We start from the raw sequence: 71,210 nt of genomic DNA on the forward strand, positions 1-71,210 counted from the left end.
TATAGTTTACACTGTTATCACATATGAACAGCGTTAGGCCTACTAACTGGATTGGTAGTCTAATATTCTTCCCATTATATGGGCTTCCTCAGTGGGGCGACGAACCAGGCATGTCTCTTAAAACCTGTTTTGGCAGTTGCTTTTCCGTCACTGAGCTCTAACGCATGGGATATCAATGCGCCACCGGACAGTGTCCATCTCCATTTATTATCATGATTATTCTTGGAGCAGAGAAGGGAGCGCATCACCTCTCACTCCCACGATGCTGCTGCCCACTCCCCACCCCCGCCAAGACGCCCGTCTCCTAAACTCGTAGTCGCGATAGACTTGGGGGGAGGGGATTCAAGATTATTAGAGCAGTTCCAGCTAGGAATACCTGCGTGGTATTTAAACGAAATAAATCTGTACAGACATAGATTAAAAACTGTTGGCCAATGGAATATAGAAAAGCGCACAACAGGCACGGTAAGGACATTTTAATCGCTTGCAACTGGAACACTGCACAGAGAAGCCTACATTGCTTCAACTGAATTGCACCAGTTGTGTATTTTTTGGACTATCCTTCTTACATAGCTTAATGTAATATTGACCATGTCGGACGAAAGCCTGCTGTAACAATGGGAATTGGCTCTTAGTGAAGCAAATTGTAGCCTATCTCTGTTTATTCGGTTTACGAATTGGCTACAAGTAGGCTATTTATTGTAGGTGAACTTTGCTTTCGCTCTGCTATTTATGGTCACAACTAATATGTTTTAGCATATCCATTCACTTTGCCTTTCTGCCTCGATCAACATGTAAGTCAGTGCAAAATAATCGTGAAATATGTGTACTTTGAAATGGATGTTTATACAGTCTTGCGAAGGCAGATTCTGAATGCGACTCGTTTCTGCTGTTAATTCAGAGTAGCACTGTTATGGTATGCCGACATTCTTTAGAGTTTTTTTTTTTTTAAATACTGCAGTGTATTCCCCTCTTTTTCAGAGACTATATTTAGACACCCCTCAAAATGTTTAATTCTGTGATCAAATCCGTCACAGGAGCTGAGAAAGTGACAGGGGCACAAAAAAAACCCTCGCTCGTTCATTGCGGTATTGAGGTCTAGGGAATCATTGCAGTCTCGAGAATGCGTGGATAGCAAAGGAATGTTTCGTGGACGTGGATTGTTTTCTTAAAAAGAGAATGAAATAGCTGAGATGTTGTTAACCACACAGGAAAAGTAACCGTGTATAACCTAATATAACAACGGATGCGGCACATTTTACATCATGAATAAACTAATGTGAAAAAATAAGCAGTAGGCTTATGGTCATATTGATACATCTGCCCATAAAAAAAGAGCGATGTTATTGACTTATGGTTTATTGTTAGAAAAAAACTAGAAAATCTCACGTCAGGGATTTACTGACACATTTTAGTCACTTCTGCTATGGCATGCAACCTTTCAGTTGTATCTTTCAGCCAAACACTCTAGGTGCATAGAAACAATATCAGCACCACGGACAGCAACCGGCGAAACTACACTCGGCACTAACCGTGGACATCACAGCACCCAATTCTGTGTATGATTCCTCTGCGGTCATTCAGCACATCTGTAGCCTTGTATAAAAGGATGATTTACGTCTTACACAAACATTCTACTAAATATCTACAGGTCCATGGCAATGCCAGTGTCCTACCGTCCATAATGTTCTTTGGCAATATCAGTCAGGATTTATACAACCATGTTGTGACTTGGTTGTAAGTGGAAGATATATAGTAACTGTTATATGTCAATAATAAAACGTCACATAAGAGAAATAAACACACAGAGAGGTAAATAAGTAAACACACTTTAATACCAGTAGACCATATAATGCCATTCTTTTATATTATTGCATTGAGGGAGACAGGGAAACATTTAGTATTTTGATAGCAGCAGATCATGATATTTTTGCGACAAGCTTAATGATGTGTGAGAGTGCATGGGTACCTCCAAAATAGAATTGTATGACACATCCACATGACAATAGATTGCTTTGAACAGTGACAAGTGTTTGACAGAGACAAGAAAGCAAATACTTATCAAGTCTCAGCCCTCTCTGCAGGCCAACCGCTGAAAAGGCTAATGTAATTATGGAAACAGCCACCATGCCCCCCCCCCCCTCTCTCTGCGACAAGGGGAGCCAAAACCCCAGTTGGTATAATATAATGTGTCACCATCCATTCAACCACAGCCGTAAGAAGGGATTGCAAGTCAGTGATAAAATGGTGGTTGTTATAAGACTTTGAAGTGGGTCACTTTTGTCCAGAGTGAAGCAACACATGCAGCTCACCACTGACACTTCCAGCACCCCATCAAGGCTCCATCCACGAATGTCACAATTGGTGGACTCCGGAGTGGCAGCTAGCCTGGAGGCCGCAGCTCCAGCAGCTCCTCCAGCCTCTCCAGGGCAACTGCTAATTTGTAACGTGTGCGTCTGTCCGCTCACCTTAACCCCCCACCCCCTCCGGCAGCATTGACAAATTACATTGGTTTCGGGAGTCACACGTGTCCCCTGTTGCGTAACAGCTGAAAGCACTGGAGATAGACAAGCAAAGCAGGCAAGGCAGAGATGGCAGAGGCTGAGATATTTACAGGTGATGGTGATGATGATGTGGCTGGGGCTGTGTGCAAATGCCAAATCATTGGCTTCAGGGTTCGCAGTAATGACCGGGATTGAGGCCCATTGATTTGACTTCTTCAGCCTGATGGAGTATTGGATGAAAGGGATTGCGGGAGGAGAAATGAGACTATGAGATCTATAGTTGCCATAAAATCAACCACATTCTTGAGCAAAACACCCTCTTCAGAAGCTGCATGCTTACAATGCTACTGTATTAGAGACAATGTGAAATTGTAAACATAGTGGAGGGTTTTCCTCATTTCCTACCATATAGGCTACACAAATCCCTCAGTAAAGATCTGACCACTATGGCTATACTCCCCTGATTGCTGTCAAATGGCCTGCTGTCCTCGCCTGATGTTCCGAGCAGGAAAGGTCAAGCAGGGTGAACAGACACCACACCACAGAAGACTGCCATCATCAGAGAAATCCTCAGTGAAATCCACAGACACAGCCATTAGTTCAGCATCACAGAGCCACTGAGGTTAAACAGGACTGTGTCACTAGACATTACACATTATATATATATATAGTATAATAGTAGAATATTGTTTATGCATCATTTCTCTGCATGCATTTTACTGTAATTGACAAAAATGCAACCATACATTGTAATGGAATTGACAAAAATGCAACCCTGTGGATCATGCCATGTTCTCATATAAGCGCTTTGCTTTCACAGTTATCTTCTGCTTTTTCCGGTGATGACTCATGCTCTTGAGCAGATGTCTCCATTCACAGACTTAGAGGAAGTTATGGTGCAGAGCGAGCGAGAGGAGGGGGGGGGTGATGCATACTGACTGCCACCTTCTGATGGGGTGTGCAGTCAACCACCCACCGCCATACTAAACTTCCATCAAGCTTTATTTCTTTAGCATTTGCAGACATCAGTATGCACAAAATGTGAAGAGCTCTATTCCAAAACGCTGTATCCTCCATTTTAATGCATTTTCATACAGTAAATATTTTTTTAAATGTTGTTTTCCAAGTAATTGTGGAGCTGTAATTGGTTTACTGTTATTTTATGTATCTCTTTACTCAATCAAAACAACACAACTGCACTTTTATTGATATTACCTGAAATACACAATTAAATAACATGACTTATTAATATTTTCACAAATAGATTTACAGCATTTTGGAAAAGAGCTCTTCATGTGTACGCAGCACACACTGGGGTTGGGATTGAGCATGCCAAAAAGCAGAATCACAGTGATTTGATAATGAGGCAGCCCTGTGAAGAGACAGTGGGTGGAAAGTGTCAGGCATACAATCTATTGTGCAGGGGGATAGATCATACAAAAGCCACATGGCTAACAAAAATACTACTACTATCTATGACACCTCTCAGCAGAATATGCTAAATTTAGAATTAAAGTATTAGCAATCTGTTATGTATGCCTTATCCCCATGAACATTTGTGGGAAAGACATTTTTTCAAGAGATGTAGATAGATCATGGCAACATTTTGAAAAGCCTAACATGGACATCATGGCATATTACAGTACACACCATCAGCCTTGTTTGGGTTTGGGAACAAACAAACCTTCCACACACTGACTCATGCTTTGCTTCATTGCGAGGTCGTGTTTGTGTGGGGAAAGCTGCAGATGTCTTGTCACTGATGGACAGGTTTCAAACCACAGGGCTCTGTGTGATAGGATTTTGGAGACGAGAGAGCGTCAGCATGTGGGTGATTGGCGGATGCCTTCAGTGGACGTGCGCCAGTCTACATTTGCCCTGTTGAGAACTTAGATAAATAATACATGTCATGTATAAATGATATCACAGAGTTCTTGGCAGTCTGAGTCAGTCGACATGCAAAAGAAGCATTAAATATTAAAACTCAGCTACCTGGTATAAACACCATGTTCATTCTCCTTTTATATGCTTAAGGAGGCTGTGACTGACTGCTCCTTTTATGTGTGGCTATCAGTGTTTATTCCAGCAGACTCCATGCCAAAATATTAACATCTCAGCAGGGATTTCTTGTTAAATATGATTGTTCTTCACATTGCAATTAATAGCATGAGTACAAAAACAAGCTATGTCTGAAATTAATGTTGTTGAATACTAAAATATCCTCTGGGACTTTAATAATATGCATTACATAATGTTGCTTTGTTCTCATTCGTACTGCGGTCCCATTGCCACGAGGTCAAATATATTGCACATAATATTACAATGGTGAGCATCACATAAACTTTCTGTGTGGAAGTGCATGATTTTGCTAGAAGCTTTAATGGCCTCCCATCAGTCTTAGTTTACTGAAGAGGAAGCAATAACAAGAGGGTCATCCTGACAGGTCTGAAAGCATAATTAGAGAAGAATTATCACAGCTGTCCTGTTGATCCCACACACAGTAGCTAACAAGTGAGGTTGCCCTGCCTTAGCAGACTGCAAAGCCCTTCACACTGACGAACAACATAATCAGCATTCTGCTGAGGACATTGCCAGACTGTTTGGCGGTCAGAGCAGATTCGAGACGCCCAAAGTCAACAGCATACTTATGCAGGTCAAACAAGTCCACTGTGTGAAGTATTGCCATGTATGCCTATTAGACAAGAGGCAAGGACTTCTGGACAGGTCTATTCCAAAACGCGGGTGAGGGAGGTGCTGCCTGTGTTCTTGGAGTGCACATACAGTATGTCATGATTTCACAATTTAAATTGATGAGCCCTTTTGATCTGACTCATTATATACAGTATTTGAGGCCATTTGGAAAATGTTATGTAACCATCACTGCTCTATCCCTCCATCCATCCATTATTCACACTGATATATTGGAGACAAGAGTCCTTTGTTGGACTCCAAAGCCAACCGAAACAACCCAGAAGTTTTGCTAGACACAATAGTGATGCCTGCCAAGTACATAAATGTTCATTGAATAGCTTAAAGGCTATTTCATGTGCACTGTTAGAATAAGAGACGGCAGGAATAGCCATTTGCAGCTGTTAGAGTGGTGCATGCATCAATATTTGCAAAGAAGGTTTATTATGACATTGGTCTTCTCTACACTTTCTGCATTGGACTGCAAATCGTATGCCCCATTTCACAGGTCACCATAAGCCAGTCTCACCATGTATAAACAGTCTTCTGTTATAGATCAGCGGTAGATATATGCAGTACATCACAACACATCTGATATGATACATTATGCACAACAGTATGCTTTATTATTTATTTTGTTGTGATCATTGTTTTTATCTGTGCCATTGTTATTAAATAAGCCCCTACTGCGTGTTACCTTCCTGTCCTTCCATGCAATGGTGTCAACATATCACTATCACTATATGCGCGGGTCTCCCCCACCCAAACCCTGTCAACTCCCACCCTGTTCTTTACGACACAAGAGTCTTATTGTTATTCAGGAAGGCGTCTCATGGACTTCTGATCCTCTCCTCGGTTCGGCAAAGGCAACACATAACAAGACCGATAGTGTACTGTTAAGGAGGCGCAAAGTGGATTGATAACATAAACTTCCTTTATGATTATTCCTTGCAGCACACAAAACAATGTCCATATAAACATGAGGTTGTATGGCTGTATTGTCAGCAGTGTCATTTTATCTTCCCTGTTCAGGTCATCTGGTATCTCGCTCAGAATGCCAAATGAGTGTTGAAGACCCTTCCAGGTTATAAGGAGTCGCAAAGGACAACGAGAGAGACAGAAGAGGCATCATGGGGGACGGAGGACCTCTGCATATAGAGGGTAATGCCTTGCTCAAGGCTGTGTTCCAAGGCAAGATGCGACTGACTCGTTTATTGCTGGAGGGCGGAGCCTATATCAACGAGGGTAATGAGCGAGGAGAGACGCCGATCGCCGCCGCCTGCTTGGCCAGCTACGAAGATGATCAGACTCGGCAAAAGATGATCCGCTACCTCCTGGAAAAGGGGGCTGACCCGAACATCCCCGACAAATCGGGTCGAACTGCTCTTATGCACGCGTGCGCAGGACAGGCGGGGAAGGAGGTGGTTGCCTTGCTCTTGGAAAACGGGGCTGATCCGAGCCTGAAGGACTACTCGGGTTCGTCTGCTTTGGTGCACGCCATCAACAAGGGTGACCGGGACACCCTGCAGATCCTGCTGGACGTCTGCAAGGCCAAGGGCAAAGAGGTCATTATCATCACCACTGATACGTCCCCCTCAGGCACCAAGAAAACGAAACAGTACCTCAACTCGCCGCCCTCGCCGGGGGTCGTGGACAAGCTCTCGCCCGTCTCATGCATGTCCCCGTCAGAGGTGGAGATCCGCACGGTGAACTCGCCCTCAGCGGCAGAGGAGGAGGACGGCATCTTCAGCTTTGCACTGACTGCCGCTCTACCGCTACCTTCCCACCGACTGCCGGGTGAGAAGAGACCCCCTCCGCGCAAACTCCTGAAGAGGCTCAACTCAGAGCCCTGGGGGCTAGTGGCGCCCTCGGTGCTCAGCGGCGCCACGCAGGAGAAAGTCGAGGGTGAAGAAGAGAAGGTGATCGCAGCGATGAACGGCATGTCCATCTCGGGTCCAGGACGACCCCTGCTGTCTCGAAGACACAGCATTGAGACGCACGATCCGTGCTTGACGAAGCTCATCGATCGCTCATGCTCGGAGGACTGCGCCAGCCTCTGCGGCTCGTCCTGGGCGGATAAGGTCCAGCAGCACCAGATACTGTACCGGAGGAACACTGCCCCTGAGTCGCAGGAGGCCGCGCCTCCGCTCCCAGTAGCCCTCCGTGGGCTGGCCCATCCCAAACTCATGCGCATGGAACACTACGAATCGGACACACATTTGTGTCCGGAGTCCATCCCGGGTTCGCCAGACTCCGGGCGGATGTCCGTGGAACGGCGCAAGTATAACGCCTCGCCGCTCTCCCTGTTGGTCAGCTCGTCCAGGGAGTCTCTGGAAAGCATTCCCAACTCCGTGTCCCCGATCACCATGAGGCGTCGGCAGCCAGGGCTCCTGGAGCGCAGAGGGTCCGGCACGCTCCTCTTGGACCACATCTCCCAGACCCGGCCTGGCTTCCTGCCCCCTCTCAACGTGAACCCCCAGCGCCCCATTCCCGACATCCGCACAAATGGCAAAGCCACTTCCCCCGTCCACTCAGGGAGCAAGATCCTGCTGCCCGTGGCGCCGGCCTCGCCCAAACGAGGCCATGAATTTAAGGTGAAGAAAAAGCTGATGAGAAGGCACTCCATGCAGACTGAGCAAATGAAACAGCTCTCAACTTTCCAAGAAATTCTGGCAGAGAAGGTGATTGAGTTTAGTGGGGACTAACACATGTACCATGGGCACTTTGTTCGGGAAGTACAGTGAAGATAAGATCCTGTTGCCTATTATTTAGTACTTTAAAACAAACGCGCTGTGTAAGCATTTTAAAGAGTTGAATGTTTACAAAAGATGTTTTGTGCAATCCAAAGTAGAAACTGTCTTTGAAGCTTAGTCAAGGAAAAGCATGTTTACTGAGAGTCTCCAGCTCTCTTCAACCCCAGATTTCCTCTCCCCTCACTGGTACCAGAGAGGGAGACTAGGGATGCGTTTATTCTGTTAACTTGATGTTACAATATTAATAACTAAATGTGGTCAATATGAGCAAATCAATCTTAAAAAATACCTGTCAGTTGTAGTACTAGTCAGTATAATCTGCTAACCATACAAACCAGAGCAGTTAGATCCATAAATTGAATCTATGGAAAATGGTTTGCGTGGATTTATAGTGTCAAATAGAAAATTGAAGTGCAACTTTAAAAGTAAAGTATGAAAAATAAAATTCCAAAGAAAGCCTGTCATCTCTGTTTACAAGAAAGGACAAAATCTCGGAGAGTACATCTGCCCAATAAATGTACAATGATGCAGTACCTTTCAACAAAAGAGCATAGCACAGAAATACTGTAAATATTGTACAGAATAACACATTGTTTTGTGTTTTAAAAATTAACATGTTTGTGCAATATGCTGTACTGCGGAGTCAATGATTTCTTAACTAGTTGATGTGCAGTGGTCATTTCAAACTTGCAGTGAAAAATGCAATCTGAGGTTTTGAGATAGCCAAACAAATTTCCTATTTGTAATCGTAGGCAAGAAATAGAAATGATAGAAGTCTCAAAACCCCAGGTTTTATTAACACTGAATGTGAACTATTCAGTAATAATCAAGAGAGTGACTGATAATAAATTGTACACTGTGTGTATGTCTGCACAGATGGGTGGATGGATGACTGTATTTATGTATGAATGTCTGTCTGTGCATGCATGTATGTGTGTGCATATGTGCACAGTATGTGTGGATTACGTGAGCTAAGAAATCTGCCTTAGTGTCCTCATCAAAGAAAAGCTACTGTATTATACCTGAGCTATACTTTCATTTAAGTCAGTCAGTTCATGATAAGTCAAAAGAAATCTTAAGCAATGGGGTTACCTTTATTTGGATCGTCATTTTAGAGAATTTACAAATCATCTGAATATTGTTTATCAAATTACATTTTGGGCCATAATTCATTTCAGTTATACAAAGTGCAACGTCTTAAAGCTAATCTACTAACTAAGCAAAATCAGTTTGATAATTTAACATGATGGACTTTAAATGCAAACATTGATGAGTTAGCTCAATACTCCCACATGCCACACGATAGCCATAATTCATAAACAAGAATGTTGCTTTTTGTGGGAAATGAAGTGGAACCAAGTTTGATTGAAGACCATCTTTCACTTAGTATTCATTTGATGACTTTTTTTGAATCTTGGAACAATCATGATGAAATGTGACCAGAAGGCTTTAAATATTTTTCCTACACAGAAACATTTGAAGCCAATTTACAACAAAATGTCTTTCTGAGCTTACAGTGTGGTTGATCATATTGCTGTTGTTAAAACATGTCTACCTATGAGTAATTAAAGAATATTAATATTTTCAACATAATCTCTGTCTGCTGTATTTAGTGAGCTATTAATTACTCAATGCCCTAAAATGGTTGTGTTTTTCTGTACTTAGAACTAGAAAACAGAAAACCGACTGACTCTAAAGTAAACAATCATGTGCAACTTAACTGTCATTTGTAAGTATAAACATTGAAGAATGAAATTAAAATATCTTTACACATACTTTTTTTCTCATAAACTATTGAAGTTCACAGAGACCTGTAGTTCCTGTAGTCCATTCTTTATTCTAATACAAACTTTAGTTTGTACTACTAGGCTTGACATTCATACAGAATTTAATAAATAAAACTCTTCTGTCTTAAGATGACCTTGTAGCCAGCAAAAGCTAGACAGGGGTTCATGATTAGTGAAGATTTTATGTATTTGTATTTATCCTTATTTTAACCAGGATAGTCACATTGAGACAGAAGTCTTTTTTCCAAGTGAGCCATGAAAAGATCTTGCATTATTCAATGAGCACCCGTGCAGGTAAACAAGAATGTAGAAAAGGATGACTATGATGTGGCAGTATTCCTTTTAAGTTGTCAGTATGTCATGTGTCAGTAAAAGGGTGATTTATGAGGGATTTGACCAAACACAATCTACTCCTGCACATGACACTGATAGGAGACTGCCCCCTGGTGGATTGCAAAGAAAAGATGTAGGGAAAAAAAGTGTCTTCAAAAAACTTTTCTTCTAAATTAATCATAAACCATAGCTTTAAATCACAAACTTTTTAGAACAGAGTGAATGTGTCATATAAAAATGTATAAAAATATATAAAAAATATTACCCTTCAGAATTTAACATTTGCTGGTATGCTATGTGCATGTGCGTATTGCTGATATGATTTTCTTGTAAGTCTGTGGAGATAACAGACAACAGATTTTCTGTTATGTTGCTGATGTAAGGAGACACACAGAAGTGATAGTAATGCATGGACGATAGAGAGGTAAGGTTGAAAACATACCTACAGTGTCCAATTGAGTATCAACGGTAATCATCAACAGTAAAGAATCTAATTGTGCTTGTACACAATGGAATAATATTTTTGTACATCTGTATTAATAACAACTCTCATTTGCATACATCAGCTATTTTTGTAATCTTAAATATTTCCCTCTTATGAGAAGAAGGCCTAACTGCTGGTTCATTTTGTATGTCCTATATGTGTCCTAGGCTAATAGAAAATATGTAAGGTGAACTTTTCAGTATCGACTCTAATCTAATGATTATAAAATCACCTAGTTCATCCTGCTTGAAAGACGGTAAAGGTTGTAATCTCTGTTGGTACAAAATACCTGTCTAGAAACATACTGTAAACAGAGTCAACTGTTCAGCTCCACTGCAATAGAGCAGCATGGTGACCAGATTTTAATAGGCCCACTTCAGGCAAGTGTCCATGGTAGTGATTACTTCTAACTACAGCTGATAAACTCAAGCTCCCATTCACCTTACCCTGTAACAATTAAACAGATTATGTACACAATTATGCAATAATAGATTTAGCACTGTAGTTTGGAAAACACTGTGCAATTATAAGTCGTTATTATTATTTTTTTATTATTAAAAACGTAACACATTTCAGTTCTGATTAGGACTTGTGTGTTCATGATGACTTTCCCATTTCTAGTTAAGGGCAACTTTGGCTCTGAATTATAAAGATAATCTTCAGATCTCCAATTCAAAATGCAGTTAGGTTATTGAACATAGTGAAAAAAAACACCTTTACTGAGTGCTGGATATTTGTTTGATTTAGTTTTAATAGACTTGTTACTTGGCTATTTATTGTGATTTGTATTTTTGATGTACTGACATAGATCATAAGAAAGTCTAACCCATTTGTTTTCAGAGTTACGCTATGTAAATATTGGACCAGTTTAACCACGCCATAAAAAAACCTAATAAAGACCTGGTCTATTAAAATGTGGTGCAAAGGTTTGCTTTATTTAGATCTATGCTTTTGAGCCTATTAGGTTATATCCTATTATCTCTCCCACTCATCTGAAATTAACTCTGGTTCAGGCATCTTTCATATCTAATGACACAATGACTACCATTTTTCTTAAGACCACTAGAAATTTTCTGGGGAAACAGCCACCGGTAATCAAGGCAAAATTTTGCAGGGTTCATGTCAAAAGGCATGACTGTCCTCAATGCTGAAACATCAGTTGCTCAATTCCACCTATCTCCAAACTTCTTTGAGATAGGTGTATCTGTGTATAATGAAAGAAAACACTTCTACCTCCACCTAGAGCCTGTTATTTGTTTTGCAAAAATATACAGCTCCCAGTTCTTCTGGTCCAATCAGTGCAGGGATGTGTGAGATCTGACTGTCAATCACAGTTCGTGCACACACCACAGATCCCCCCATCCCCCCTCGCGCATGTTATAATATCGCACAAACTCGATGGGAGGGTGCTTGGTGGTAGTGGGGGAGGGGCGTGAGAGTTGAAAACATTCATTTTGGCCCCTCAATCTGCCAGACTTGCCGACATCAGCTTTAATTACTTTCACTATTGACTGACAAGGGGTTATCATCGAAAACATGAAAAAAGCAACACTTACCCCAATAATGTTGGAATAAACTGAATAAAAATCTTAAGGCTATTTATCCTGCAGTTAAGTTATTTGGGACTGCTTGCTAAGAGCTGCTTACATCTTGTGACAGTGTGTCTTCAGCTGTGCTTTACATGTGCCTTTCTCTATAGACCAGGTTTTTCTTGGTCAGTGGCATAATGATTTTTAGAGGGTGTAAGATAGTGATTCTTGGATCATGCGCCAGACCACACCTTCTGCCACACCCCTGGGCACAAGGCTTAATAAAAGTGAGGTGCATGGCGCAAAATTCATCACTGACTAAGTGTAAGATACGAATAAGGTTTGCGCCTCGTTTCTAATCGTCAAAATAGAGCCCAAAGCCTTCATGAATGGCATTTGAAGTCAATAAAAGCTGCTTTGAGACCTATTCTCAGTTGCTGTTATTTCCTGTCCAGTTTCCCCAGTGCCTAAAAGACAGAAATTGTCCTTGTGCCTGTTTGGGGCTTTCATGTTTTGGTTCAAACCTTATCCTTCAACCTAATGGATGGAGTGGATTTGTGCTGTCCACAACTTTTATAAGCAACCACACTTTGAATCGGAAATGTCCTTATCAAAAAAGCCATGGTTTAGGCCTCACTCCCCCAGCAGCTGCAGTCCATTGATAACAGGGAGCCAGATAGTAAGGCCTGACTGGGTCAATTTGTGTTCCTAACCGTCTTTGCACATTAGATAACAGCCTATTTCTCTCAAAGTCTCTCAACTTTAATGAAAAAAGCAAAATGCAAAGGAAAGAAACGTCTCAGAAAGACCACATTTAAAATTTCTGTATTAGATTTTGAGGAAGATGGAATTTCATCAGAATTATGAGATTCCATTGCAAATTACTGTTTATTGTCGTATTTCCTAATGCTGACATTTTCAAGTCATGTACCTCAGATGTTTTCAGGTAAAACTACACTATTGAAACATACACAGGTAGTCTGTGTCATCAGTCTTATAAATAGAAATTATATTATCCATAATATTATCCTGAGAAGAGACATGGAAATTACTATTTGTATGACATGTAATGATCATGCAACAGGTGTTATACTGCAGTATTTGTACCAAAATATTTCAGCGATATAAAGTTTTGCAAAAATATATACTAATTTTACATACATCCACTCGTCTGGTAGAGCAACTGGTGAAGGTGAGGGTGCTAACAACAGCAGCAAGATAATTGAATAGAAGGGCAAACAGGCTACAGATGAAAATGCATGCCTATATGTTCTGTAGATTGCTTTGAATAAAAGAGTCTGGTATATCAATAAATGTAAATAGAATTGAATTTGAAGCTCAAAACAAGAATTAGCAACTCCAAGAGGAGGTGGTAGTGATTCATGAGCTTTTCATGCTTTAAAAAGGAGAAAAATACATCTTGGGATTTACCAGTGCTGTGTTGCCTTATGTATATTGATGTCAATTGCTAATACATTTCTGATATAATAATACATCTTGTATTGTCATGCTTTCTTCAATGCCATCTACTTGCATTAATTTCAGGGAGCACGCTAGTTGGGCTTGAAATCTCGTACGATCGACGACTGCGCCTTTAAGGGTAGACTATCAGTATGAAAACTCACATTCATGCACAGCATACATACATGCATACTAATTCATTGATAGATTTAGTTGAAAGGTTAATATTTGCATGATAAACACATTCTTTCCTGTTACATGTTGTCTGACTCAGTCTTGAGTAGCTGTGTATTCTGGGGGAGGATCTTCAGGTTTGCCAATCCCCCAGTCGTCAGCTCTGCTGAGGTGAGCAGGAAGCCCCACACTGGCTGGACAGATAGGTGTCTAGAAAAGCAACACACGACACAGGTAGCTGAGGGATCCACAACCAATTTTGTCAGTTAAAACATTTTTTCTTTCTCTTTTTTTTCATTTAACTTAATATTTAACAGGATTCTGTACCTCAGAGGTGTTTACTGGAGGTGTTGGCAGGTGGGAAGTGGGAATAGAGGGTGGCACTTGGCTTGAAATATATATCACCTGCTACAGAATCAAACACACACAAAAATAGCCATGTGTAATGTGTAGGCTCGGTTTACATCTGACTGAGCAGGGCAATTAAATGTCTGCAGTTATACTCACTCCAATGTTAGAAGAACAGGTAGCTTCGCAAGCAAATGCTGATACAGATAAGGAGACTATAAACTCCAGAACAGACAACACTAGCAACACACCAGTCATCCCCCATACCCTGCTCTGATGTGGGGAGAACAATACAGTCAGAACTGAAACAACACATAATGATCCTTAAACTGTTCAGTGTTATCATCATAATGTATAAACAGTCAAGTTTCAAGTAAACAGTATAGTGTACATAATATGCATTGTATAATATATTGTATACTGACCAAGAACATTTTTTTGTTCCTCAGACAACTATAATCATCATAATGATTACTGCAGCTGTAATTCGGGTACATTGGGACAATGAAATCAAAGCTGTGTAGAATTATGGCCAGTCCTGCAGTTATTGTGCTGGCAATATTCATCCCCAGTGATGCGTTGACCTGCACAAAACAACAAAACTGGATCAGGCCACTCTAAACCATCATAGGCTTTGCATTTCAGATTTGAGCCATAGATAGAAACCTAGATACCGCATTGAGCTCCCGCCTTTTTGGTGGGGGCAACAATCGGGCAGTAATGGAGGCCAATGGACAAACTGGTGCCTCTGATTGGAAATCAAACAGGTGATTGCCGGCAAGTGTTGCCCATAGACAGTAAGGTGTTGCCCCCATCAATATGGCGGCCGCGTTGACGTATGCCACCCAATAGAACTGAACAGACAATACGGTATCTATAATATCTATGATTTCAGCCACCAAATTTGTAACCTTCTTTGTGATTTATTTGCATTAAATTAGCCTATATTAAATTACTCAAGTCACAAATCTACACCTAATAGCTTGTGGCAGATTCGAATGTCTCATAAGTCAAATATTTAAACATACACTATGCAAGTTTAGGTATTTTTGGCGACTGTAGAGCACCTTCTAGAGTTGCGATATATTTATATTTTACGGTAATGTTTCCGATTCTCGCAATATTTGTCGGCTGCCGTTCTTGAAGTTGCATGGCTGGTTTTCTCGGTAGCAACTCGTTACGTTTATGCTGTATATCTATGCTAGGTGAACAATTTGCCTATTACAAGTTTGTTTACCATCAAAGTCAAATTAAAACAAATGTTCTTGCACAACACATTAATTTAAGTTTTACAAAACATTTAACATGTATTGACAAGTTATCGGGGGCTTCTCATGATAACATACATACAATTACAGCACTTTAGAATGTGTCATAATATTACCATAGCTGAATGCAGTCAGTGCAGAGGGATTCATAATTCAATACTTACCAAACACTGATTAAGCTCTTTAGAAGCTCTCACAGTGAGTGAACCAGCTGTGATGTACTGAAAGAAAGGATGTTCTGTTTACTGCAGTGCATATCCTTTTAGAGGCGGCTATGACAAAATGCTAAAAAAAAAGTGTTTTACATCAGAGGTTTCAGAGTCTATTAAGAAATAGCATAATAAGTAGAAATATTACAGATGTCAATCACTAAAACAAGTTAAATTGCATTAAAGAACACACTTTTAAATTAAGAAAATAACACAATGACTGAATCTCACAATAATGGCTCCCCAGAACATGATACCAAAGTAAGTGGATAATGTCCCAACAAATGCAGATACAATGCCGAGCAAGAATATGACCATGCCTGTCATTATTTGAACTGTCTGTGTGGGAGAAAAAAAAACATTACATTACATTTTGCTGAGGCTTTTTAACCAAAGTGACTTACAAAAAGGGAAACAATCAAGTTACAGTATGACAAGGACAAGTTAATGCAGGAATAAGTACTACACTCAGAGTTCCCACTCTAAAACAAATGTAAAATTCCATGACTTTTCCCTGACAAAAACAATCTGAATTTCCATGACCTTCTATATAATAAATTGTACAATATACAGACCAAAGATTTTAGAACAGTCGCATAGCGTTCAAGAATCTTTTACTTTTTTAGAGTGGGAGATGAATAAATGGGCATTGAATAAACAAAGTTGGACTAACCACAACTACTCAAGCAAGCTTTAAGCTAATAATCAGATATACACCAATTCTGAGTTGAAATGTATTTGTATTAATGTATTTTGGCAAGTGAGTTTTGAACTGCTACAAAATTCCATGATATTCCATGACTTTGTCCCCGAAATGATAAAATTCTCTCACTTTCCATGTCTGGAATAGACTTTCAGAAATTCCATGACCCATGGGAACCCTGTTCTAAAGAGTCAAGTGTCAGGCCCTGTTTAGACGACAACGAAAACGATGCAACCGGTGATGTTTTTCTGCGTTTGACCCTGTCATTTAGTAACCTGACTCTCGCCAGATAAATTTCGTTCCGCCTAGCTCCACTAATCCATCGATCCATTGGAGTGGTGCTTCAGAAGGCTGGGCCTTATCAAAAAATCCTTGCATATGATTGGATAAGCCACTTGTCCGTCATCTATTGACGTGCTACTTCAACCACTCACATCGAAGCCAACCTGTGACGCTGAGAACAGTCTCACAGTCGCTTCTACGCTACGTCACATCTATGAAATTCCCGCCATGCATCCTGATTGGCTCTACCATACAATCTGGTGCCGAAATCACTCTCAACGGAACCGATCCCAGAGTGGAGCTAGGCGGAATGAAATTCATCTGGCGAGAATCAGGTTAGTCATTTAGACGCAAACGGAGGTTTTATCAACCCGCAAATGGAGTTTTATGTGACGAGGCGGAGATCTTTAGTCAGTTCAAAAGAGAAAGAGGAAGTGATTCGTTGCTGTTGATATTTTCGGGATTCTGATTGGCTAACATGGGCTTTAGCTTCTCGTTACACTGCCACATACAGGTTTGGCATGCTCTTAAAGGCATATAGGCCTACCCGGGTTAGTGTAAAGGAAAACTTTTCTGAAAACTGACAGGTGTGCATGATGTTATTTTTGAAAACGGAGAGGGTGAAATGTCCGTTTATGAAAATAGCCGGCCACGTGTAAACGTAGCCTAAGCCACGTCTACATGAAACCAACGGGTGTCTTTTTTCTTACCGCTTTCACACCTTTAACTATACCGGTAAAAAAAAGTCGTGTCCACACACAGAGGTGAAATAAAGTTCATTATTAAGGTATGTGACTGCTATGTAGAATTTGAAATGCTTTTACATTTTGCATTAGGTCTGGTATGGAGGACGTTACACTGGAGAGAACATTAACATGCGTTAGTCATAGGTTGCAGTAAGCTAATGTTTAACTAAGTTAAACTAACGGTGTGCTTCTAACTTAGCCACAAAAGGCTGATACCGTGTGCACATAAATCATGACAGGGAAAAACATTTTAATATGACAAACAAATGGTTTGGTTTGTTCTGACAAGCAGAGTGTCAGGTCGATTGCGGTGGCTGAGTTGAGGGGTGGGGCTATGTCGTCATTAAAATTGCCGGCTTTGCAGTCGGTTTCAAAAAATCCCACTTCGGAACCCGGTTTCAAAAAAATATCGGTTACAGCCTCCTAAAACGCCAGGGTTGAGTAGCCTATGTATTCAGGAGTTTTTTGAAGGTAGGAACTGGTAGCGCGTTCCACGGGAACGACAGATGAGAAAAGTTTGGATTACCCTGAGTGTAAGGGTGCATGGCAGAGCCAGATATCATTCATCAGAGAAGCGCAACGGTCGGGAGGAGATAACATATGCCTGTATAAGGGCATTCAAGTATGTGGGTGCAGAACCGAAGACTACTGTATGCAAGCATTAGCATTAGCATTAGTGATATGAATTTGATACAGGTGGCTAGCCAGTGTAGCTCGGTGAGCAGCACAGTAACGTGTATGGCAAGCCCTTTTAACATTTAAATGTTAGGCAAAACTGAATTACAGATATCTGCAATCACATAATTGAAAACGACATTCAACTCATCACACATCTTAAAAGACAATTGTAGATATCTGTAATTCAGTTTAGGCAGAATAAAAGTTAAATAAGCCTAGTCAAACTTAATTTAAGATATCTGAAAAGGAACATGTAGATATCTTGAATTGAGGTGAATTAAAGATATCTTCAACTGGAGTTATGACTATCAACTGGAGTTATGACTATAGTCAGAATCAAATAGAAGATATCTCTAACTGGAATTACAGATATCTACAATTCAGTTGCAGATATCCGCAATTCACATAGTGTAATGATAAACACCATACAAATGAATGGCAAAAGTGTCGTCATTTGTCCTATAGGAAGAATGTCTTTTTGGATATCTGAAATGTTCGTTTTTGACTAGGAATAACTGAAGTACAGATATCTGTAACACATATCCAGTCTAGCTGTTAAATGTTAAAATTACTTGCCATACAGGCACGCCATCACGTTCTGGATCATCTGAAGGGGTTTCACTGTGCAGGTTGGGAGACCTGTCAGGAGGGCATTACAGTAGTCAAGTCGCTAGATGACTATTGCCTGTACTAGGAGTTGGGTAGCATGTCATGTCAGGTAAGGCCTGAAAGTGCAAAACAGCAAAACATGTTAAGGTCTTGTTACTTCTTGAACACTGAGATCACAGACTTACTCCTAGGACAGCTGGCTCTCTCTTTAGGAACCCTCTGAGCTGAGAGGAAGCTGGTTGAATAACTCCAGTGTGGTGTGAAAGGTCATTTTCAATACCTTGTTGTGGGTACAGATGGGTGAGCACTACCATCCCATTGGTAGGAGAGTTGGCCATTGTTGATGATGGATGCTGCATGAGCCTAAATCAACCAACTGTGAGCACATTTCTTTTAATTTTGTATGTTTTATGAAGCTTTTTTTGAAGCTTAACCATATGCCACACTATGCATTGCACAGCTGTACAGTATTTCTGGGTTTTTCTTCAGAAAGAAAAAAAAAACATACTGTGGATATTTAAATAGAGCTTTCTCCTAAATGCTGAAAGAACTTACAATTTAAACCCTTTCCTATTTACCTATCAACCACAACCAGAGACTGTTCACCCCACTCCCCTCCTGGAGGCGTTACAGGTCTCTCTGCACCTGAACCAGCAGTTTCAGAGGAAACTTCTTTCCTACGGCTGTCACTCTACTCTGTATCCCGGTGACAACCAACCAACTAAGCCCCCTGCCCAATGCCTCCTTGCCTGTGCCTGTTGAGGTGTCCATGACCATGGCAACCTTGACAGGGACAACAAGGAGGCGGACATCCCCATCCCCATCTACTGCTCTTCATACTATTCATTATGCATATACACTTACTACTCTTATAATGTTATTGTTTCTGCACTACAATGGTACTGTTACCACACTGCACATAGCTTTACATGCTGTACATATCTGTCTATATGGTTCATACTGAATGTCCATATTTATTCTGTTTTTCTTATAATATATTCTTTTAATACATTACATATACCTATATTATTCTTACTACTATTATGCTGCTACTACATTGCACATATCTGTACATGTTGTTCATACATTGTTCATATTACATAGACATATTTATTCTGCTCTTATAAGGTAACTGCTAATACACTGCACATATTTATATTTAATTCATATTAGGCCTACTCTAAACCAACTTCTGTAAACCAACTGTATACTACTGTCTACACTGCACTATATTTCTTGTTCTGTCTGTGCATCACCTGTCTAAACTTTGTATATTACATTTGCACTTTTCTGCTTTTTTGCACTTCTGGTTAGACGCAAACTGCATTTCGTTGTCTTTGTACAGTACTTGTACTCTGCACAATGACAATAAAGTTGAATCTAATCTATATCTATCCTATTCTTCTGCCTTCCTAGAAGTAATCTTATAGACCCTTTCAAGAGAGTTCCATTATCAGCATCATAGTTGGCCCCACAAGACTTCCGTTTTAACATTCCATATGTTATCTTAATGCAGAGGAAGTAGATTGGGGCCCAAATAGAACGTTCAAGCATTGTTTTTGTTTTTATTGTTGAAAGGGTCTATAAACACCACCAACTAAAGGTTTTTGTAGCAATGTGTAGCAAACACAAATCTGCTCTGATAATACCAGTGACACAGCCTGATAAATGATCATCACTGACACAGAGAGAGAGAACAGGCAAGTTTTCTATGCTCAACCAGTCTAAATACCCCTCCTCCCACACTATGCCAGTTTCATTCTTACAACTATGTTGTAACATACAGTATAATGCACACTCATTGCTTTAATGACCCTATTAAGTGGTTATTAATTATTGAGTTCTAAATCATTAATGTTATCCAGCTACTGTACTGTAATTATTGAGTCCTAAATCATTAATGTTATCTATTAATGTCATCCAGCATTTATAGTCCTAACCCTTTCAAGTTAAGACAACAAATCCTCACAAACTTACATTTGAGGATCTCACGTTGAATGGACATAGAATGGATAGCTTTCAGAACAACAGTGTTAGGCCTGCTTTCTTCAGTGGTATGCTCCTCACAAGTTCACTCAACCGAATAATCTTCTTGCACCACTGTTGGTTGTTGTGGGGCTTATCAGGTTCCCCTGCTGACTGGTTGTGTGATGTTGCAAAATATTGATTAAACATTGCCCTCTACTGGGGAAGAGATATACTTTGCACCTTGCATGTTTCTCGGGTGCAGATCATGGGGTGTATTTTGCACACTGGCGCATGGCGTAAAACTCGTTTTCCACCCCTGCAAAGTTTTGGTATTTTGCACGTTCATTTTTTAAACAATGCGCCCAGGGGTGTGGCAATTAACAACCTTGGGAGGGTTCCTGGCCAGAAACAGTATACCAAATTCATGAGACTACAAACCTATATTAGAGGATAGAAAGATAAAGGGAAAGACAAGAGGGACCAAAAGCCAGGTCGAAAACCACAGAGCCAATGGACCCAACGTTGCAGAAGGCATAGATGTCAGTGGAAGAAGGCCCACTGGTGGAGGCAGAGCCCCCACGTGAGTACCAAGACCCAGTCACCACCAACTCACACAGGACAGAGCAAAAAGCAGAGACCAAGAAACCAACTAGACGAGGCAAGCTCAAATGGCCAAAGGCAAACGAGAGGCATGGCATACACTGGATACCGACCTGGTCAAGACACTGGAGGGATCTTTGCGAGGAGGGGCAGAATCCAAGCTCAACCAGATTGGGGACATCCTATACCAGGCCTGCAAGAACAGGTTTGGCGAAGTGACCTCCAACCAGGCCCCAATGGAATCCCATACAAGCTCTATAAGAACTGTCCCAAGGTACTAGAGCTACTATGGTACCTCATGAGAACTGGCTGGAAAAAGCAACTCATCCCATCCGAGTGGCAAAGAGCTGTAGCGGTATTCCTCCCCAAGGAAGCGAACTCCGGAAGCGAAAGACATCGGCCAGTTCAGAAGCATTGCCCTGCTGAACGTAGAAGAAAAAATCTTCTTCTCAGTGCTGGCCAAAATGAAGACCACTTACCTGCTTGAAAATGGCTACATCGACACCAACTGCCAGAAGGCGGGAGTCCCGGGCTTTCCAGGGTGCGTAGAGCACTCTTCAATGATCTGGGACCAGATCCAGAAGGCCAAGTGGGAGAAGACAGACCTGCACATCGTCTGGCTTGATCTTGCTAATGCGTACGGATCAGTTCCACACCAGCTGATAAACTACGCCATGGAGTTCTTCCATATGCCCTCCTGTGTAAAGAACATGGTGGCATCCTACTTCAATGACCTGCAGATGTGCTTCGCCCTCCAAGATTTTACCACCGGGTGGCAACAGTTAGTAGTAGTAGTTAGTAGAAGTAGGAAGCGTCATGGGGTGTGCCATCTCTCCCATCCTGTTCTTGTCAGCCTTTGAGGTGATTCTCGGTGGAGCAAGACAGATGGTTGGAGGGATCAAGCTACCATCTGGGCAGAGGCTACCCCCACTGAGGATGTACATGGATGACATCACCAGCCTCCTTCAGACAGCAGCATGCACATCAAGACTCCTGAAAAGGATGGACGAGTTGATGTCGTGGGCACGAATGAAGATCAAGCCATCAAAATCACGGAGCCTGTCTCTCAGAAGGAGTCAGAAACAGCAGCACCATTTTCGTCGTAGGTGGAGAGAAAATCCCACTCCTTGCAAAGAGCAACCCATTAAAAGCCTGGGGAGGCAGTACACAGCAGAGCTCACGGACAAACAGATGGGGAGAACTGTGCTGAAACAACTCTCAGAAAGCCTGGCAAAGATCGACCAAAGCCAACTCCCAGGGAAGTACAAGGTCAGGTGCTATCAGTTACTCTCTACAGGAGGGTGATGTGGCCACTGAAAATGAGTAAGATCCCCTCATCCACCGCAAGTAAGATGGATGGAAAAGCCTAAACATTCATCAGAAAGTGGTTGGAGCTGCCATGGTGCTTCTCTGAAACGGGCCTCTTTGGAAGGAACATCCTCCAGCTGCCCCTTCAATCCATCAGTCTGGGCTAAAAGCAGGAAAAGACCAGGCTTGTTCTCGAGTTGAGAGAGTCCGATGACCAGGCTGTAAGGAACGCGAACCCCAAGGTTCTGACAGGCTGGAAGTGCAACGTATGCACCCCGATGCACCCACGTGTGAGTGCTTCCTTGTCTCGGCACACAATGTCATTAAGAAAGCGCTTACCACTGCAAAGATGCACAGATATACTGTACCTTTATATTATAGTTGAAAACACCTTCAAAAACTTGCCCCTCCACTAAAGTAGGCTATTCATCAAACGTTTATCAACAAAAGAAGTAAACAACGAGTACCTAGGCCTATGTTAATAATTATTAGGCTATCACAATTAAAATAATAAGTTCTGGGAGTAGAAGAAGGCATGTAGCCGAAACGTGTTGGAGTTTTTTAGAAGGTTAACTTGACCAAGCCATGATAATAAAGGCTTTTTAACTTTTTCAATAGAGAGTGCCTTGGAGTTTCCTGATTCTTGGCATTTATTTTCCCATCCAAAGAGCACCTCTGACTTAACCAAACTTTAGAGTCCAAGAAGCGCTCCTCTACCCCCATTCTTAGACAATCTTTTTTGTTTTGCGAGCATATACATTTAGCAAATAGTATATAAATGGAATAAAGCTCCTTAAAAATTAGCATGGAGGTCTGATTTGAATGACGGCTAGCTGAACCAATAAGACAACATAATTACCATTAAAATTAGCTTAGCTTGGCTGTTAGCCTGGTCGGGACCAGGCTAGGTGCAGAGAATAAATCCCCATGGTAACTTATGTGCCATCTCTTTTGTGAAACCAAGTCAAGGCTAAATTCATCCAGGATAACCGAAAAATCCCAGCTTAATCCCTTATCTAGGTTTTGTGAAATACCCCTCTGCATCTTTCTGAATCTCAGGGCAACCACATAATTGGTTCCCTGTGTTCCGATTGATGATTAAAGTTCTCAAGAAACTTATCATTAAAGTTCGAGAAACTTGGTTGGTATAGAGGCAGTGCACTATATGTGTGAGCAACGTACAAGTTACTCATATTGCACTGAATCACCTTCCTGAATCTCAATAATATGATCACAACAAGTCATAATATGATCACAACAAATTATTAAGTCAGCACCAGAGGCTATTCATTGTTTTGCACTTTTATGATGTCATCACATCACAAAAAGTAGGCTATTGGTTTCACAAAAATATTTGGCAATATTTTTACAAAAATACATTTTCTTCAACAAAATAAAATACAGATGACAAATTACTATTTAGTATTTAAAATACTTATTTTAAATACATGTATCAGAAATACTGCACATCCCTGGCTGTTGGCTGCAGCAATTCAAGCTAGGTAATATTGATTTTTTTGTGTTTGTGTTTTGTCGTCCTAAGCCCACCCCTTCCCACAATTTTGGCTCCATCATCCAATCTCACTAGCTACTAATTTCATTTCTTATTTTTTAATTTTCTCTCTTTTTTATTACATGTTTTATTGTCTGACCTCACTTTACTGCTATGTGTTTTACCCCTTTAGCCTTACTGTTTTTATTTTATTTTGTTTTGTGTTTTTACCCCTTAGCCTAACTATGTATTATTTGTTTGCATTGCTAGTCCCTTTATTTATTTATTGACTTATTTTAACTGTGAGGCACTGAGTCTCTTGGGCACAAAGAATTTGTGTATTTGCTGGGAAAATAATAGAGCATACCTGAAGTCTACTATGTTATCGGTGCACAAATGTGTGGGTTACGCGTGAGATAAAAGCAGAATATGTTTGAGATTTTATGTGTATGTGCAGAGTAAAACTAGTTTGGCCTGTGTGCAAGGTGAAATTGGTGTGTGTGTGTATGTGGATAAATTAAACAGAATATGCACAGTTGCTGCGTGTTGGTCGATATGCACTTAAGACAACACATCACGTTACAGTGATCATTGCTAGTTGCAGAACAGAGAACAGTTTTACACGTTACATTACAGTACATTCTGGGGCCCTTTTGTTTTTGGATTATGAATCGTTATGATGACCCCAACAACATTTTTATGGCCAATGTTTTCAGTCAGTAGCTGTGTAGCTGGGTTTCCAACCAATGTGAGTTTTTACCAGGAAATCCTGACATGATGCTTTAAAATCACATATACAGCCTTTAGTTATAGAGATAAAAGATTCTTCTCTAAAAGGTTGGTTCTCACAATTTCTCAGAGAGGACAGTGGTGAATCAACAGTACACACTGATACCACAATTCCAAACTGAGTCAGGTCAGTCTTAAAAAAACAAAAAGTTTCAGTTTCCCATCACCTACAGTATCACACAGTAAATACAGGCTCTGTTGTAATACCACGTTGTACCATGTGTGGCGCTGGCACTGTATGAAATGAAATACAAGTCAACGTAAGAGCGCGCATGTCTGGATTAGAACAGAATTTACAATGGCTCCTATGTAGAACATTGGATAACTTTGTACACTAAATGATCACACATTGAGCTATTCCCACACAGATTTTCAAGTTCCTACCAGCTACCCCATATACCATTTCAGTCCCATGAAAATGACAAAAAACACAACCACACCTTGTTTGATCCTTAATACCTTCATGTTCATATGTTTCAACATATTTTCAAAATACTGAATGAAACCATGTGGGTGCAAAAGACAACTTTATAACACAATCAATATCACTCCTCTTGCACTTTTTTTTCCTGAATCTAGGACCTTATATCAAAGCTATAGGCATACAAAACAAGTCATACTGAGATCTTTGTTTGTTCATACTGAGAACTGACAAGTATTTTTTAAGGAATGCAGCCACTTGGAGTATATGCTAGTTAGCTACTGTTTAAATTAGATAGATACATTTGATAGTGAATATCCAGAAATGGCTGTATGCACACTTCACGAATATGATGAAAGCATAAAAACAATCTGCAAGGTTACAATTAGTTTTAAACATAAAGCTCCCCCTGTATCTGTTTGTGTCATCATAGGTCTTATTCTTGGGTAGGGGTGTATTCGGGGGGCAGATCTTCAGATCTACCAACCTTCAGGCCATCAACACTGCTATGATGAGCAGGAGGCACCACACTGCTTTGGAAGGGAGGCATCTGGAAAAACAACACATGAGAAGTTAGCTGAGGGATCTATATGCATCTGTATATTATATGGGTCAGTCATAATGATCTTTCCATTTAAATGTTCAGGACTCCTCAGTACCTCTGAAGTATTCAGGGGAGGTGCAGAGAAGTGGGAGGTGGAGACAAAGGGTGGCACCTGGTTTGAAATGTACATCACCTGCTGCAAAATTACATACAAAACATGCAGAGGTACTCAATATGCAGTTTACTAACTTGACAGCATGAGTGCTATTGGACCATGAACACTTCTCACCCCAGTAGTAGTACAGGTGGCTTTGCAGGCAAATGCAGATACACAAATGGAAACAATGAACTCCAGCACTGACAACACCAGCATCACTCCAGCAATCCCTAATGTGCTGGTCTATTGTAGGGAAACCAATATCATACAACGATCGTAAGACAGATCAAGGTTATTGTATATTAATATAAATATAATATACAACTTATAATGCTACATACCTTGTATGCATTCTTCGTATAGCATTTGTAATAATCATCATCTCCATAACAATTGTGTGAATAAGGGTACATTGGGACAAGAAAATCAAAGCTATGCAGAATTATAGCAAGTCCTGCAGTTATTGTGCTGAAGATGTTCATCCCAAGTGATGCTTTCACCTAAAATATAAAAAATAAAAATCACATCACAATAACCATTGTCTACTGTATTTCAGTCCAATATATTGGATTGTGTTCTGTCGAACTGGGGTGCGTTTCCCAAAAGCATAGTTAGCAATTATGTTAGCAACTTACAAGTACAACACAGCTGTTTCCAAAAATGATAGTTTGAACTATGGTGGTGCAACTTACATACAGGTGGGTCTCAAAAAATTTGAATATCATGAAAAAGTTCATTTTTACCCCTTAATTTAGTTCAAAAAGTAGATCTTTCATATATTCTATAGTTCATTCATACACTCAATACTTGTTCTGGCTGCTTTTGCAGAAATTACTGCATCAATGTGGCGTGGTACGGAGGCAATCAGCATGTGGCACTGCTGAAGTGTTAGTGAAGCCGAGGTTGTTTTGATAGCAACCTTAAGGTCATCTGTATTGTTGGGTCTGGTGTCCCTCATTTTTCTCTTGACAATCAACCATATATTCTCTATAGGGTTCAGGTCAGACGAGTTGTCTGGCCAATTAAGCAGTTATATTATATCTTAAGTTATAGCAGTTTTGGCACTGTGGGCAGGTGTCGAGTCCTGCTGGAAAAGGAAATCAGGATCTTCATAAAGCTTGTCAACAGATGGAAGCATGGAGTGTACTAAAATCTCCTGGTAGAAAGCTGCATTAACTCTGGACTTGATAAAACACAGTGGACTAACACCAGCAAATGACATGGCACCCCACATCGTCACTGACTGTGGAAACATCAAACTGGATTTCAAGCAACTTGGATTTTTTGCCTCTCCACTCTTCGTCCAGACTCTTGGGACATTGATTGGGCCCTGATATCCAAATTAAATGCAAATTCGGTTTTTATGTGAAAAGAGGAGTTTGGACCAGTCTTAGCCCTCAGACGCGCTAACCTGGTCTCTGATTCAGTGGCTTGACACTAGGAATATGCCACTTATAGCCCATTTCCTGGACACGTCTGTGCATGGTGGCTCTTGATGGAGACTCCAGCCTCAGTCCACTTCTTGTGAAGTTCTCCCAAATCGACAGAACACCGGCAATTTTTCACATACATGTAGATCTCTGTTTCTCAAAGTCACCACCCAGCAAACAATTTTCGGTTAAGGGAACGTTCCCCAGACATTCCCTCACTGTCATTCAGGAATATTTTCTTGACCGGAACGTTGCTTCATGGTCAAATCTTTGGTTCCGGGAATGTCCTTGGAACGTTCTTTGAACTATGTTAAAAACTCGAGCAGAGAAACAGTATTTACAGTCTTTGATAGATCCTTTCAGTCAACGTCTTATGTCCTCTGCCAACAATATGGAAAAGGTTTCATATAATAAAAGCTCTGCTAGGCTAGGTGGGCACGGAGCATGCATTGATTTGAGAGATAATTCCATTTCCATTTTTATACTGGGTTAGACCTCGTATTTTCACGTTTACGGTGCCTTTTGTCACTAATTGAACCATTTTAATGGGTATATCCTTTCATTTTTAGGGCTGTAACGATACACCAAACTCATGATTCGGTTTGTATCATGATTTTTGACCTACATTTTTTTTTGGGGGGGGGGGGGGGGGGTAGATATTTTATGAAATAACATTTCAATAGCTATCTCGGAACTCCAGAGGATTCAAGAATACAGAGTTTCTGAAATTCATGACAGCACACTTTACACCTGCACCGTACGCCGTCGACTCCGGGTTCGATTACCACCCTGTGGTCCTTTCCGGATCCCACCCCAACTCTCTCTCACTTGCTTCCTATCATTGTCCCTCCACTGTCCTATCATTAAAGGCATAAAAGCCCCCAAAAATGTACTTAACAAATACTCATATATTGTTACTTTCATTAATACTCAGTGTTAAGCCAGGCTTGTTTACTTAGTTCAGTGAAAATAACTGAAAGTTCTCTCTGCAAACTCCTGTCTGAAATATCTGAAAGCTTTGAGAGTAGTGGTGAAATAATGTAGTTTAAATGTTGCATTAAGTTTTGATTGCAGTCAGTGTTGAATGGTCATTGTGTACTCACCAAACAAGGATTGAGCTTCTTTACAGCTCTAACAGTGAGAGAACCAGCAATGATATACTGAAAGACAGAATGTTTTTACACATAAAAAAAACATAAAAATACATCTGGTATTAGGAAAGCAAATGCAAAATGTACTTGCTCAAAAATAGACTGGAAGATTTACAATATTTTTTAGAAGTTTTTACAAAAGGTTACTTAAGGATTTAACTCAAACAGAAATAATTACTTAACTACAAGAAAATAATTATATGAAAAAATCTCACAATGATGGCTCCCCAGAACATGATACCAGTGTGACTGGATACTGTTGTTGCATAAAATGCCGTCACGATACCAAACAAAAATACAACCACACCAATCATTATTTGAACCGTCTGTGAAAAATAAAATCAAAGAACAGATGTTAACTTCTCATTGTTGACGTTAATTGCAAAAGTACAAGTTTCAAAATTCATTGTTGGTTATTAGCAGGGGTTACATTTGGATCTGCGAGGACTGCGGACAGTTCTGTGTACAGTTCAGTATTCGCCCCTTTACTCCCCATTTAGTCTACTTGCCAGGCCATAGAGCCCCATTGTGGACCTAGAAATTTTGAATACACCATAGTGTTATGTTAGAAATGTATAATATGGGTCTTCACCATATACTGCCAGATGCTAACTTGCATATGTCGGGCAATTTGCATAATTTACATAATTAGTATACATTAGCATTAACTGTTTGGCAAATTTGTACAATATTGGAGTGGTTTTAGAGGTTAATGAGGATGCTGAATCCATTTCTGACATTTTCTAAGGAATGTTAAAATGGATATTTTGATTTTGATTAATCTGGGCAGATTGTGATGAAGTCAGTTCTAAGAGTATGTAAATGCTTAATATAGTATACCAACATTTAACAATCAAGAGAGCTCAAACGTCAATTGTGTGATAATGACACACAACATTTGATCAAATTTCTTGAGGTCTGCTTGTGCTTTTTGCTGCAAATTACTATCATGCAGCTGTGCCATTGCTGTTGGTTATCACTGCAGGTGGAATAACTGCTGGATGTAAATGCAACCTCCATAAAACCGCGAGGCTCAGCTGTCCATTCACCTGGACTCAAACCAGCAACTCACAACAACACAGAATGGGAGGGCAAGTGAGATAAAACCCCACGGTGCTAATTTCACTAGCATGTGTCTTTGGACATCGGGAAGGGGGTTTACCAAACGTACCATTATATAAAGGATAGGATATGATAATGGTGTGCATATTTCACTCACATCTCTCGAGGTGGTCGGCATTGATAGAATATCTGTATCTATCTATCTATCTATCTGTACCGTTGTGAACCTCTGGGCATCTTTAAGGAACTGGACAATCAGGGAGCAGCCCTCTTTGCTAAACACATATTCTGTGATATGAACTGCCTTGATTGCTGCAACTACCAAGCCTCCCTGAGTAACAGCAAATTTCTGTTCAGAAGACTTTCAGCAAAAGTCATAAACACCCACCATAGGTAAGAGTAAACTGCCTTTGTTCGCACAGGAGTACTGCATTGTCTGCACCAAAGGCTCTGGCAAAACTAAGGCCAAGAACCTGTCTCTTACAGGGGCCAGGTCACCAACCTGAGCCCTACCGACCGGTAAGGGGTGGAACAGGGTCCTGCTCGCCAACAGACAACAGGTCTCTCGGAAGAGGGAGCTCTCATAGCCTGCACCCTTCATAAGGAGAGGCTGGAGCAGAGTGAATGGCTGAAAGGCATACAGTTAAACCTGGGGCCATGACTGCACCATGGCTTCCGAACCCAGAGAAGGGCCGTCATTCCTCGGGGAGAAGGAGAAAAGAAAGGCTGACAATGTGTCAACTCCCTGGTCACGAACAGGTCAACCTCTGCCCTGCCTATGCGAGACCAGATCTCCTTGTCCACCTGAGGGTGAAGTCTCCACTCTCCTGGGCTTGGACTCCGTCTTGACATGATGTCTGCTGCAGAATTCAGTGGCCCCGGCACATGTACAGTTTTGAGGGACCAGATTGAGCCCATTGCCACAGAACGGTCACCAGCTTGCAGAGGGCTGGAGAACGCCAGTTGATATAAGAGGCATCAACTGTGCTATTGGTCCTGAGGATGACATGCTGACCACTCTGCCTTGGCAAGAAGTGATGAAGGCTGAGCAGAGCAAGAAGTGACAGGATGTTGATGTGCTAGGACACCCGGACACCAGACCAGACGCCTTAATTTTGCATCTTGCAGACCAACCTAGGAAGCCCTTCAGCCTCTCGGGCTTGGGGGGCCTTAATCTGATTACTGTGTACAGAGTGTACATTTTTAAATAGTTTGTTTGGGGCACTATGGTGTTTGGGATTATGGGCTGTGTGAGAAACTGAACTTTACCGTTTTTACCGTCTCATTCGCGCTGCACCCAAGTGCAGACAGTAGACTGTTTATTCATTTGCACACACGCACACATTTCGCCACTGTGTCTCTTTAATGGTAAAATGTTTTGTGTGTTGTGTAAAGTGTTGTTGCATGTTCTATGGGCTATGTGTTATTCAGGGGTTATACAGCGGGTTTCAGTGTTGGTGTTAGGTGTTGCAGCAAACCAATTGTTTGGTTTGCCGCAATTTCACACATTCATTCACTTATTACAATGTCATTACCCACTTCAATCTTATCATTAACAATAACATAGTGTGGTACCCACTAGTTCATCTTCCAGTTGTATTGTCTGTATATTGCCTATAATCTGGTTAACACATACATTTACTCACAACACTTCCTGGTCCATTGTGTGCTACAGGGGTGTTTGTGGTATTCTTAAGTATTGTTTCTTAATGTATTTTGGTTATATCTGCATTTATAACAAACATATGTTTTGTGCATGATTTGTTCTCCTGGTGTTTTATATTTAATTGTTAATTTGTTAATTTATGTTGTAAAAATATTTAAAGTGCTAACCGGTCTGTGTTAACCTGACTGAATTGTGTGACCCAATCATCCTAAGATGGACAAATTTGTTATAAAAGATGGGGGCTATTTAATGGGGTAGCTCAGTTCCCACTTGTAGAGTTGTGGGTGCACGACTGACTCTCCTGGTGTGTACTTGGGCATTGATTGTGCTACTTCTGTGCTATTATTGGAATCACACATCCCAACACGTGGGTTGACCGCCTCACCGGCTGCCCCATTTCCTTGCGGGGGGCTTTACAGAGTTATTATGCTAATTTATGCTAATTGTGCTGATTATTCAAATTGCCCAACATGTGCAAGTTAGCATATGTCTAGTAGTTACATGCTGGGGACCCATACTATTTATTTCTAAAATAAAACGGTGTACTCAAAATTTCCAGGTTAACCTTGTTGACAAGTAGACCAATTTCAAAGAATTATTTTCAGTGGGCAAATGAAAAAAGTATATGACCACCAACCACATACCTGCATGCCTCTTTTGCAAGCAATGGAAGGGGCATGCAGAGACATTGAGTTGGATATGGCACACAAGGTGATACTTTCCACTATATTGTGGCCAGATCTGGACAAAAGGCAGGATCCACAACCCACCACCCCCACCACACACACACACACACACACACACACACAAGAAAAAAAAATGTGTTTATTTTTATAGCAATTTCTCCAGTAATGTTTTTTTTCTTGTTACTTTTGTTTTGTTGCTACATTTTTCATTTGTTTAGAGTACATTCACTTACAATACTGTATTGATAAGTGAGATTCTATTTTTCTTTAGTTGAGTACTGCAGAAATTCTGAGTGTCTGAGAAAATGGGAATAAAAATAGAAACGAAAGACTGTGTTGCTGTTGATTTGAAAGTGTAATTCAAATGGTGCATGTGTGTAGTTCTGTTGCAATAATTACATTTTTAGAAAGAGTTTTGATTGCAGTGTTTCATTTTGGCATAGATTCCCCCCGACCCTCACTTATGTGATCCACACCCCCTTTTAAAAAACATTTCCAACGTCCCTGTGTTATTTGATTGATCCTCCGTCCTGACTTGAGTAGGGAGAGGGCCTTTACCCACCGCCGAAAAAATAATCTTTGGTCACCGCTATTTACCGATTTCCGGCTCCCATTGACTTCCATTCAACACATGTAAACGTCAATTATGTGGTTAAACTACGCCGCTGACTTATGGCAGCAAGCATTTCACTTTGATAATGTGACGAGTACATGGCGTCCTCATCAGCTTGGCCTGCTCATCTGCACCTTTAATTGGTTAATTGTTAGGACACCTGGTGTCCAGGGTGTCTTTAAAAGGCATTGTGGGTTAGAGAGCGGGCGTAGGGTTGTTGGTGGCAGCAGCAGACCTGAGTCTGGGTTTTGTTAGGTTTTGGTATTTCTTTTCTTTAATTTATTTAGCACCACTACATTTACTCAGTGCATCCATACATTGCCTACACCACTGACTCTACTAACATATTCAGGGTTTCTAATTATTTTGGGTTGGTTATGTTAAACGCTCTCAATAAATTATTGTTAAACCTTCTCTGCGGTGTGGCGTGTGCCCTTGTTTTTTGTCTCGTCCTCGAGCCAGGACGTTACAGATAATAAACTACATTTTGGTACAAGATATATACAGCAGGAATAACAGAATTTAGCTTAAGCAGTGAGGAGAAATAGGCTACATGGGCTACATTACATATTTCAGGCCACTAGATGGCGGAATTCACTGCACTTCATCCTTTTTTGGATGTAACAGCAAGCAGTGAAAATGCGTCATCTGGTGGCCATGCAGCTCAAAAGTGCCATGAAATATTTAATTTAACAGGAAATTACATTAGATATTTTGTTTTTTCTTACTAATTATTCGAGTAATCCCTCTGATATATTGTGGTTTTCTTTTTAAACTTCGTTCATTTATAAATTGTGATGTAATATGAAGTATCCCCTGGGGATCAATAAAGTATCTATCTATCTATCTATCTATCTATCTATCTATCTATCTATACATTAAAAAATATACCTTCATATTACATCACAATTTATAGGCTAAATGAAGGAAGTGTGACTGCTGTAAGCTGCGTGCAAACTCAAACATTTTTTTCTTTTTTTTAATGTTAAGTCATCTGGGTTATTTGGAATTTGAGTAATTGTAAACTCACCCCCATGGCAGTTGGTTCCCCTTTAAGGAATTTCCCAAGAAAAGAGGGTGGAGTTGAAACGACTCTACTCTGGGGTGAAGTGAAACGTTGGGCTCCTCGTTGTGGGAACACATGAGTGAGCACCACAAAGCCATCGGTGGAGGAAGTAGAGTTGGCCATGCTATTGGAAGTAAGACAGAATATCAATAGCCTACGTTCCGAAAAACCTGTCAGCATCTCTTTTAAATGCCTTTATTCCTAAATGCATGTCTTATGTGGTCGTTCAGGCGCACTTTCAACTTGACTGCGTTTCAACAGGTCATAGATCTAACCTATTCAATGCCGTAGCCTACCGTTACATTTCCCCACCTAACAAATAAACTACAAAATAAATTGTTAAAAAATATATCCTACCAGATTTTGAACATAACCGGCTAGCTACGTGTGGAGAAAGCATAACATAGACTACACCTAATAATCGTTGTCACAATAGACTACACCTAATAATCGTTGTCGCAATACGTCACACTATCAACAGACGCCACTAGTGATAACTTATTATTCAGAAAAAAAACTCATTCGATAGTAAGCTAAACGCGTAGGTCTACTAGTCAAACAAACAAATGAATTAACAAACAAACCAAAAAGGCATAACTGACTTACTTCAGATGATTTCTAATTGAAAGTAGAATGAAAATAAAGATTCCGTGTGGCTATGATCAGCGGCAGTAGCCCTCTGTGCGAGATTGTTTGTGTTTTTCTTCTGAGTCGGAATCTGCGTCACTGACGGGAATTGGCGCTACCCTCCATGGGCGTTAAGAAGTGTGTCATTCGATGATGAATTTTCAGTGGAACATTAGATGGACCAGATAAACACACACACACACACACACACACACACACACAGACACTGGTAGGGCTGTCAACAATATCGCAAAAGCTACGGTCCAATTCTCACAAATGTTGTTGGAAAGGTGTAGCATATGGAGGCTAAGGAAACCCCATTATTTTCTGGAGCCGATATTCAAAGGGAACGTTTCTTCATTTTCCACACTGTATCATATTTTCCTCGCAATAGCGAAAGTGAAACTTGCTCCCAATTATCTTAAATGATAAATGTGTGCGTGCATGTGTAATTTATTGATTTCTTTCACATTGTCTTTCACAACATAAATAATGCATCATAATATCAGAAATAATGCATCATATAGTAATGTCGGAAATTATCCCGTTTAGGCCTCTTAGATTAGTTGTTGCATCCAGTGGCGCCGGCAGGCGTAATCCTGTACGCACTGTGCGTAAAAATTTTCACGGCTTTATTTGTGAAATCATTCAATATTAGCCTACAACAAGAAAACAAAAACTTGGTGTGACAACTAGCCTATATTTATTGACTCATGTGTAATCTGAATATTGGCATTATTCCGAATAAAACCGGAATATGGTGTGCATGGAAACCATAGTGCTAAGGCACGTCATGACGAGTCGGGTTGGTGCGGGTGTTAAAAGTCCTTGCCTATCATCTAAAAGGTTGGGACAACCAGAACAGCAGTGCAATGTATTTAGCAGGGGCGTAGATTTGCGTGGGGACCGAAGGACGTGTCCACACCAATGTCAAATTACGACTGAAATGTCCCCACCAATATTCAGGTGGAAATGAGGAAAAAGTGCTCAGATGCGCTACACAAAGAGTTAAATCATTTCTCACTTCAGGACTGCGGATCATCTCGTACAGATCTTGTAATGTGCATTAGCCTATAAGGATAAAACGCGCTGATTTGAAGTTAGGCCTACATATAATAACTACCAGTAAGCCGCAGTCTCCTGCGCAGCGCTTCAGCTTCACTTCACTACAAGGCATATGAAGTGCGTCCAAATTCACCCATTCTTCTCTGTTGAACTCCTCTAGAAGTAGGCTACTCATCACACATGTGTCACATGATAGAGCCTTTTCTCAGCTTTTAAACGGTGCTAGCTAGCCACTATTTTCTGGATAAACAGTTTGCGAGAAAAATAACTTCAAGAGATTTAATAATTATTCTCTGCGCCCATCTCCACATCCATTCGTCTCGGTGGAATATCGTAGGCCTACACACTTTACGCAACACGACAAACCATATATCAGAATACACAGCAGACCTTATCGAACACAAAGGTGTAATGCATTCCCGTGTATAGTTAGCTGTTCCAGAGTAATCCAGTTTTGATAATAAATTGTAGCAAAATTCAACATGGTCTTTCGGCTTTAAGCATTTCTTAAAACTGAGCTGTGCTTACATCGCCTAGATATCTGTAATTATTAGAATCAGAGAATATACAGGCAGCTCACGGTTAAGAGTTTGTCAATGTAGCCTTAATGATTTCTTTTCACAAAATGCTAAGCATGCATGTATTCAAGTTTCTTAAAACTGAGCTGTGCTTAAATGGGGTCAATGCATGATTTCATAACAGACCAAATAGAAAAAAAAAGTTAAATGTTAAATATAGCCTGCATATCTGTACATGTTAAAATCAGATTATGTAGGCTACACAGTATACAGTTAGATCAAGTTGGACAGTAGCACGGGCTATGGCCCTCATGGTCTCTCAAGAGAGAGCTCGCTGGCTCAACCTCTCCAGCCTCTCCCACAAGGAGAAGACCCAGCTGCTAGATGTGCCCGTGGACCCCAAAGGCCTCTTTGGACCAGCCGTGGCCACTATGCAAAAGCGGTGTGAGGAAAAGAAACGGGACGGTGAAGCGCTGCAGCTGTGCCTCCCCAGAAAGGCACAAGCCCCTGCTCCCAAAGCACCCAGACAGACGTTCTCCGAGGCAGCGGCACGCCCGCCGCAGTACCGGATACCGAGATGTCAGCTCCCGACCCAGACTGCCTCACAGAGCCTTGGTAAGACCCCCGAGCTCAAAGGTGCCTGGGTTAAAAAGCCCTTCAACCCTAACGCGACACAGGGAGGTCAGCAAAACCCCCCACCCGCGCAGGGATCGAGGAAGAAGAAGCGCGCCTAGTACGCGCCTTGCAGGCGAGGGGGGGCGGGTCCAGCCAGACGCTCCCCCCTCCTCGACTCACACCGGCCCCGTTCCTGGGCCTGTTCAAAGAGGCATGTTCACTGCCCCCCAAGAGGCGTGCAGAGGCCACAGAGGCGCTCGCAGTTCACAGCCCACTGAAGCGGAGAAGAGACCTGGAGTGCCAGTTCGAGCCCCAACAGAGTCTCACAAGCACACACCAGTGCCCCCCCTCAAAAATAAATGTTTCGGTGCGCAGCCAGGCCGAGGGCGTATCCGTCAAAAGAATGCAAAAAATTGTCAAATGAACAAAAAAGCTCTCACAAAAAGTCACGAGCCATGTTCAGTGGCAATGGCGTGCAATTGTTACCGGCCTCAGACCTAGGGGAATCTGGGCAGGTACAAGACCACAGGCTGGATAGCACTGTGGGTTGAAACGAAGTGGAGATACAGAAATTATGTCTTTCTCAAGCACTGGACGTTTATTTCTGAGTAAAAAATCATTCAAGAGAGCAATAACAGATAGGCCTAGCACACACTATGGCACTGGACATATTCCAAAACATACAATTATAAAATATACTATAATAATATAATATATCAATATAATATAAACATTGAAATACCTCTTGATATTATAAACCATAGTTTCAAACATTACTAATATAATAAATGTAATCAATAGACCAATATAGAAAGCATTGGCATATATAATATACAATACAAAACACTTTACCTAGATAGTATGAAATAGACAGTGGTATACCTTTATAATATATCCAATATGCTTCAACAAATAACACTATACATCAAATGACATTGTATGTAAACCATACAATGTCCTAATACATTCCAGTATAGGCTACATATACACAGGCTACTTGGCTATCTTGTTATCAATTAATTCTTCAAAGTGAACACCCATAAAATAACAACGGTTATATTGGGTTACCTTCATCAAATACATTAACAACATTTTCATTAATCAAATACTTAGAATACTATACGATAATAATATAAAAACTACCATTGAAACTGTTCATGTGACTGGTGATTCACCAGCACAACGCATCGGTCTGCCGTTTGCGTGTGTCTACATGCACGCGCACACCAACTGACAACACTGGCGGCAACATACATTGAGAACCTGACAGGCTCTGGCTAACAAGATATACTAGCAAATTAGAATGGAGCACAACTAAACCAAACAAAAGTACAAAGTACTGAGAAACTTAACATACATGTTACATACACTTAAACATTAAAATACTGACGTTCACTCGACGCTATACCTGTTTTATAGTTCATACAGAAAGACGAGAGAACGGAAGCTGAACTGACGGTAGCTTGCTAACTTAATCTAGCTTCTGCTAGCTCGCTAGCTACAGTATAAAGAAAATACTTCTAAACATTCTAAATCACATTTCTACACATGACATGACTTTTTACACTACACAAACGTACTGGTGAAATACTCTTTTGATACATATTAACAGAAATTGGAAAGGTTTAAAAATATACCTGTGGGTTGAAAAGAAGTGGAGATACAGAAATTATGTCTTTCTCAAGCACTGGACGTTTATTTCTGAGTGCTCGAGCTACCGTCTCCACGGCAACCCACTACGGTAAAGCAGTGTAACATCGCCATCTACTGGCATGAAGTGAAATACATGGGAATGTTATCTTAAATGTAATAAAACAAAAAAAATAGGAGGGGGTAACTGTTTAATTAAACTAATATAAGAGGCCATTTTCTCTACCCATTACACTCTCCCCTACTTTAAAAGATGTCTCCTGACATCCAGAACTAAACTGGACTACTGGCTACAGTGGTACTCACAGACTATCGGTCAGGACGTCAAGTAAGTACGGTCTTCAGGAGTCATCAGTCTGAACAGGAAGTAAGCCAGTATGTCAGTCACAGGTAAGTAGTATGGAGGTAAGGTTCTATGTCAATGTCAGTGTCTTTCATGTCCTGGTCAATGTCAGTTCTACTATACATCCATACAGCTGGGGGAGGATAGTAGCACATCTCATGGAACACTGGGTAGGCCAGCATGGGCAAAGGGGTACAGTACATGGCATTTGTTCCCATTCTACAAGGCTGGTAGGAGGGTTCTCCTGACTGGTCATACATGAAGATGCTTCTGGGTTTAACTGGGCGGGTGGACCTCCTCAGTTGCTGATTTACCTCTCTTACTGGCTGAGGAACAGGCACAACATTTATCTCAGGATCCTGAGGACTTCCACTCTCCACAGCATCATCACTGTGTTGTTCCGGTCCTTCTACAGCTGGGGACAGATCTACCCTTCTTGGTACAGGCATTGGCTCTGCTGTCACCAAAGGGTCAGATGGTCCTGGCCACCATACATCCTCAGACTCAGGTGCTCGGCTCACTGGTTGATATTCTGGAGCCACAGCCCTCAGCTCACTGCGTCGCTCGGGTTGGGGTGGGTGGTGTCTAACAGCCTTCCTCTCATACACAGGCAAGGGTCTGAGGTTGTAGGAGTACTCTCCCTCATCATCTGAGGTGCCGACATCAGACTTGGCTGCTTCCCTGGGTGGCATATGACGTCTCCGTCTTTGGGGCTTCTGCTCCACACCAATGTCACGTACCTCAGGGCCGACTGGCAAGTCACTGACGGGCAAGAGGAGGTTGCGGTGGAGCACCCGGAGGGTCTGGTCACCTGTTTCAGCTTGAATTCGATATACCGGTCCATCTCCCAGCCTCTCGATGACACGGTGGATCTTTTGTTCCCAGTAAGATCGAAGTTTGCCTGGACCACCTCTCTCAGACAGGTTCTTGACAAGCACACGATCACCGGGTTGCAGCAAGGCTCCTCTGGCACCTTGGTCGTAGTGCCTTTTCCCTTTTTCAGACGACTTCTTGCTGTTCTCAGAGGCAATCCGGTATGCATCCTGCATCCGGGAAGCCCAGGTCTGTGCATACTCTTGCCGTGTCTGTGCCAGCCGATCTGGGTCGAGGTTGAATATAAGGTCAATGGGCAGCTGTGGATGTCTCCCAAAGAGGAGGAAGAATGGTGAGTAGCCTGTAGAGTCATGCTTCGTGCAGTTGTAGGCATGGACTATGCTTTCCACTCTGCCTTCTTTTCCTCATGGAGCGTCCTGAGCATCTGGAGAAGTGTTCTGTTCAGGCGTTCAACAGGGTTCCCCTGCGGATGGTAAGGAGTAGTTCGGGAGTGAGAAATTCCCGCCAGCTGCTGAAGTCTCTGGAACAGGGTGTTCTCGAATTCTCTGCCCTGGTCATGGTGGAGCTTTTGAGGGTACCCGAAGCGTGGAATGAAGTCATAGAAGATCTTTTCAGCCGCTGTTTTGCCAGACTTGTTTCGAGTTGGGTAGGCCTGAGCAAAACGGGTGAAGTGATCTACTACCACAAGGACATACTCGTAACCTCCTTTACTGGGATCAAGGTGAAGGTAATCAACAGAGAGCAGCTCAAACGGTGCACTAGTTGTGATTGAGCCCATTGGTGCTTTCTCATGCACAGCAGGTCGCTTTTGCTTGATGCATGGGCACCGGCGGATGACGTAGTCCTCGATGTCGCGCTGCATAAAAGGCCAGTAGAACCGTTGCCTTGCAAGGTGGATAACTTTATCAGCGCCAACGTGTCCCATGTCATCCCACTCCTTCAGGTGGTCTTGGAGTTTCACTGGAAACCTGGACAGGGTATCCGCGTCAACATTCACCTTGCCTGGCCTGTACTTGATGTTGAAGTGGAAGTCGGCTAATTCACCAACCCAGCGATGTCCAACAGCGTTTAGCTTGGCCGTGCTCAGGACGTAGGTGAGGGGATTGTTGTCTGTATACACAGTGAACGTTGTTGCATAATACAGATAATCACGGAACTTATCGCATATGGCCCACTTCAGGGCGAGAAACTCAAGCTTACTGGAATGGAGATGGTAATTCTTTTCAGCAGGCGTGAGCGACCTGGACCCATAAGCAATAACCCGGAGTTTGCTGTTCTGTTCCTGGTATAGCACAGCCCCCAAACCTTCATTGGATGCATCAGTGTGCAGGATGAATGGCAAATCGAAGTCAGGGTAGGCCAAGATGGGGGGTTTGATCAGCATGTCCACAAGGCGGGACACAACAGCACTGTGTTCGGGTGTCCACTGAACTGGTGTCCTGGATGGTAACTGACCACAGCGCTTGCCTTTTTGGGTGGACTTGGCTGCAACAGGACTCTTGTTGGATGGGGCCGGATGTTCTTGAAGTTTAAACAGTGGCCGGGCTATTCTGGAAAAGTCCTGGATGAATGAGCGATAGTAGCCCAAGAAACCAAGTAGAGCTCGGACCTCTCCGACATTCTTTGGCTCCCTCTCCTTCATCTGCAACACAGCTTCCAGGTCTTTGGGATCTACCTGAACACCTTCACTCGTGACCAAGCGTCCAACATATCTCACTTGGCGTTTGAACAGCTCACACTTTTTCGGGCGCAGCTTCACACCATGCTCTCTTAAGCGACACAAAACCTGTCTTAAGTCCTCAACATGGCCCTGGAAAGTCTTGGAAAAACAGAGCACATCATCCAGGTAAGGAGAGCAGCATTCATCTCTGAGACCAGCCAGCACGCCTTCCATGCAGCGTTGGAATGCTGCTGGAGCGTTGGTGAGACCAAATGGGAGGCGTACCCACTCATAAAACCCCCAAGGTGTGCTAAAAGCTGTCAAATGCCGGCAGCTCTCTTCAACAAAGCCTTGGTGGTAAGCACTGCCCTGGTCTAGTATAGAAAACCATGAGTTGCCTCCTAAATTGTCAAGCAGGTCTTGGATGCGTGGAAGTGGGTGGCGGTCAGGGATGGTTTTGCTGTTCAGCCCCCGGAAGTCAACACAGAGACGTAGGCTCATGTCCTTTTTCCTCACACAGACTACAGGAGAAGAGTATGATGAGGTGGATTTCCTGATCCAACCACGGTCAAGCAAGTTCTGAACATAGTCTTTTACCTCTTGATACAAGGGCTTTGGGATGGAATTGTAAGACTTTTGGACTGGTGTTTCATCTGTAAGGTTGACTCTAAGTTGGAGACCAGGCATACAACCAATGTCAGCATCGTCTTTGGCGAACACATCAGATTGCTCAAACAACATTTCCTTCACTAATCTCTGTTGATCCTCAGCTAGATGTGATACGTCAACAGGAGGGTGCCACATAGTCTGTCTGCCTTGTTCTTTGTTCAGGTAAGTCGCTGGATCTGTACTTAACTGGGCTGAAAGGGTTTGGACAACGCCATGCGGCATATGCTCAAGACTCCGGACAGGTTTCATGTCGGCCATTTCCTCAAGAGTGCCGAGAGTGATTCTTTGGGTCAAATAAATGGCATGTCGGGTTGCATTTTGGATGGGAATTTTAATGCATTTTGAGGGCCCACAGGGAATGTCAACTAATGCAGGGAACAGTTCCAGACCCTCAGGGCAGGTGTTTTCTATAAGAGGCTGGAACAGCATGGTACGGTTCCCTGGTAACCCCCTAACCCTGCACCTGACCTCATAGACTCTACCAGCAGGGATAGTGACACCTTTCTTGCCTGTGTGTACAGTACACAAGGCTGTCTCGTCAGTGGTAGTTATCTGAAGGGCAGAGACCAAAGCCTCAACTAAGTTCTTGGGGACACTTAAAGCGTCAGTCAGGATAGCAGTCACATTCACAGCGTTGTCATGCTCTTTGATGAGCTCAGCTATGACGTTACTACCTAACAGGGGACATTGACAAGTCTGACTGACCAGTAGGGGCACTCCAATTGTCACAGACCCATGGCGCTCACTACAAATCTGCAGGTCAACCTCTGCCCATCCATCAAGGGGAACTTGTGTACCATTTGCTGCTGATATTTCAAAAGGCTGATTGGCAAAGAGGGACTGAAGTGGTTGGATTTTGACATGGGGTGATGCTCTGTCTATCCAGGTTTTGCTGACCATCGTCACCTGAGACCCTGAGTCTAAAAGCATTTCAATGGGCACACCATTGATGTTGCAAGAGACGGTACAACGTTTCCCTATGAGCTGGGCGATGCATTTTTTTTATCTGCTTGGCATGATATGGGTGGCGGCTTGATTTTAACAGTGGGCTGAATGCTGTTCACAGTCACTGGCTGCCCTGCTCCAGCGACCTCCTCCCGTTTCCCGACGACTTCCTCTGTAAACAGCCAATAGCTCGGTGTCCTGCCTGGCCACAGACAAAACAATGGGGACAGCTCATGGTTCCGCTCACTACGCAGTCGTGGCATCTACCTTTTTTGTCAGCTGACAGTGACTGTGGACGACTAACAGGTGTGCTAGGGTGGCCAGACTGTGTGTTAGGGCGGCCAGACTGTACACGTTCTGCAGACCTGTCGACGAGTGTCATGTGTCTGGTCAGTGAGGACACTTGGGCAGTCAGCTCTCTGATAGCGGCACGGTTAGCCTGTAACTCAACGTCAACTTGACTTGGTTTTGTCGCGTCAGTCTGTCCGTCATGGTCATATTGGGCAATGCTTACAGTCACAGGTCTAGACTTCGCTACAGCACCCAGGCGTTTTAACCTCCCCTCTTCCTCAGTCATGGACTTGGTCATCTGTTCTAACAAGAAGTCATCGCTAACCTGCATGTCAGAAAGAAAAGGTTTGATGTCATGTCTAACATAAGTGTTTCTCTCATTTAGACCTTGGTAGAGTGTGTGTAGAAAAGTACCCTGTACAAGCCTTCTGTCATAGCTAAACTCTACACCAGGTTGCTGTGACTCAAAAATAACTCTCTGCTTTAACCCCATAAGCCTGTAGAGAAACTGCTGTGGACTCTCTCTGTCATGTTGTCTAGCATTACTGAGCTCTTGAAAGAGCTCGGTTACACTTTTATCCCTGATGTGAGAGCGGAGGAACCTTTTTAACCCATTCACTGTTAAATCATCATGGTTAGTGAGCATTTCCCTGAAAGTACCTGGCTTAGTTATCTTAAGCACAGCTCTAATAATTTCAGCCTCGCTAAACCCCTCTTGTAAAGCAGTGTCAATCTGCTTACAAAGACCATTAAAAGAAATGTCAGAACAAGTGTCAGATATCTGACCACTGTGTATTTTACACTCTCTACGTGGAAGCAGAGCAGTAACATCAGACAGCCTGACTACCTGGTCTGTTACAGTTGAGGATAGGCTTGTCCTACCATGGTGGGCACCATGGATGCCAATGACGCTGGGCTGGGCTGGTCTCCCTGTAGGAGCAGGTGCATGAACATCTCTGTCCATGAGTGATGTGTGTGTGTGCATGTCCATGGATGACAAATGTGTGTGAGTGTCCGTGAACAACGGGTGTATGTGAAGGTCTGTGGACGACGGGTGGGTGTGAATGTCCACTGATGAATGTGGGTGGATGTCCCTTGTGGCGGGAGGTAAGAGTTGGTGTGTAGGAGTCAGTGTGCCGTCCATGCGAACGGTGGAAACACAAACCTCACCAGACCCAGAGTCTGCCGATGTAAGTTCCTGCAGCAGGTCCCGGAGGGAGAGGAGTTGAGCCATGCCTTCATCTTCCATTGCCTTCAACCTCTCGCTCCTGGTGTAGTCGATGATTAAGTCATAGAGCTCTGGCTCACTGAGGCCCTCAGTGCTTTCACCACCATCTTCAATTGACCTGGCAACTGACTGCAATTGACTGGAACTCAGTGCTGGAAGCTGTTTGATGATCTGGAGGATCAACATTCGCCGTGGGGTTGCTGTAGTCATCGTGACGTCTCACCGGTGACTGTTGCTCTCTGGATGACGCTCAACACAGCAGCCTTCCCTGAAGCCTGGACACCTGGTCTCACCGTCGCAATGACTGTCTACCTCGCTTTGCGATGCTGAATCCCGGACGAGCCCCCAATTGTTACCGGCCTCAGACCTAGGGGAATCTGGGCAGGTACAAGACCACAGGCTGGATAGCACTGTGGGTTGAAAAGAAGTGGAGATACAGAAATTATGTCTTTCTCAAGCACTGGACGTTTATTTCTGAGTAAAAAATCATTCAAGAGAGCAATAACAGATAGGCCTAGCACACACTATGGCACTGGACATATTCCAAAACATACAATTATAAAATATACTATAATAATATAATATATCAATATAATATAAACATTGAAATACCTCTTGATATTATAAACCATAGTTTCAAACATTACTAATATAATAAATGTAATCAATAGACCAATATAGAAAGCATTGGCATATATAATATACAATACAAAACACTTTACCTAGATAGTATGAAATAGACAGTGGTATACCTTTATAATATATCCAATATGCTTCAACAAATAACACTATACATCAAATGACATTGTATGTAAACCATACAATGTCCTAATACATTCCAGTATAGGAGGTATGTTTGGAGTCGAAATCGACTAACCGGCCCCGTTAGAGGGCCCCAGTGAGATTGGTGGGCTGCAGTCACATGGTATACGCAACCGTCTCGTCTGATGATGATGCACGTAATCGACGTCCGAACAGGAAACGTTTCGTGGAATGTTTTTAAAAACAGAAGGAACGTGTTGTACCTTTTAACAAACAATATTTTGTTAGCTTTGATGATCGGTCCTGTGTCGTGACTTTTGCTTTGCTAAGACAACGGTCCAAACCAGCGATGGATTATTGAAATGTACATGGACAAAGCTAACAAACTATAGTAACATCACTTTAACAAACGTGGTAGCTCCGATTTCCAATCGATGTGTCAGTATACTGCCCTCAAATTTTATTTGTGGTTTCATTACAATCTTTGTGCAAACTCTAATGTTAAGCTGATGGGTTTACAATCCTGCTGCACGGTTACCTCCCTTACGAAAAAAGTACTAACGTTATAGGAATCTTATAGTAGGCCTATTTTGGGACAAAATATTATAGGAATCTTATAGGAATACTATAGTATTTTAGGACATACTATATATATAGGTCTAAGTACTATAAGACTACTATAGAAATACTATAGCGTCTATAGAATATTATAGAGGTATTACAACATCATAGAATTATGTTATGTTCCGCTTGTGTTGTCCTGCTGTGGCTGTCTATTGTTGTTGTTGTTCTGTGGAGTATGTGTTGTGTGTGCAATTGTTGTTGTGTGTTGTTTTGGTGGGCTGATGGTTGTTGTTGACTGTTATTGAAAAAAGAACACTAACTGTAGGCATAGTAATTGCTCTTGGATGGGGATTTAAAGCAAGGTTCCTATTGATCTCCTTCAGATAATGTGGCCTCTTCATTTTCAACTGGGAAGGACCTGCATGGACTTGAGAATACAGAGCCAATCGGTATGTACAGTATTAGACACACACTCACACACACACACACACTCTCGGAGGAATCAACGCTGTTACACCTATCCTGTAGATGTCAATTAATATGAATTAAGACATGTCACACCTTCTTATCATATGGCGTACATAGGCCCATATTCTAACCAATTGTACAGCTGATACAATTGTACATCTCATAACAGCTTCGGTGTGTCGTCATCGTCTTGCTGTCCCCCATCCGTTCTGTGATTGGTTCCTTCGTTGAGGTGACAATTGGGTCCATGGAATCCAGGCTGCCTAGCAGCGTGAATAAAATCTAGGCTAGGCAAATTCGGCTAGGCAAGGCCATTGAGTAAAATTTAATGGTTTTACCTTTCAGATTGATACCATAACATCAGTGTTGGGAAAGCTACTTGGAAATTGTAGTGAATGTCCAGACACAATGCTTTGCATTACAGCTAGAGGGATGAAACTTTGCATCCTCCATGTGGGTCATGTGCAGAAGGTCTGACTTGAATTTCAGCCTCGTAGCTCCATGCTACCACCCAAAACTCCACCTCTGAAGTGGGAGTGGTCAACTTTTTTTATGTTTTTCCTTCACAGTTTTTTTTGTGGGTGTCTCAGAGATCCCACCTTTGGAACAGTTGTCAGGAGCCTCAAGGCGGTGCCGTTCGTCTTGGTCCCATCCCTCTAGCACCTAGCGTTACCGCGCCAGAAGAGAGAAACCTTGTACGTTTCAAACAGTTTATCTCCTTCCGGGAATAATCCACCGACTCCAAACTGATCCTGGCTTGTTTGCGATGTCCCGTTGTTCAACATATTCTGATTTCATACTTATCGGACCAACATAAGTGAGTTTTTTTGGCTAAAAATGTAAAAATGGCTAAACGTTAGCAATTCCACTGCTTTGTTATTTTCCATAGCAACCACCATATGTACCCTAGCAACACCCAAGCAACCACCTTAATTACCTTAGCAACACCCTAGCAACCATCTTAATTACCCTAGCAACCACATGAATAATGTCAAGCTAGCAACCACCATAGCAACCAACATGCTTACCCTAACAACCACCATAGCAACCATGTTATTTTTCATAGCAACCACCATATCTACCCTAGCAACACCATAATATGACCATAGTAACCACCATAGCAACGCCATTACTGACCTGACCAACATATGTGTGTTTTTTTGGCTAAAAATTGAAAAATGGCTAAATGTTAAATCGCCAAAAATGTAGTTTTTGCCAGCACAATGCTTTGCGTTACAGCTAGAGAGATGGAACTTTGCACGCTCCATGTGGGTCATGTGCAGAAGATCTGACTTGAATTTCAGCCCCGTAGCTCCATGCTACCACCCAAAACTCCACCTCTGAAGTGGGAGTGGTCAACTTTTTTTATGTTTTTCCTTCACAGTTTTTTTTGTGAGTGTCTCAGAGATCCCACCTTTGGAGCAGTTGTCAGGAGCCTCAAGGCGGTGCCGTTCGTCTTGGTCCCATCCCTCTAGCACCTAGCGTTACCGCGCCAGAAGAGAGAAACCTTGTACGTTTCGAACAGTTTATCTCCTTCCGGGAATAATCCACCGACTCCAATCTGATCCTGGCTTGTTTGTGGTGTCCCGTTGTTCAACATATTCTGATTTCATACTTATCGGACCAACATAAGTACGTTTTTTGGCTAAAAATGTAAAAATGGCTAAATGTTAAATCGCCAAAAAAGTAGTTTTTGCCAGCACAATGCTTTGCGTTACAGCTAGAGAGATGGAACTTTGCACGCTCCATGTGGGTCATGTGCAGAAGGTCTGACTTGAATTTCAGCCTCGTAGCTCCATGCTACCACCCAAAACTCCACCTTTGAAGTGGGAGTGGTCAACTTTTTTTATGTTTTTCCTTCACAGTTTTTTTTCAACATATTCTGATTTCATACTTATCGGACCAACATAAGTGAGTTTTTTTTGGCTAAAAATGTAAAAATGGCTAAACGTTAGCAATTCCACTGCTTTGTTATTTTGCATAGCAACCACCATATGTACCCTAGCAACACCCAAGCAACCACCTTAATTACCCTAGCAACACCCTAGCAACCATCTTAATTACCCTAGCAACCACTTGAATAATGTCAAGCTAGCAACCACCATAGCAACCAACATGCTTACCCTAACAACCACCATAGCAACCATGTTATTTTTCATAGCAACCACCATATCTACCCTAGCAACACCATAGCAACCATTCAAATTACCCTAGCAACAACCTAGCAACCACCATAATATGACCATAGTAACCACCATAGCAACGCCATTACTGACCTGACCAACATATGTGTGTTTTTTGGCTAAAAATTGAAAAATGGCTAAATGTTAAATCGCCAAAAATGTAGTTTTTGCCAGCACAATACTTTGCGTTAAAGCTAGAGAGATGAAACTTTGCACGCTCCATGTGGGTCATGTGCTGAAGGTCTGACTTGAATTTCAGCCTCGTAGCTCCATGCTACCACCCAAAACTCCACCTCTGAAGTGGGAGTGGCCAACTTTTTAAAAGTTTTTCCTTCACAGTTTTTTTTGTGAGTGTCTCAGAGATCCCACCGTTGGAGCAATTGTCAGGGGCCTCAAGGCGGTACCGTTCGTCTTGGTCCCATCCCTCTAGCACCTAGCGTTACCGCTCCAGAAGAGAGAAACCTTGTACGTTTCGAACAGTTTATCTCCTTCCGGGAATAATCCACAGACTCCAAACTGAGCCTGGCTTGTTTGTGATGTCCTGTTGTTCAACATATTCTGATTTCATACTTATCGGACCAACATAAGTACATTTTTTGGCGTTTCGGTGGGCATGGCTGTCGTTCCTTAAATTGGTGGACATCGGGTTGAGGGCTTTTGTTGTCCTCAATGCGGGCCTAATCCAAGGTTGGATTATCATCACCATGATCATCATCATCATCATCATCATCACTATTGCTATTATTATTATTATTATTAGTATTAGTAGTAGTAGTAGTAGTTATACTAGTAGCAGCATTACAATTGAACACAACTGAACATATAACAACAGGTATGTGCTCCTTGCAGGGCTGTGGTGTTGGATGGCACCACACTTGGTTATCATCGCCGGTTTGCCAAGCAGCCCCAGGCTACACCGCCCACTCAGGACCAAGGGAAAGAAGGAAGATAAGTATTTTTTAACATTGTATATGTGTGCAATCCTTCAACTTTTTTGATATGTATGTACAAATGAACATCAGTCATAGTATGACATATGTCAAGATTATATTATACAAATATAATTATACAAAATAAATGACAGTCATCAATTTTGCTTTTCATTCCAATAGTCATAGTGATCGAATTCTGATCAAGTCCCCACACCTCAGGGAGGCCCTGAAGAGGTATGGGGAAGGTCTAACTGGGCAAGATGAATGGGCTCAACTTCTGGTGGTTGCAGAGAAGGAGGCCCCATTTATTTTGCCCCTTTTGAGGAATATGGCTGAGGAGGGCCACATCATCAAGCCTGATGAACCCTACAGGGCTCTTTTCAAAGAGCTGGCTAAGGCCACGCCAGCTTGTGCTCTGTGTCATTTGGGGCCTGAGATGGACAGCATTATTAAGTGCCTCATGACATCCTGGCTTGGCCCCCCCCCCACTTAAGGCCTCCGCTGGAAGAGGTGTTGAGGGTGGCAAAGGCTCCATTCCAGCAAGTGGCTGATGAGGAGGACATTATGGAGCCTAATGCTGGTGATGTGGATGATGCCGTTTTCCCCTTCCTCCCCATCCTGAGAGCCAGGGGTGTGTATGAGGCGGATATAAGGAGGAAAAAGATAAGGAGCTGTAAAAAGATTTCCCCAAGGCACTTTGCCCTCATCCCGGGAATCTTCACAGTGCTGTGCAAGCATGGTGTGTTTTCAAGAATCACATTTCACCATTTGAAGTGGTTAGTTATATTTTGCTCTATAACTTCATGTCATTTACACTAGGTGTCTGCACCAGCATCAGGAGCGACAGCAGCAGCATCAGCACCAGCAGCATCAGGAGCGGCAGCAGCATCAGGAGCGGCAGCATCATCAGGAGCAGCAGGAGCGGCACCACCAGCAGCACGAGCAGCAGCGGTAACAGGAGCAGCAGCAGGAGCAGCCGGAGCGGCACCACCAACACCAGCAGGAGCACCAGCAGCAGTAGCAGGAGCGGCACCACCAGCACAAACCATCACAGCAATTATGCTCAGTTTCATGATTATGACATTTATCCATGTCAACAAATCAACATCACATCTGGCCCACGCCTTAGCGCTTCAGCAGGTGATTTTCTCTGGTGGATCAAAGCACCGGCTGGTCGATCAAAGCTGGGCTGCAACTAATGATTAATTTCATTGTTAATTTATGATCAATTGATTCATCAATTGTCACAGCTCTACATAGTGGGAGGCGTAGTGGTAGTAATCAAGAGATCAAACAGTGGCTGACAAAACAAACACAAAAATTTAGCACACTAAATAGTTGCTATAATATCATTATTGATTATGTTAAAGCAAGATATGGTAGTCATCACAATATGAAGATAGAGCTCATACAAGATTTTTTTTTTTATAGTAAAAAGTAAAAGTTATGACACCATCGCTCAGACCAGTACAAAAACCTATACCCCTTGACAAAGAAGGTACAGAGAGAAGTACATACATAGTTCCCCAGAAGTGGTTGTGCCTTACCAAATTAAACTGACATTCACTGTAATTAATCTGTAATTAATGTTCTGTGTTGCCTTCTTCTGTATAATAAAGTGTATTTTTCCCACCTGCCATCTTTTCTTTGACTTTACACAAAAATATCTATTATATGCTGTAAAAGAAATATAATAATAAGCAGCAGTAGCACCACCACCAGCAGCTGCACTACCAATAGTTAGAATTCTATTGTCACACTTTGCTCATATATATATATATATATTTACCAGGGATAACACGGGGCAAACGGTTCAAACGTGACAGCCCTGCAAAGTACCATTCGGCTGCATTTTCTGACAGTTTTGGATGCACAAAAGTTCATGGATCAAACCAAGCACCTCATAACATCTATATTGTGCTTTTATCTGATATATGCAAGTGTTTTGATATGAAATAAACATGATTTGCATGACATCACCCTGCTGGTCAGTTTTGACCTACGCGACAGCCCTGCAAAGTACCATCCACACAGCCATTCGGCTGCATTTTCTGACAGTTTTGGATGCACAAAAGTTCATGAATCAAACCAAGCACCTCATAACATCTATATTGTGCTTTTATCTGATATATGCAAGTGTTTTGATATGAAATAAACATGATTTGCATGACATCACCCTGCTGGTCAGTTTTGACCTACGCGACAGCCCTGCAAAGTACCATCCACACAGCCATTCGGCTGCATTTTCTGACAGTTTTGGATGCACAAAAGTTCATGGATCAAACCAAGCACCTCATAACATCTACATTGTGCTTTTATCTGATATATGCAAGTGTTTTGATATGAAATAAACACGATTTGCATGACATCACCCTGCTGGTCAGTTTTGACCTACGCGACAGCCCTGCAAAGTACCATCCACACAGCCATTCGGCTGCATTTTCTGACAGTTTTGGATGCACAAAAGTTCATGGATCAAACCAAGCACCTCCTAACATCTATATTGTGCTTTTATCTGATATATGCAAGTGTTTTGATATGAAATAAACATGATTTGCATGACATCACCCTGCTGGTCAGTTTTGACCTACGCGAGAGCCCTGCAAAGTACCATCCACACAGCCATTCGGCTGCATTTTCTGACAGTTTTGGATGCACAAAAGTTCATGAATCAAACCAAGCACCTCATAACATCTATATTGTGCTTTTATCTGATATATGCAAGTGTTTTGATATGAAATAAACATGATTTGCATGACATCACCCTGCTGGTCAGTTTTGACCTACGCGACAGCCCTGCAAAGTACCATCCACACAGCCATTCGGCTGCATTTTCTGACGGTTTTGGATGCACAAAAGTTCATGGATCAAACCAAGCACCTCATAACATCTACATTGTGCTTTTATCTGATATATGCAGGTGTTTTGATATGAAATAAACATGATTTGCATGACATCACCCTGCTGGTCAGTTTTGACCTATACGCGACAGCCCTGCAAAGTACCATCCACACAGCCATTCGGCTGCATTTTCTGACAGTTTTTGATGATGCCATCCCAAACCCTCTAAAGCTTCCTCTGCCTTTAAGTCCATGTGAAATGTTTTTTTGCCAAAGTTGAAACTATTGCTTTACGTTCTCATCATGTCATGCTCATCCAAATGTAGGCTACGCATGCATGGTCATATTTTGCCCAGTTGAGGAAAAATTAAAATATTCAGAGGGTGAAATAAAATAGCATATGTTGTTCATCCGGATGCAAGGAAGCATCTCCAAGAATTTTTAATGCCCAGGTACCCCGGTTACCTCAGTAGCGCCCCTCAAAGGTGTAAAAATGTAATATTTTGAGTTGCCAGAATTGTGGAACCACTGGTCAGATTTGTCTGAAATTTGGTATGCTTATTACTTAAGATATGTGTTATAAATAATGTTTCTGTCATTTGTGTACCTCATGTGCAAAAATGGGAAAATTACATTTATTTTAAAATATTACAAATGTTGCAAGCTTTTGACTTTATAGTCAAGCAGGTGATACATCTTAATAATTCAAGCATGTTTCTCATGTTATGTATAAAAATATTTTTGTAATTTGGAAATTATAGCTATTTCTGTAATTAGACTACATGCCCCATGACGTGTAGCGTTCATTTCAACGCTGCTTTATAACAATGGCGCCGAATTTGTAGTTCGTTAAAACGGTTTTGTATTAAAACAATAACAAAATATTGTTAGGATGCAAAACACTGGCACAGACGACTTTTGCTGGGTATAATATGTATATAAATAGTTAAAGCAAGTTGGTACATGACTCACGACATTGGCATTCAATGAAAATGAGTATAATTCCACAAAATATCGAAAAACGTGTACTTCTGACCCTTGTTGCTAGGCAACGCCCCGTAGGCCTACCTGCTTGGCTGAAGAATAAGGAGGCTCGTTATCCTAATCTTTGCTGTTTAAAGCAACATAAAGATAATAATAACACTTAAATTGAACAGGTAACAAATGAAGATGTTGGTCAGACTGTAATTAGGACAATAGCAATATTAAGTGTTAGTATAATTTGTATTTTAGTATATTTAGCATATTCTTTATCTCTACTGTCCTACTGCTTAGTTGTGTTTTTATATTATATACTTTAATTACTCTTTCTGCTGTTAAAGAATGTGTTTGTGTTGTATGTATGCTGCTGAGACCTTGAATTTCCCCTGGGGATCAATAAAGTATCTATCTATCTATCTCTATCTATCGAGCAATAGGCTAATAAACAAATGCCCATTCAATCAATGATATAATAACAAGTTATAGTGCTTTACTGCTTAATGGACTAAGTGCATGTTGAACAAATGTGCCTTTAGACGCCTTTTAAAAACACTGTAAACTATCACAGGAACAGAGAGCACTGTGCAACTTATTGCACCCACATGGAACCACTGAGGAAGTCTTGAATTTAGCGTTCATGAGTAGGCCTAGACAGAACAAATGGTAATCAGAAGACAGCATGGCGGTTGGGGAAGTACATTTTGATCATTGAATTGAAATAACAAGCAGATCCAGTCAGTGTCCCATAGGCCAAAGTGAGAGATTTAAATGTAATGCTGGCTACTAGGCTACAGGGGGAGTGTAGGAGAATAGGCCTAGGAGTGGATATGCATGCCCAATATCCATACCCCATCTTCTTCCTTGCTGGAACAGTTGGCTACATATAATGTATTTTCACTGTAGGCCTATTGACACATTATCTATGTATCTATCTAATTTTAATTATGGTAGCCATACTGTAGTACATGTGAGATTACAACAATAATAATGAATGTAGTAATACAAACTAAAATGACTAATGAGTAAATGAATGAATGCCTTTATTGTTATTGCATTGGGTGTTTGTGGTGCTGATGGTGTTTGTGCTGCTGTTGGTGCTGCTCCTGCCACTGACACAGCTGCAGCTGGTACTGCTACTGTTGCTGGTGGTGCCTCAACAAACTGCTGCACATTCTCTGACTAAGGGAAAAGCGCATCATTGTTAGATATGTATGTACAAATGTCTTTAAACACAATGGTTGCACTTGAAATCATTCATCCTTCTCTTTTTAAGTATTTTCTGTGTTTTTAAGGAATGAAGCAAAACTACAGCAATTTAGACAGCTTGATACAATTGTACATATATACCTGGAGATTGAAATCTGCATTAAAGGCTGGTAGTGGTGATGCTGCTGCTGGTAGTGATGCTGCTGCTGGTGCCCAGCGTCCTTGCCTCATGGGGGGGGGTGAGAGGCGCTGTGCCCCAGCGTCCTTACCTCATGGGGTGGGGTGGGGTGGGGTGGGGGTTGGAGGGGGTGAGGGGGGTGAGAGGCGCAGCAGGTGTTTCTGCTGCTGCTGGTGTTGCTGGTGCTGGTGATGGGGGTGATGGTGGTGCCTCAACAGACTGCTGCAGCTCAACAGATTAAAGGAAAAGCGCATTATTGTTAGATATGTATGTACAAATCTGTTTTAGTCTGTAAAACACACTGGTATGCAAAAGGTTTTAGACAGGTTCATACAATTGTATATATACCTGGAGATTGTAATACGCATTGTATGAGCGTACCACCTGCCTCAGCTTTTCAGCAGTGAAAGCTTTACGCCCTTCACCTTTTCCTTTAATGCATCAAAGTGTATCAAAATGACCATAGTGAGGAACAAAGTTAAAGTCAAATCATGTTGCAACAGCTGTGTGCATGCAGTTGAAACAGTAATAGCTGGTTATTCAATATTAACGTACCGTCACTGACTGAGGCAAAGGGCCACCAAGGCGGCCTGTGTTGTGGCAGATATTCAGGCCGAGACAAACCCTGACTCAGTGCTGAGATAGAAGGGTGTTAAAGTGTAATCAGATTCAGTAGTCTGCATAATTTTGATCTTTAAATAAGGAAATTGAAAACAGAATGCCAGTCATACCATGTTCTTTTATCAGACGACCAATTGCCAGCCGGCAATATGTGCCACTGATATCAGGGTCAACGTATGGCCTCTCACCCCCAAAGCATCTGTAAGACAGTACGCTCAGTGTCATTAAAACAAATGTTAAGGTTCCTTTTCTGAACTTCAAGAAAGGATTGACACAAAAACAAACCTTAACACCACTTTCATTTATACATACCACTTGACACACCCCTATTAGTGTACATGTTCAGACTTTCAATGGCACTACAGAGTGGGCTGATCTCAGTGCAGAAAAGCTACACGTTTATTGGACAAGCGCCACAAAATCGTCATTTCCAGGGAAGCCCGGCGTCTCTGGGAGTGAATGGGACAGTGGGATGGCCCGGACGCCGAGCTTCTGTATGATGATTGGAGGAACCGTCATAGAGGCTGGACAACGTTAGGTAGCGTGCTATGTAACGGTGTAGGCTACATTATGCCATGTCTGCCATGCCAACTCTAGCCTACTGTTTGGCCTATTCTGGGTTTTGGGATCATTTTTGCCCTCAAAGAACAATATAGCACCTTAATAATATTAATTTCATAATTGACCATTTTTATCAGAGCTTCCCCTGTTCCAAATAGCAGCAATCGCCACTGATCTAATCATTGAAATGTTGTTGAATAAATATTACATATACCTGTGAAATTGAAGGTGGGTGACTCACTGCTGAAGTCAACCCATACGGCAAAAGCCAGGGGTGCTCCAGCCTCACCACTGCACCGATTCTTCATCTGAAAACAATATAAAAAAGATTATACTTTCCCTCTCTTTTAAAAGCAGCCTCCCTCCCTTTCTTTCTTCACTGTACCCAATATTAGCGGGTGCACATCTTTACTGTCTAGCAAAGTCACCAACTTTAACATTACAGCTACACTGTCAGGCTAAAAAATACCCTGCCACTGATTGAACTCCACGAGGCCCGGCTGGCCCTCCTTCTCTTTTGCACCACCGTCCTCTGTCTCTTCAAACCTTTAATTATGAAGAAAATTATGAACATTTAACATGAATTGAGACATGTCCCACTGTATATATTCTGAAAGCCTGACCTACTTTCCTGTAGACTTTTGCATATCATACGATCAGTTGTAGGTGTGATTTAACATACAATAGGACATGTCCCACTTTCCTGCAAACTTTGGAGGACATAAATCTATACATGGCTCTATTTTACATAATGGCGAACGAGGTACACATATGATACGTTTCGAGCTCCAACTCAAAGGCAAAGCAGTTTCAGCCATGCAAACCATATCCATAACCATACCTACCATAACCATACCTACCGTAGATAGCCTAAATTATATATTTTTTGAACGCCTGTAGTGTGGAGATATGATTTAAGCTATAATAAGTTATATTCCTCCCTTCTGTGTGATTAATAAAACCATATGCCAGGAGGACACCACTGTTCAGAGTGACGTGACGAGCGCAGGTAGTTTTTAGTGCTTAATAAAACCATATGCCAGAATGAGATTAAGCAAACATAAGGGTGGAATATACTGTAGGTTAGACATGTCTTACCTTGACGAGGCAAAGGAGCAGCACTGCATACGAGAGATCCCTCTTGAACTTCTGCAGGATGTAAAGGTAAAACTGTTAAGAAAATATATGCTGGTGGTGTTACTAGGGTAGATATGGTGGTTGCTATGCAAAATAACACGGTTGCTATGGTGGTTGTTAGGGTAAGCATGTTGGTTGCTATGGTGGTTGCTAGCTTGACATTATTCAAGTGGTTGCTAGGGTAATTAAGATGGTTGCTAGGGTATTGCTAGGGTAATTAAGGTGGTTGCTTGGGTGTTGCTAGGGTACATATGGTGGTTGCTATGCTAAATACCGTGGTTGCTATGGTGGTTGCTATGGTGGTTGCTATGGTCATATTATGGTGGTTGCTAGGGTAATTTGAATGGTTGCTATGGTGTTGCTAGGGTAGATATGGTGGTTGCTATGAAAAATAACATGGTTGCTATGGTGGTTGTTAGGGTAAGCATGTTGGTTGCTATGGTGGTTGCTAGCTTGACATTATTCAAGTGGTTGCTAGGGTAATTAAGATGGTTGCTAGGGTATTGCTAGGGTAATTAAGGTGGTTGCTTGGGTGTTGCTAGGGTACATATGGTGGTTGCTATGCTAAATACCGTGGTTGCTATGGTCATATTATGGTGGTTGCTAGGTTGTTGCTAGGGTAATTTGAATGGTTGCTATGGTGTTGCTAGGGTAGATATGGTGGTTGCTATGCAAAATAACATGGTTGCTATGGTGGTTGTTAGGGTAAGCATGTTGGTTGCTATGGTGGTTGCTAGCTTGACATTATTCAAGTGGTTGCTAGGGTAATTAAGATGGTTGCTAGGGGCTAGGGTGTTGCTAGGGTAATTAAGGTGGTTGCTTGGGTGTCGCTAGGGTACATATGGTGGTTGCTATGCAAAATAACATGGTTGCTATGGTGGTTGTTAGGGTAAGCATGTTGGTTGCTATGGTGGTTGCTAGCTTGACATTATTCAAGTGGTTGCTAGGGTAATTAAGATGGTTGCTAGGGTGTTGCTAGGGTAATTAAGGTGGTTGCTTGGGTGTTGCTAGGGTACATATGGTGGTTGCTATGCAAAATAACAAAGCAGTGGAATTGCTAACGTTTAGCCATTTTTACATTTTTAGCCAAAAAAACTCACTTATGTTGGTCCGATAAGTATGAAATCAGAATATGTTGAACAACGGGACATCACAAACAAGCCAGGATCAGTTTGGAGTCGGTGGATTATTCCTGGAAGGAGATAAACTGTTCGAAACGTACAAGGTTTCTCTCTTCTGGCGCGGTAACGCTAGGTGCTAGAGGAATGGGACCAAGACGAACGGCACCGCCTTGAGGCTCCTGACAACTGCTCCAAAGGTGGGATCTCTGAGACACTCACAAAAAAAACTGTGAAGGAAAAACATAAAAAAAGTTGACCACTCCCACTTCAGAGGTGGAGTTTTGGGTGGTAGCATGGAGCTACGAGGCTGAAATTCAAGTCAGACCTTCTGCACATGACCCACATGGAGGGTGCAAAGTTCCATCTCTCTAGCTGTAACGCAAAGCATTGTGCTGGCAAAAACTACTTTTTTGGCGATTTAACATTTAGCCATTTTTACATTTTTAGCCAAAAAATGTACTTATGTTGGTCCGATAAGTATGAAATCAGAATATGTTGAACAACGGGACATCACAAACAAGCAAGGATCAGTTTGGAGTCGGTGGATTATTCCCGGAAGGAGATAAACGGTTCGAAACGTACAAGGTTTACCTCTTCTGGCGCGGTAACGCTAGGTGCTAGAGGGATGGGACCAAGAGGCACGACACAGCCTTGAGGCCCCTGACAACTGTTCCAAAGCTGGGATCTCTGAGACACCCACAAAAAAAACTGTGAAGGAAAAACATTAAAAAAGTTGACCACTCCCACTTCAGAGGTGGAGTTTTGGGTGGTAGCATGGAGCTACGAGGCTGAAATTCAAGTCAGACCTTCTGCACATCACCCACATGGAGTGTGCAAAGTTTCATCCCTCTAGCTGTAACGCAAAGCATTGTGTTTGGACATTCACTACAATTTCCAAGTAGCTTTACCAACACTGATGTTATGGTATCAATCTGAAAGGTAAAACCATCAAATTTTACTCAATGGCCTTGCCTAGCCGGATTTGCCTAGCCTAGATTTTATTCACGCTGCTAGGCAGCCTGGATTCCATGGACCCAATTGTCACCTCAACGAAGGAACCAATCACAGAACGGAGGGGGGACAGCAAGACGATGACGACACACCGAAGCTATTATGAGATGTACAATTGTATCAGCTGTACAATTGGTTAGAATATGGGCCCATGTACGCCATATGATAAGAAGGTGTGACATGTCTTAATTCATATTAATTGACATCTACAGGATAGGTGTAACAGCGTTGATTCCTCCGAGAGTGTGTGTGTGTGTGTGAGTGTGTGTCTAATACTGTACATACCGATTGGCTCTGTATTCTCAAGTCCATGCAGGTCCTTCCCAGTTGAAAATGAAGAGGCCACATTATCTGAAGGAGATCAATAAGAACCTTGCTTTAAATCCCCATCCAAGAGCAATTACTATGCCTACAGTTAGTGTTCTTTTTTCAATAACAGTCAACAACAACCATCAGCCCACCAAAACAACACACAACAACAATTGCACACACAACACATACTCCACAGAACAACAACAACAACAATAGACAGCCACAGCAGGACAACACAAGCGGAACATAACATAATTCTATGATGTTGTAATACCTCTATAATATTCTATAGACGCTATAGTATTTCTATAGTAGTCTTATAGTACTTAGACCTATATAGTATGTCCTAAAATACTATAGTATTCCTATAAGATTCCTATAATATTTTGTCCCAAAATAGGCCTACTATAAGATTCCTATAGTACTTTTTTCGTAACCGTGCAGCAGGATTGTAAACCCATCAGCTTAACATTAGAGTTTGCACAAAGATTGTAATGAAACCACAAATAAAATTTGAGGGCAGTATACTGACACATCGATTGGAAATCGGAGCTACCACGTTTGTTAAAGTGATGTTACTATAGTTTGTTAGCTTTGTCCATGTACATTTCAATAATCCATCGCTGGTTTGGACCGTTGTTTTAGCAAAGCAAAAGTCACGACACAGGACCGATCATCAAAGCTAACATAATATTGTTTGTTAAAAGGTACAACACGTTCCTTCTGTTTTTAAAAACATTCCACGAAACGTTTCCTGTTCGGACGTCGATTACGTGCATCATCATCAGACGAGACGGTTGCGTATACCATGTGACTGCAGCCCACCAATCTCACTGGGGCCCTCTAACGGGGCCGGTTAGTCGATTTCGACTCCAAACATACCTCAGTATAGGCTACATATACACAGGCTACTTGGCTATCTTGTTATCAATTAATTCTTCAAAGTGAACACCCATAAAATAACAACGGTTATATTGGGTTACCTTCATCAAATACATTAACAACATTTTCATTAATCAAATACTTAGAATACTATACGATAATAATATAAAAACTACCATTGAAACTGTTCATGTGACTGTCATAACTATTCACCAGCACAACGCATCGGTCTGCCGTTTGCGTGTGTCTACATGCACGCGCACACCAACTGACAACACTGGCGGCAACATACATTGAGAACCTGACAGGCTCTGGCTAACAAGATATACTAGCAAATTAGAATGGAGCACAACTAAACCAAACAAAAGTACAAAGTACTGAGAAACTTAACATACATGTTACATACACTTAAACATTAAAATACTGACGTTCACTCGACGCTATACCTGTTTTATAGTTCATACAGAAAGACGAGAGAACGGAAGCTGAACTGACGGTAGCTTGCTAACTTAATCTAGCTTCTGCTAGCTCGCTAGCTACAGTATAAAGAAAATACTTCTAAACATTCTAAATCACATTTCTACACATGACATGACTTTTTACACTACACAAACGTACTGGTGAAATACTCTTTTGATACATATTAACAGAAATTGGAAAGGTTTAAAAATATACCTGTGGGTTGAAAAGAAGTGGAGATACAGAAATTATGTCTTTCTCAAGCACTGGACGTTTATTTCTGAGTGCTCGAGCTACCGTCTCCACGGCAACCCACTACGGTAAAGCAGTGTAACATCGCCATCTACTGGCATGAAGTGAAATACATGGGAATGTTATCTTAAATGTAATAAAACAAAAAAAATAGGAGGGGGTAACTGTTTAATTAAACTAATATAAGAGGCCATTTTCTCTACCCATTACACAATCACTCCCTAATAACACAACCAGGAGGAGCCAAAGCTCCACCGGGGGCGATGGGCAACATAAGCACGCTAGCGTTGCAGCCCACGCCAGCTCGGTCGCGCCAGTTATCGCCACTAGATGGCGTCATTTCGCCACTAACCGAGCGCATCCAGTACTGGCGGATGCACGTGAAGTCAGACTGGATAATAAAGATTATAGCGAAAGGCTACCGCCTACAGTTCGCTACAACCCCACCCCCGTTCAATGGGATTGTACAATCCCACGCTACAGGGGAATCTGCCCGTGTTCTACAGGGGGAAATAATTTCCCTGTTAAACAAACAAGCGATCAGGGTAGTCCCCTTCGAGCAAAGCCGTCACGGTTTTTACTCAAAGTATTTTCTGGTCCCAAAGAAAGGGGGGGGCTTGCGCCCGATATTGGACCTGCGTGCACTGAACAGATACCTAAGAAAGTACAGGTTCAGGATGCTAACCAACGACGCATTAATGCGCTTCGTGCGCCCGGGCGATTGGTTCACCTCAGTGGATCTGACCGATGCGTTCCTACGCGTCCCGATCTATCCGCCCCACAGAAAGTTCCTCAGGTTTGCCTTTCGAGGTGTGGCCTACGAGTGGCTTGCCCTCCCATTTGGCCTTGCGCTCAGCCCCATAGTCTTCGTCAAGGTCACCGAAGCGGCTATCGCGCCGCTCCGGGAAAAAGGTTTACGTCTGGCTACTGTTATCGACGACTGGCTGGTGGCCGCGCACTCATACCAGGAAGCGCAGCAGCACACGGCTCTCCTAACGGAGCACCTGTTGTTACTAGGCTTCAGAATAAACTGGGAGAAAAGCGTGCTGCGCCCGTGTCAGATCACCACCTTTATAGGGCTGTCTCTAAACTCCGTCTCATTCAGAGCGCGCCTGTCAGCGGAACGAGTCAAAGCGTTCCGCGCATGCCTCACGCTTTTCCGCAGGGGGGCTACTGTGAAATTCAGGGTCTGCCTCAGACTCCTGGGCCTCATGGCGTCAGCCTTGGTGGTCGTTCCCCTCGGCCGTTTATACATGAGGGCTGTTCAGCGAAGGGTGGCGTCGCTGGGATTGAATCCCTCGCGTCACTGCCATCACCTTGTCGCAATCTCAGCAGCCTGCTGCGCAGCGCTAAGGCCCTGGAAACACCCACTCTTCCTCACAGAGGGAACTACGATGGGTGCTGTCCTACACAGGAAAGTAGTGACGACGGATGCCTCGCTGAGCGGCTGGGGAGCTACTCACGAGGGCAGGTCGATAAACGGGGTGTGGGACTCACACATGCAATCTTTGCACATAAACCGTCTAGAACTGATGGCGGTTTGGCTCGCACTCAGACATTTTCTGCCCATCCTGAGAGGGCATCATGTCTTGGTCAGAACAGACAACACCACTGTGGTGGCTTATGTCAACAAGCATAAAAGACAAGAAGAGACTGAGGTCTCGTCATATGCACACGTTGGCACACAGACTGATCTTATGGAGCAGCACACGGCTCCTGTCGTTGAAAGCCACACACGTCCCCGGTGTATTGAATTTGGGTGCAGATTTATTATCCAGGGGCAACCCCCGCTACGGAGACTGGAAACTCCACAGCGATGTGGTGGCTCAAATCTGGTTGCGAACGGGTCGAGCGAAAGTGGACTTATTCGCCTCAGAGGAGAATGCGCAATGTCCGATGTTTTTCTCCCTGCGCGATCAGAAAGCCCCGTTAGGGATAGATGCTTTGGCACACCAGTCCTGCTCTATGCCTTCCCTCCGTTGCAACTGATCACTCCAACGCTCGCCAGGGTGCGGGAACAGAGCCTCGCACTCATTCTCGTAGCCCCGCGCTGGCCAGGGAAACCCTGGCTAGCAGAAATAATCCCGTTACTCCACTCCCCACCGTGGCCGCTGCCCCCCCGCAGGGACCTGCTGTCCCAAGCGAACGGGGAAATATTTCACCCTCATCCAGAGCGCCTGGCCCTCTGGGTCTGGCCCGTGAAAGGCTGAATCTGACAGCTGCAGGACTGCCCTGCAATGTCATAGCGACCATTCAGAGCGCTAGGGCGTCATCAACTAGGACGTTGTATGATAGCAAATGGCGTGTATTTAATGACTGGTGTATTAAAACAGGGACGATAGCCTTCCAGTGCTCTGTGGACGTTATCCTTACGTTTCTGCAAGACTTACTGGATAAAAACAAGTCCTTCTCCACTGTCAAAGTTTACCTGGCTGCCATCTCGGCCTGCCATGTAGGCTTTGGGGACAAAACAGCGGGCCAGCACCCTCTCATACGTCAATTTATGAAAGGGGCTCGATGCCTCCGCCCGGTTTCTAAACCACTGGCCCCTTCATGGGATCTGCCGATGGTTTTGGATGTTCTGTCTCGCCCTCCCTTCGAGCCATTACAACAGTTGGATCTTAAAGTGCTCTCACTCAAGACGGCTTTGTTGGTGGCTTTGGCTACGGCTAAACGCGTAAGCGATATTCATGCCCTATCTGTGAATACAGCCTGTATGCAATTTTTCCCGGGTGACTCGAGGGTTGTATTAAAACCCAACCTAGCGTTCATTCCGAAGGTTTTCAACCCGTCACTGTCGTGTCGGCCGATTGAACTATTTGCGTTTAACCCACCGCCTTTCGCCTCCCCGGAGCAGGAGCGGCTGAATGCGCTCTGTCCGGTCAGGGCGTTGTGTGCGTACGTGGACAAAACAGCGGAGTTAAGGAAAACGGAACAGCTGTTTGTGTCTTGTGCAAAGTCACATCTGGGTAGACCGCTCACTAAGCAGCGTCTATCACAATGGATTGTGGCGGCTATTGCCCTGGCCTATACGACTAAGGGGTTACAACCCCCAGTCGGTTTACGAGCCCATTCCACTCGAGGAATGTCGACATCATGGGCTTTATTTCAGGGCTTCCCCATAGAGGATGTATGCTTGGCAGCGTGTTGGGCAAACCCGACAACGTTTGTCAGATTTTACAGACTTGATGTCACTGCCCCGACTTTGGCACATTCAGTGTTAGGCACTGGGATGCCGGGGGCGCACTGATGTTGTTGGGGATCGCAAGCTTGTCTGGCAATCCGGGAGTCACGATATCCCATAGTGAGATACCGAATGAATGCTTGAAAGAGAACTTAAGGTTACTCACGTAACCCCGGCGAGAAGTACCTCCTCCACGTCGCATACGTCAGTCGTCCAGCCAATGGTGGCTGGCGTAATGAAATAATGGCTTCTGGGGAACTCGCGAGGGGGCGTTTCCCCATAGTGAGATACCTCACTCATGCTATCAGAGAACCGGGGTTACGTGAGTAACCTTAAGTTATGTGTACATTTAGTGACTACACTCATTGGCCTGTAGATGGCGGTGCACACATATACACATGCACACACACACAGGTACGCACATACTATCGGTATTAGAACGGCCGATACATAATTACAAATTCAGTAGGATTAAAAGAAAGCCAAATATTCATCATCATCATGGCTGCATTTCCAGTATTGGCGATAAATAGTCGTTTGTCCACTAGATGGCGCATCGTTGCAGTGAGACGTAATTTTGTTGGAAGTTAAAAGTGGGTTGGAAAAACAATGGACGCTTCCTACAAGGACTGTAGTTTACCGCAGAGAACGTCTAATAAGGATAGGAAGATCTCTGAGAATGTTTATCGGACATGCTTGGTTTTTACTGCAGGTACGTTAATCTTAAAATACCAATAAGGACCTAGGTACAATAATGTTACCGTTAGCGTTGGTTGAGTGATGGAGGCCAATTTGATTGCATTTGTAGAAAACTATAAATGCGGTTATACCAAGCAAATTGATAGCAGCACTGTAATTGTATCTTTCGACTGTCATTTGTTGCACGTGCTACAAAAATCATTCTGTGCAATGGAAGATTTACCAACGTTACACCGGTCTGATACAGTTTTGCCTATACATGCGTGAGACTGAGACGCCTGTTTATTTGTTTGAAGTGCGTGCAGGGTGTGAGAGGGGAATCGATGTGCTTTGATTCCAGCTTGGTAGTTGTAGTCTGTGAGATTAAAAAGCACGTGTGTGTGAAGTATCCAAACAATGACACCTTCATTTCATTATGGCTGCTTTAGAAACACACCTTAAGCTGTGTAGTGGGTCCGATTTAGAAGTGGCTACTTCATTTGCGCTTTCCTCATGGAGCTGCGTGAATTTTATTACAACTTTTCGCACGATATGGCAGTTTAAGTCCGCTTGATACTGTAAGGCGTAAGTCATTGGTTTCCAAAGGAGATTTTATTTGTGTCGCCAGCATAGCCTATTGACAATTTATGTTGTAAATAGGCCTACCTTATAGGCCTAGCTGTAGCTTAGGGAAGCTAACAACTTTCTATTAGGATCTAGTTTGTTAGTTACAGTTTTGTCATAACTCCCTGATGCATTTTTGCATTTAGGCTAGAATAGCCAGAGCGTGGATATCTCAATCGGAAAATTAAACAATATCGGGCGCCTATGGACTAGGGTGGGTGAACCCAACCTGATCTGCCCGCTATTTATTTTTTGATTTCTTAAAAGATTGCGCTTGGTCTGGTGACCAGGGACCAGGACTGAGCGGCGGTCATATTTTGTACCGCTATGCGGTACATCTAGTTTTCACAGTAATGACCGGCGTTCTATACATTATCCCGCTTATTATACGGCTACTTGCCGAATCGAAATAATAAACTCCCCACGATATCACTTTAGCCTACATAACCTAGCCTATTTGTTACCGTTCATCGTGGCATTTCCTGAGAAACAAATAGTTCGCAACAACACACGCTGCTGAACTTGAATCAAACATTCTTTAGAACACAGCTGATCAACCGTCTGCTTTCACGTTTGAATGAAGTTCCAGTCCTTGCGTAGTGATATGAAAGACGTATCAGAAGCACAAAACCCGTTGCCATTGACAGCGGTAATTATATGTTTGCATTATATGTAATTACTTTGGGAAATCCCATTCAAGTCAATGGAGCGTTCTACTAGCATTGTGAAGAGCCGTATAATAAAATTAAATAGCCTAGGCGCGAGTGGCGCTTTTGCGCAGTATATGCGCACAGTAGGCCTAGGCTTTACCTTGACACACGCACACAACAGTTTCAACAATTTCACAAATAATCACTGGGACCGAAACATAGGCTACCTGTCAACTTTTTCCAGGTTTATCACGTATTTGAACTTTTTTTCCTAGGAGCTGCAGGGCCGTCGCAAACTTGACAGGTGCGAGGCCCTTTTCACTTACGTGCATGAAATCATGCGATAGCCTCATCATGCCTCTCTTAGAGCCAGGCATAGTGAGCTGGCCCTCGGAAGAAAAAGTTTGGGGACCACTGGGCTATACAATTCCCCCTCTTAGACAAGCTGGTGTAGCCTAGGCTACGTAGTCTAAACTTTGTGAACTCTATGAACATTTTTTATTTTTGAATAAAAAAATAGAAATAATTATCCCAGAAAGTCCCATAAATATGACTTAAATAGAAGTTAGTTAGTTATTAACAGGGATGGATTACTGCACAGGCCTACCAGGCCCAGGGGCCCAAGGGGTCATGGGGCCCTGATGCCCAAGCCTTTGCATGGAATCATTGCCTCAATATCAACAAATCAGGATGCAGACTATGAATCTGATTGAATTTAGTATTGGCCCTCCCCAAAATGCACCAGAATACAGGAAATCACATCAAACAAATTAAAAATGTTCTGGGGGAGGACCCCCAACCCCCCCCCCCCCCCCTCCCACATATACGACAATAAGTTGGGGGCCCTTAATACACCTGGGCCCAGGGGCCCGAAAGTTCATAATCCGCCCATGGTTATTAAAGAGGCCCTATGCAACAATTTTAGCAAAAATGACTTTAATTATGCAGGTTGAGAGTCGCTCTGATGGTTCTACAACACTTTTTGGGTCGTTTGGTGGGTGCTTCGTCTCCCCCTAGTGCTTCTCCGCTGAAAAACCGAATATGCAACTTTCTGGTCGCGGTCCGAACACATCCGGATGTAACTCGGTGGAAATACTCGAAAATGCAGTCAGATTGTAGTTTCTAAGAAGACTGCAAAACGGACTCCAACATGGCTTTGTTGCTGTTGAAATTGTAAGTAGCCTACCCTTGGGTGAACTTTGTTTGTTTGTTTGTTTGTCCCAGTAAATACAGTATAATGTTCAGATATGCGTCACATTATTGGCATTGTATAACAACCCTCATAGTAATAGGTATATTTTACATTTTTCAAATGTATTTATTTGTTGCTTTTATTTTTCCCTCCAACTTGCTGAGGCCCCCCTGGCACCCTCTCGCGGCCCCCACTTTGAAAACCACTGGCCTAGGCTATCGCATGATTTCATGCACGTAAGTGAAAAGGGCCTCACTCCTGTCAAGTTCGCGACGGCCCTGCAGCTCATCCTAAGACAGCGGGAAAAAAAGTTCAAATACGTGATAAACCCGGCAAAAGTTGACAGGTAGCCTATGTTTAGGTCCCAGTGATTATTTGTGAAATTGTGCAAACGACAGCCTTTTCAAGGCATTTCAAGGAAGGAGTGGTAGCATGGAAGCTCCCTAATTGAAACAGTAGCCTACAGAAGGCATCAATAAATTGTTGGGGAGGGTCATGCGTTTTTTCTCAATCACTTTGGAGGGTCATAGAAAAAAATCTTGCTGGCGAGGGAGGGTCACGTCTTTTTTGACTAGCGCTCCCAAAACTCCTCCGGTGGCCCCTTAAATAAATAACGAACAGTCCCTTACAACATGACCCTTCCTTTCTGATAGCCTCCCAGCAGCTTTGGTAGGTGCTATCTCCTCATGCTCATTACATCCATTTGTTTGCTGAGATTCCAGGGAGTTTGACGCCAGTGATTGACTTTGAGTCATTTTAGCAGCACCCATCTTATCTTGTCCAGTGGACATGGCTGGGCATTGTTGAGCTGGTTGTTTATGTTTCTCCAAGGTCTGCATTTCAGTGGAGGCTAGCGGGTGGTTACCAGAGCAGGGGGGGTTGGGCATATCTCTGTTTCAGCCTGCACAGAGTGTTTTGGTTTAGCTGAGTTGTTGATGCCATCAGCTTGTTCCGTCTGTATGGCCACTGAGCGCAACAATGTTGTTTTGGGAGACGTTCAGGTGACATGAATTTGTAGATCAGAGTCCTCAATAATGCCTGGAAGGTGCTGTTGACCCCTGCATTACAGAACAGGTCACTTGCACTAGAGCACCTGGGTTTCTTGAGCAGTATCCTCATACAGTCATTATAAGCAATCTTAAGTTTCTGTGTCCTTGCCTTTTAAACTTAGTCAATAAGGGAGCAGTATACAAAGGAGTGCAGTATGCTTTAAATAGTCTAATTTTGACATCATCCGTGCTCGTGGACATTTTTTTACCAACATGTTAGCTTGGGCATATATGCAACTCTGCCTGTATCATCATCATCAGATAACTGATCTGTAATGTAGTGACCCAGATATGTTGTTTTATTACAGACACTCATCACTTGTCCTGATAGATAGAAGTCTGGAAAACAAAGATCTTTGTCCCCTTTTGTCCTACATATCAAGACAGCACTCTTTTTAGCATTATCCAGCACATCAAATTTCACCCCATATTCAGAGCACAAAGCTGCTGAAAGCGAGCACTGCTGGAAGAGAGAACGGCCAGATCATCAGCATAAATGAAACGATTTACAATCATACAGCCAGTTTTGGAGCCTGTCAGTTGATTGGATACCTCATCCATGTACAAGTTGAAGGGTGCTGGTGAGAGTAGCTCCCCCTGTTGTACCCCATTACTTACACCAAAGGAGGTAGAGACTGTATTACCCCATTTAACTTACATACTCTGGTTGACATACCAATAAGCCAGGATTCTTATAATGCTGTCAGGGGCACCCTTTGGCTCATTTTTTTAATAGCTTGTGGTGATTGACTCTGTCAAAGGCCTTAGAGGTACAGTATCAGTAAATCCAATTGGCACAGATGAGTTCTGCCTTATGCACACCTGTTGCCTCCTTCAAAGCATGTGACAGACAGGCCCACTCCAGTTATCCAACTAATGGACACAGACAGAGGCAGTAGCATAAAAAATTATGTATTTATTATTTATTTTCTTTGTTTAAAACCAATGATAGGGGTGAGCAAGAAGCAAAACAATTGGACAGACACACAGTATACATCACAATATAACCAAAAGAAAACTTAACATATGCTTAACAATACATTGAGATTCCCCGTCAATTTGTAGTTGCTATGAGGCCTGAAATAACACGGATAAGTAACTTTCAGATGGCTGCCTAGCCGGAAGTGATCTAGATACACTCTCACACCAGTATAATACTCAACTTTTAAAAGCAAGTTAAACCACACGTGTATTACATTACATTACATTACATTACATTTGGCTGACGCTTTTTAACCAAAGCGACTAACAACATGGTAAACAGTAAGTTTTAGAACAATTCTCACAATTTTAGGACAGTTTAAAAAAACATTAGAGTACAGTAAGAATAAGTGCGTCGGTGAGTGCTGTTTGTAACAGTTACTTGTCAGTTTAAAACGGCTGGTGAGTGCTAGGATCAGTAAGACTTGTTGTAAGTGTTGCTATGAGAGTAGATGTTCTCTAAAGAGCTGGGTCTTCAGGAGTTTTTTGAACTCCTTGTATAAATAGGAGTCTCTTAGTACTCGCTCCACCACTAGGATGTGCTCACAGTAAGGCAGCAGGCTTTACTTGCAGTTACTGCAGTTACCTTAGCTCTGTTGCACAGCTGATCTTGCAGGCCACACTGGCCAGGTGGATTGGGGCCCTCAATAAAGCATCAAGACAAAGCAGACGCACACTAATCAGAGGAATGCTGCCGATATGGATACACTGGGTAGCAGGGGTTACCGTGAACCTAATATGAACTAATATTTCTGAGGCCTAGACCATTATGGCCTAGGAGTAACAGTCTACCATGTGAATGTACATGTTAACTTGTTGCTAACATATGATCTCACATATGAGATAACATATGATCTTCAGGACTAGGGCACATTACTACACCTTGCAAATACAGTAGCAGGCCACGACAAACACAATGTGTCTGGCGCGCAACATAAATATAAATAAATAAATAAACAGTTGAGCAAGGGTACATCAGAGAAGGACACTCAGTTGCTACTAGATTAACACTAATTGGTACAAAACCCCTAAGAGGGAAAAACATCGGTCAAGCTGTGGTACCAACAGCCAGCTGTGATCTTGGTCTTTTCCACACTATGAGCTGGCCCAGGAAAACAGGAGTGGAGGTGAGAAATGCGTCAGGTCGGCTTTCCATGTTGCTTTGGCCACGGGGGAACAGGCGGAAGAGGATAGACTCAGAGCTCAAGGTCGCAGCGAGAGAGAGTCCACGAAAACTGAATTTACTGTTATAGTCCCTTGTTTAGACCAAAGAAAGAATCCATGAAAACATAAGAAAAATTATCACAAAGGGCTCTATCTTATACCTGGCAAATTGTGGCGTCAAGCGTGACATCTTCCTGTCTTACACCCAACGAAGTGATGATTTTTCCAAAAGGCAGCAGTTGAAACAGACCATTGTTGGGGTGTCTGGGTCCTTGATGACTCTCAGTTATTTTTTCCTACACCGGTTATCATAAATGTCCTGTATACAGGGAAGCTCACAGCCACAGATCTTCTGAGCTGTGCTCACAATCCTTTGTGTTGTTCTATGGCTGTGAGTAGTGCAGTTCGTATACCAGGAGGAATAGGTTTTATTGTCATTGTACCTAAAAATACAACAAAATTTGCTGTGCTGTGTGAACACAACACACACACCCACACACATTGTCCTAGCATCCAGTCAAGGTATCAGTATAAAATATCAGCAGCATTAAAACATAAGTAGTCCCATTATTGCCCAAAATGTCCCATTATTGAACATTAACATTTGATTTTGTTCAGTTCACTGATAGCCCTTGCAAAGAAATTGTTTTTCAGTCTGGATGTGCGCAATGCTTTGCTTTGTATCACCTCCCAGAGGGTAACAAAGAGAACAGGGAATGACAAGGATGGGATGCATCGTCCACAGAGCGCAGTGGAAGACCAGTTATTTTTTCAGATGTTTTTATGATCTTTTGGAGTCTTTTGCGATCTGCCTCAATGCAGTTTGCATACCAGGCTGTCAGACAGTATGTTAGGACACTTTCTATGCAGCATTGGAAGAAGGATCTGAGCAGCTCTATTCAGACAGGTGGTTCTTCTTCAGTGTCATTAACACCTCTGCCCTTGTTTTTGACAAGGGCAGAGGTGTTAATTATCCATATGAGGTCATCACTAATGTAAGTCCCTAGAAACTTGAAGTAGCCAACCCTTTCCACCTCCTCTTCCCTGATGGCAAGAGGAGTGTGGTCCTCACGGTGTCTCCTAAAATCAATAAGGAGTTATTTTGTCTTTTTGGTGTTGAGTGTGAGGGTATTGTCCATGCACCAGTCATTCAGCCTGTTCATTTCCTCACGGTGAGTTTCATTGCTGTTTGAAATCAGACCCACCACTGTTGTGTCATCTGCCAATTATTGTGTTTGTTGAGTATGTGGAAATACAGTCAAAA

At 42.5% G+C, this 71,210-nt stretch overlaps 5 protein-coding genes across 54 annotated transcripts; 1 reads left to right on the forward strand and 4 right to left on the reverse strand.

Annotated features, from left to right (window-relative positions):
* Positions 1-6,322: 6,322 nt before the first annotated feature.
* LOC121720941 (ankyrin repeat domain-containing protein 34A) lies at positions 6,323-8,147 on the forward strand. The gene has a single exon (XM_042107449.1). It carries the CDS (start codon positions 6,323-6,325, stop codon positions 7,895-7,897), a length of 1,575 nt encoding a protein of 524 aa, XP_041963383.1. The 3' UTR covers positions 7,898-8,147.
* Positions 8,148-9,020: 873 nt separating this feature from the next.
* Positions 9,021-34,199, reverse strand: LOC121720943 (membrane-spanning 4-domains subfamily A member 4A). Of its 19 annotated transcripts, none has more exons than XR_006034667.1 (9): positions 20,534-20,682; positions 18,742-18,932; positions 18,529-18,586; positions 15,770-15,877; positions 15,494-15,614; positions 14,487-14,645; positions 14,221-14,334; positions 14,041-14,121; positions 9,021-13,923 (listed from the first exon to the last, which is right to left on the reverse strand). XR_006034667.1 is itself a non-coding variant. In XM_042107456.1 (8 exons), exons 2-8 carry the CDS (start codon positions 18,892-18,894, stop codon positions 13,810-13,812), a joined length of 786 nt encoding a protein of 261 aa, XP_041963390.1. In that variant the 5' UTR covers positions 18,895-18,898; positions 34,115-34,199; the 3' UTR covers positions 9,021-13,809. The 19 variants fall into 19 exon arrangements, 9 of the variants coding, with proteins under 9 accessions (XP_041963390.1, XP_041963388.1, XP_041963387.1 ...); XR_006034668.1 differs by having other exon boundaries at positions 15,494-15,550; positions 18,529-18,672; positions 18,837-18,932; positions 20,534-20,681; XR_006034672.1 differs by having other exon boundaries at positions 15,494-15,550; positions 18,529-18,672; positions 18,837-18,919; positions 20,534-20,658.
* On the reverse strand, positions 24,465-44,545 carry LOC121720940 (membrane-spanning 4-domains subfamily A member 4A-like). 9 transcript variants are annotated; one of them, XM_042107440.1, is made up of 9 exons: positions 42,790-43,658; positions 33,474-33,633; positions 31,789-31,885; positions 28,632-28,742; positions 28,369-28,425; positions 26,177-26,335; positions 25,968-26,078; positions 25,794-25,871; positions 24,465-25,684 (listed from the first exon to the last, which is right to left on the reverse strand). In XM_042107440.1, the coding sequence occupies exons 1-9, from the start codon at positions 43,370-43,372 to the stop codon at positions 25,571-25,573; spliced, it is 1,470 nt and encodes a 489-aa protein (XP_041963374.1). In that variant the 5' UTR covers positions 43,373-43,658; the 3' UTR covers positions 24,465-25,570. The 9 variants fall into 9 exon arrangements, with proteins under 9 accessions (XP_041963374.1, XP_041963373.1, XP_041963380.1 ...); XM_042107439.1 differs by having other exon boundaries at positions 25,794-25,874; positions 42,790-43,645; XM_042107446.1 differs by lacking the exons at positions 31,789-31,885; positions 42,790-43,658 and adding exons at positions 34,116-34,129; positions 34,160-34,234 and having other exon boundaries at positions 25,794-25,874.
* On the reverse strand, positions 36,856-39,538 carry LOC121720942. The gene is made up of 2 exons (XM_042107450.1): positions 37,972-39,538; positions 36,856-36,874 (listed from the first exon to the last, which is right to left on the reverse strand). Exon 1 carries the CDS (start codon positions 39,374-39,376, stop codon positions 38,369-38,371), a length of 1,008 nt encoding a protein of 335 aa, XP_041963384.1. The 5' UTR covers positions 39,377-39,538; the 3' UTR covers positions 36,856-36,874; positions 37,972-38,368.
* Positions 44,546-53,707: 9,162 nt separating the features above from the next.
* Positions 53,708-60,624, reverse strand: LOC121720947 (desiccation/radiation resistance protein DR_1769-like). Of its 24 annotated transcripts, XR_006034679.1 has the most exons (11): positions 59,364-59,694; positions 58,805-58,870; positions 57,488-57,735; positions 56,349-56,399; positions 55,720-55,796; positions 55,465-55,558; positions 54,800-54,888; positions 54,624-54,704; positions 54,417-54,499; positions 54,032-54,290; positions 53,708-53,863 (listed from the first exon to the last, which is right to left on the reverse strand). XR_006034679.1 is itself a non-coding variant. In XM_042107466.1 (7 exons), exons 1-6 carry the CDS (start codon positions 59,365-59,367, stop codon positions 54,156-54,158), a joined length of 420 nt encoding a protein of 139 aa, XP_041963400.1. In that variant the 5' UTR covers positions 59,368-59,715; the 3' UTR covers positions 53,708-53,863; positions 54,032-54,155. The 24 variants fall into 24 exon arrangements, 4 of the variants coding, with proteins under 4 accessions (XP_041963400.1, XP_041963398.1, XP_041963401.1 ...); XR_006034687.1 differs by lacking the exons at positions 55,720-55,796; positions 59,364-59,694 and adding an exon at positions 60,389-60,624 and having other exon boundaries at positions 58,801-58,870; XR_006034680.1 differs by lacking the exons at positions 55,720-55,796; positions 59,364-59,694 and adding an exon at positions 60,389-60,623.
* Between the last annotated feature and the right edge of the window lie 10,586 nt (positions 60,625-71,210).

Source organism: Alosa sapidissima, chromosome 10 (genome assembly GCF_018492685.1).
Source record: "Alosa sapidissima isolate fAloSap1 chromosome 10, fAloSap1.pri, whole genome shotgun sequence".
Lineage (NCBI taxonomy): Eukaryota > Metazoa > Chordata > Actinopteri > Clupeiformes > Clupeidae > Alosa > Alosa sapidissima.

What these genes read in the sequence shown, in the direction of transcription:
- LOC121720940 (XM_042107441.1), bottom strand. Translation starts at nt 44,164, where the DNA reads ATGACTACAGCAACCCCACGGCGAATGTTGATCCTCCAGATCATCAAA. An exon ending in CGTCGACAGGTCTGCAGAAC is followed by an intron (nt 33,634 to 42,789) that starts GTGTACAGTCTG and finishes TACTTCCAATAG; the next exon opens with CATGGCCAACTCTACTTCCT. An exon ending in GGGAACCAACTGCCATGGGG is followed by an intron (nt 28,426 to 33,473) that starts GTGAGTTTACAA and finishes TCTGTCTTTCAG; the next exon opens with TATATCATTGCTGGTTCTCT.
- LOC121720947 (XM_042107464.1), bottom strand. An exon ending in TGAGAATACAGAGCCAATCG is followed by an intron (nt 56,400 to 58,804) that starts GTATGTACAGTA and finishes TACATCCTGCAG; the next exon opens with AAGTTCAAGAGGGATCTCTC. An exon ending in ATGCGTATTACAATCTCCAG is followed by an intron (nt 54,297 to 54,416) that starts GTATATATACAA and finishes TAATCTGTTGAG; the next exon opens with CTGCAGCAGTCTGTTGAGGC.
- LOC121720942 (XM_042107450.1), bottom strand. Translation starts at nt 39,376, where the DNA reads ATGCAGGATGCATACCGGATTGCCTCTGAGAACAGCAAGAAGTCGTCT.
- LOC121720943 (XM_042107452.1), bottom strand. An exon ending in GAGAGCCAGCTGTCCTAGGA is followed by an intron (nt 15,878 to 18,741) that starts GTAAGTCTGTGA and finishes TCTCCCACACAG; the next exon opens with ACAGTTCAAATAATGACAGG. An exon ending in CCTGTTCTTCTAACATTGGA is followed by an intron (nt 14,122 to 14,220) that starts GTGAGTATAACT and finishes TTGATTCTGTAG; the next exon opens with CAGGTGATATATATTTCAAG.
- LOC121720941 (XM_042107449.1), top strand. Translation starts at nt 6,323, where the DNA reads ATGGGGGACGGAGGACCTCTGCATATAGAGGGTAATGCCTTGCTCAAG.